Here is a 72,089-nt window from a genome sequence, read left to right on the forward strand (position 1 = left end):
ATTTTACCACTTTTGCCTCTTCACCCCAAAACTAAGAAAAAATTAGACTGGAATACTTGGACATTGGGGTTTGGGTATGATCCTGTTAGTGACGATTATAAGGTTGTGGTCAGTATATTGGGTGTTCTTCGCGATACTATAATAATGAATTATGAAACTATGATTTACAACCTGAAACAAATTCGTGGAAGAAGACATCAGGAATGTCTTATATTCTTGGTGCTGATCACAAAATGGGTATGCTTCTTGGTGATGCTTTGCATTGGTTATTGAGTCGAGATCGGATTTTACCCACGCCCAGCGCCTCCGTGATTGTTGCTTTTAATCTCAGTACTGAAAATTTCATGGAGGTGCCGGAGCCTCAGCTCAATGGGAGTGAAGGACCACAACCACTTTCCACCTGCACAGGAACTGTTGGAAAATGGCTATCATCAAATCTTTAATTTGGTCATAGATTTTGATTTAGAGCAGTAAATTAATTAAAGATTATATAGAAAGACATGAAAATTCAATTGATTTTAGAAAGAGGAATTAACAAAGAGGAGAGAGAGAAGAGAAAAGAGAGAAAGAAAAGAAATTAAAGAGAGATGGAGAAGATGGTGTATTTGATTTTTATTTTTTATTTTGGGGTTAGTTTGTGATAATTAGATAATAAGGGTGGTTAATTTATAAAATAAATAAATACAAGGGTTAAATTAACTCTTTTTCATTTGATTTTTAACACCGTTAGTCAATTTGACCCGTGTTTGCTAACGGAATGAACCTCGTGGTACCATTTTGCAAACTTTTAAACCACAAGGGTGCCGATCGAAAACAGACGTAACCACAAAGTTTATTTTTGTACTTTTCCCTATTTACTATGGAATCACATTTTTATTTTTCAAAATCATCATTTGTAGAGTTTTCTCTCTAAACATTAACTTTCTCTCTCATGAAAAATTAAAACCTAAATGACATCAAACCTAAAAAGTTGAAACATTAAAGTTGGTTAAAATATCAATTAATTCTTGAAATTTTTTATTTTAAGGTTTTATTCTAATTCAATTTTGCAGAAATAAAAAGTAATTTACTTTACAGACCAAAGTATTTCATTCTGACAAATGAAAATTCACTTAGCAGTAATTTAATTTCCTTATCTAAAAAAAAGGTTAGTTTTCGTTATTGTGTGTGTTTCTAATCTAATCTTGTATTATAGAGGAGTTGTATCCTGGGAAGTAAATGCAAGAGGGTCTAAAGTGAAGTGTGCAAAAAAAAAAAAAAAAAAAAAAAATGAGAGAATATAATAATAGTTTAAATATTGGTGTGATATTCTGGTTAGCATGTTAATCCTAACCCAACAAAAAAATATATACGTCAATCCAAAAATGACATGTTATCTATTAAGTTAAATCGTAACACTAAAATTGCGTAATAAGTAATCGAGTTGTATGTACTTTTACAACCTACGCCTCAGTATTTCGTCGGCCAGTGGTGAAAGGGAGCCTTAAATCCATTACATCCTCATATTCAATTTTATTTTACCCCTAACGTCTAAAACGGTGCAATTTTACCCATAACATTGACAGTCAAGAACAATTTTACCACTAACGTTTGCAAGTTTAATCAATTTCAGACATTATTATAAAACACATATATTTTATTCCTTATTTTGCACCAATTGCATATCATTCGGTTCTAAAAATGAGAGAATATAATAATAGTATAAATATTCGTGTCATATTGAGGTTTGCATGTTAACCCTAACCCAACCAAAAAATGTATACGTCAATCCAAAAATGACATGTTATCTATTAAGTTAAATCGTAACACTAAAATTGTGTATTAAGTAATCGAGTTGTATGTACTTTTACAACCTTTGCCTTAGTATTTCTTCAGCCAGTGGTGAATGGAGCCTTAAATCTATTACATCCTCATATTCAATTTTATTTTACCCATAACGTCTAAAACGGTGCAATTTTACCCTTAACATTGACAGCCAAGAACAATTTTACCACTAACGTTTGCAAGTTTAATCAATTTCAGACATTATTATAAAACACATATATTTTGTTCCTTATTCTGCACCAATTGCATATCATTCGGTTTTAAAAAATGAGAGAATATAATAATAGTTTAAATATTCGTGTCATATTGAGGTTTGCATGTTAACCCTAACCCAACCAAAAAATGTATACGTCAATCCAAAAATGACATGTTATCTATGAAGTTAAATCGTAACACTAAAATTGCGTATTAAGTAATCGAGTTGTATGTACTTTTACAACCTTTGCCTTAGTATTTCTTCGGCCAGTGGTGAATGGAGCCTTAAATCTATTACATCCTCATATTCAATTTTATTTTACCCCTAACGTCTAAAACGGTGCAATTTTACACATAACATTGACAGCCAAGAACAATTTTACCACTAACGTTTGCAAGTTTAATCAATTTCAGACATTATTATAAAACACATATATTTTGTTCCTTATTCTGCACCAATTGCATATCATTCGGTTCTAAAAAATAAGAGAATATAATAATAGTTTAAATATTCGTGTCATATTGAGGTTAACATGTTAGCCCTAACCCAACCAAAAAATATATACGTCAATCCATAAATGACATGTTATCTATTAAGTTAAATCGTAACACTAAAATTGTGTTTTAAGTAATTGAGTTGCATGTACTTTTACAACCTATGCCTTAATATTTCGTCGGCTAGTGGTGAAGAGAGCCTTAAACCCATTACATCCTCATATTCAATTTTATTTTAACTTGAAGTTTCTAATTTAAACGAGTTGAGAGTCCTAGCTTAAAAATATACCGATTGAGTTTAAGATTAAATTTAAATTGAAGAAACTACACATATATATTGATGACAATATTTTTGTGACCTTTTTTTAAATACTTAAAGTTTTTTTTTTTTTTTTTTGAAGAAATACTCTTATGTAGTGTATATATATATATATATATAAAAAAAAAACTTGTATGTATATTTTAATTTATTTAAAGGTAAATATACAAAATCTTCCCAAAAAAAAAAAGTAAATATATAAAAGTAATAAATCAGCTCTAACGAAAATACATAAATTTAGGAACCGATTACAGGGAAATAAAAAAAAAGGAAATTTAGGCACCAATCCAAGTCGATTGTAATCAACGGTGATAGAAATAGGACAAGTTAATCAACGGTCCAGAGGGACATGTTCAACAACCTCCTCCTGCTTATATAAAGACCAATTCTTCATCTCCTTCGTTTTGACGCTCATAGGAAAGGGATAGGTAGGAGCCAAGAGGCACATTTTCTTCTCAAAATTGTAATTACATTTACATTACATGCATGCTTTCCAATTCAAAGTTGGATTTCTTTTCTTTTATCCATATTTGAAATTGAAGGAGATTGATTTTCTTAATATTCTGGAACAGATCTAGGAGAGTATGGATGTTTGAGTATCCATTGTTGATTGTCCAAAACTGAATGGGGACTTAGTAAATATCATTAAGCATCTCCTTTCAGTGACAGATTCATGATTTACTATCAATGTTTTGACTCCAAACCATATAAAATATGTTGTTTGGTTAGATTTATACAATAGTTTTAGTTTATATACATAAACAGTAGCGTTTTACTTTTTATATATATATATATATATATATATATATAGAAATGCTATCAATGTTTTGACTCCAAACCATATAAAATATGTTGTTTGGTTAGATTTATACAATAGTTTTATATACAAAAGCTAATAACAACAGTTTTTAGCTAACGGTTGAACCAAAAGGTTCTAAAGTTTTAAATTTGTTATAGTTTTCTAACAACTAATGGGTGTTCAAATCCCTTCCAACCGGTAGATTCATCCCTTATTCTATTTTCAACTATAAATTATCATATTCATGGTTTCAAATCATGATGTCAACGGTTTTTTCTCTAAAAAAAATCATGCTCATTTTTTTTAACTACTTTTGATATTGATAATGACTTGTTGGTCTAATTAGTTAAAGAAAGGCATGTAGGAGTATATGGAAGTTAAATAATAATGATAATCGAAAGACATTATGATTATTATCATTTATATGGAAACTTTTAGTGACATTCAACATGATTTTTATAAGTCCGGAGTGTTAAAATTTCTTCATTTATTTATATACTAATTTCTTTTTAAGAAATCATTTATATGCTAATAATCATTAAATTTCTTCCTAATTAAAATCGAACATCTTATAGATCAAAATACACTAATTTCAAGCGATTACATCACCCGTTCTCACAAAATGGACGATAATTCTTCCATACCACCTTCTCTTCCAGACCCAAGGGTCGTAGACCTATCGTCCATGATGCGTGTTCCTGCTGGTTCTACGAACGGTAGGACCCATGGGGTTGTCGTAAGGAAGTTAAAGTACGGGGATCCCGTCCCTGTTTGTTTCGATGTGGCTTCACACGTCAGTTCTAATCTGGTTAGTCCTTCCCCTCTTTTTTTTTTTGCTTTTCTCTCTATTGCTTAATTTTTATTGCTTCATATCTTTGATGTTTTGTTTTGCATCGTCCTATTCTTTTCAGCCGAGCGAGAACAACAGGTCTGCTAGAGGCGTGGAGAATCTCAACACATGGTGGAACAAACTTGATTTAATCGTGAAGAACCGAGTTCGAGAGACCGGTTTTGATCGTTTTATGGAGATCATTCCCTATAGGACCCCAATTACTAGCCCCCCAGCCCTGACCGCCCTCATTGAGCGTTGGATGGACACAACGCACACCTTCCATCTAAATGTGGGGGAGATGACAATTACAACCGTCGATTTTTCCGCCATTACTGGCCTACCTTTTGAAGGGGATGCTTTGCCTTGGGATCTGGGGCTCACCCACGACGATTTGCACGGTGAATTGATCACTGAGCTGATTGGGTACCCATTCCCGTCCAAGCATATACAACTGAAGGCTTTGAAGAAGTGGTGGGCGGTGCAGGAAATAGACCCTACTGATGTGAAGCAGGTGGAGCAGTGCGCTCAAACAGTGATACTAGTCGCTCTATCCGCGACGGTCTTCACCATGGGATCGAGTGAGGCATGTCTGAGTTTGCTTTCCGCACTAGCAGATTTATCGAAGGTTCCCTCCTACGATTGGGGTCAGCTGGCCTTGCTCATCTAATACACGGCTTAGACACGTGCATCCGAAATGGGGTAAGAATGGTAAAAGGGCTCAGCATTATCGTCCAGGTTTGTGTGTTTAACTCAACCACCTTCTCTCTTTTATCATGTATATATTTTTTCCTTTTTTATTTACTACCTTTACTGATTGCTTCCTTTGTTTCCACAGATATGGGCCTTCGAGTACCGTCTCCTTTCTCCTCCTATCTTGTCGGACCGGGTGAAGAAGTTCCCGCATCTGAAGCGGTGGTACAGTAGCTGGTCTAGGTTGGCGCATTCCAATACCGACGATGCGAGGGAGGAGCTTTGTCAACTGAACTGGGATAACGTAACTACACATATCCGAGTTTGTTGTTGATTACATGTGTACACTTTTATTTTTACCTGACGGTGTTGTCTAATTTTCTATTTGTTTTGCACCAGGTCTGCGTCGACCCGTGGGGTGAGGAGGATGGGTGGTCCCCGGTGATGATCGGTGCCAAATCTCGCATGTATAAAAGGTTCCTGATGGAGTGTCATTACTCCTGGGTCTGGTATTTGGGAGAGAGGGTCCGGGATTGGACCAAGGGCCCTATTGCACGACCTGTGCCACCGCCGCCTCCCGAAAATATGTTGTGGATCTCTGGGCTTGTGGGAGGGATCGATCTTAGTCGCTACTTGGTTGGTGTGGAAATATCTAGTGTGGTGGGCGACTATCCTACCTTCTGTACGAGCCTTCTCCCTGCTCGCCCGAGGATCACACCCCCGGTTCCAGAGCCTTCCACTAATAGTCCTTCCGTTGCTCCTCATACAGTGAGTGGTACCTGCATTAGTCATACATGTACATGTATCTTTTACCTTATTGTTGGTGACTTGAGTGCATTCTTTTTTGTTTGTCCCTAGGGGAAGAAGAGGAAGGTAAGGTCGATCACCGATCAAGGTGGTGGTATGTCTGATGGTTCAGGGAGTCAATTCACTGATAAATCTGCAAATGCACAGTCTAGATGGAGACCCAGAGTTGAGCAGTTTGCTCAGAGTGTTGGATCAGACACCGATTCCACTTTTGATACTACTATTACACCTGCCTCCGGCTCAAGGACTCATGCTCCGATGTTAGACTTTGTGATAGGGGAGCTGACTGAGCCTTTGCACACCAGTTTCCAACTTTCTCGTCTTGACGGTAATGAAGATACTGTGATGGTGCCTCAAGTGACGACCTTCCAGCCATCTTTTGACCCATCGACTACCACTCATGTGAGTTTTGATCATCACCACTTTATCTCTTTATTTTGGCTGCTTTTCGTATTAATTTATTGACTTTTTGCTTGAGATAGATCCCTCGATCCACTAGTGTCAGGATGACTCATCTCCTCCGTGGGATGGAACGTCTTATTCTCTTGGAAAATGTCCGGTTCTCGGTAAGCATGCTTATTATACGATTATGAACGTATGCATGTATGTATATATGTATGTATATATAAGCATGTTTATGACTCCTAATTTATGTAAAATGCAGAACGCTCTATCGAGGAAGCATAAGGACTTGCTGGATAGCAGGACTGAGTTGGCAGAGGCTCGAGCACAGATTCAGGCCATGGAGCGTCGGTATGGTGCCTCCTCTTCGGGAGCTGCCTTGGACGTGGATGCTGATGATTCCAAGGAGGATTAGATCATAGGACCATGATGTAGTTGTAGTTTTGTTTTAGAACTTATATGATGTGGACTTCTTTATTTTACTTGGATAAATAAAATATTTATGTGCTTGTTTATCATACATGTCAATGCTTTATTCATCATTTCCATTTCCACGAACAAAGGCAACATTATCTTTTCCAATGCAACATCAGGAAATATTTTACAGCATTATATTTTACATCCTCATATTCAATTTTATTTTACCCCTAATGTCTAAAACGGTGTTTGGTTAATGTGGTTCCGCTTGCTTCGCTGTTGCTCACGGCTCACCCCTAATTAATTACTATCTTATTTGTCTAAACTTGTTAAATAAAAATAGTTAATCTTGTATGAATGATAATCACGTTAATTCAAAATGCATTTTTAAAAAAGCTAATGGGTTAGCTCAGTTGATACATCTGCACAAAAATGGAGGTAAATTGTATTGAGTTTGAAACTCAGCATCTTCATTCCTTAGTCCCCCAATTATATTACAAAAATGTATGTTAAAATAAATAAATCTCTGCTTATGAACTTTATCTATGGTTATATTTAATGTAAAATATCCAAAAAATTATTAATCAAATCTGTTATAAATACCTAAACTCTACAATCTTGACAGTAAAAATTTTGTGTGCTATGTGTATATGTTATGAGATGGTTTAAATCTCTTATTTACTATTTCTGAATATCTCAATCTGTTACCCTAGCAGAGTAATCAGCCACAAAATTTTCCTTCTGCAAGTTCATAGTGGTTGTCATGGCGCAAGATAGCAACAAGAGGAGTAAACCAAATATACTGATAACAGGAACACCTGGAACTGGGAAAACCACGACTTCATTGGCTCTAGCAGAAGCAACCCAGCTCCGCCACATCAATATAGGAGATTTGGTTAGAGAGAAGAATTTGCATGACGGTTGGGATGAGCAATTTGAAAGTCATGTCATCAACGAGGACCTGGTATCCTATTTGTTTCTATGTTATCTTACCTCAGTTTAGGCATGGTTTGGCACCAATTCATATATAAGTAGCAAAATTATTTAGGGATGTGTTGAAGTTTGTGATATTAAATTGAATGACAAAAGTGTTGAGTGTAAAAGCTTGTGACTATGCAAGGTATGTGATGAGCTTGAAGATATTATGCAAGAAGGGGGAAACATAGTTGACTACCATGGCTGTGATTTTTTTCCTGAGCGATGGTTTGATCGAGTTGTGGTGCTTCAAACCGAAACTTCTTTCTTGTATGATCGGCTGAGTAAAAGGTAACTAATTTCCCTTTCATTTACTTATTGCATATATAGAGGCCTGATATGGAGGTGCGATTTGGGGACAAAAAATTCTTATTGACCGAAAAAAGTTTCCGTAAAATAAAACCATGTTTTATAGGGATTACTCGCAGAAGAAGATATCGAACAATGTAGAGTGTGAAATATTCCAAATACTCTTAGAGGAGGCAAAAGACAGTTACTCAGAAGACATTGTTGTGGCACTAAGGAGTGATTCTATTGAAGACATCAGTAGAAATGTTGGTAGTTTGACAGATTGGGTGAGGAATTGGTAATTGGCAGTGTAATCCTGTTTTTTCTGTTTGAAGGATGTTGCTTGGGAATGTTTCTGATATATCGTTTTCGCTTTTAGAATGCTGTTAGATTTTGTTTCGTGGAAATTATTATATAATGTAACTAAAATCTTGAATATTTACCAGCTCTATATTGGAATTTGCTACATGAATATGCCATTCCCATGCATGTTTTTCAATTAGACTGTTGATTAGAGAGGGGCATGCATGTCTTATGTTCATTAAAAACAGCACACCAGTTACTTGACAATAGGTAGCATGGCTACAACTGAAGTTTTCAAGCTTCAAGGAATAATGCAAAGTAAACAGATTTATCAGCTTTTAATGCATGTACCAAGAAAAAAAAAACTCCCCTAATTGCAAACATAAGCAAAGTTTACAAGTAGAGATTTGTAGTAAAACACAGTATTTTATATATATATATATATATATATATATATATATATAGAGAGAGAGAGAGAGAGAGAAACAATCAATATATTTTTTGTGTTTAAAAAGAATTACAATAATTCACTTTAGCAGTAATTTACTTTCCTTATCCTAAAAAAAAGGTTAGTTTTCGTTATTGTGTGTGTTTCTAATCTAATCTTGTATTATAGAAGAGCTGTATCCTGGGAAGTAAATGCAAGAGGATCTAAAGTGAAGTGTCCAAGCCTCCCAGTACGGTAAAGATTAAGCAATTTCGTAGCTACCTTACTATGAGCTTCATCCCCTATTTCTCTAGGCAACTCAAAGGCTTCTTCCAGTGCTTTAAACTGCATCTCTATAAGCTGCTCCATGCCCACTTCATTTTGCACTTTACCATCAAAACATGAAATTGTCTCATAAAGAATTCGCCGAACTTCATCAACTACGATATCCTACATTAAAACGAATAATATTCGAGCATTTAGAATGACCGTGGGAACGCTAAACTGGTATAGAATCACTTGGTATAACAAATTGGTAAAGTGCAACTAATTGAATGAATAATAATTTTATTAATTTCATTGCACCAGACTATGTCTCAACACCACAAATAGGCAAGACTGCATATTCTCTAGTATTATTGTTTTCGTGCTACGTAGTGAAATTAATTGTCTATATATAAAGCCTGATGGTAAAGGATTAATAAGGGCAGTTAAAATTGGGAAAGATATCTCTCATGTGATTCTGGTTACCTCATATATCAAGAAAGAAAAGCTCTGATATATAAAAAAGATGAGCTCTTACCTGAGTGTGATCTGTGAGCGTCTTTCGTTTGATGCCTGAGTGTCCTTCACTTGAACACTCTGCTTTGTGGTCTATATATGATATATTGTTTCCATGGGTGGACAACTTTGCCCATTTCTTATATTCATCACTGAGATTGAGGATAGCCAGAAAATATTGAGCAAGTTCTTTTTCTCCAACCAAGCAATCTCTAATTGCTCCTGCATATGAAAGCAGGGAAAGAACGTCTGAGTCCAAAACAAAGAATAAAGGAGCAGCAAATATTGGGGGTTGGGCTGAGAAGTGTGCCATAGTTTCACCTGTTATAGCTAGCTTGGAACAGATATCGGCATCAAGAATCTGAGGCGGCAAGATGCCTGGGGTGTCCAACACATAGATATTGGGATGGCTACCGATCTGGACAACATAAATGTGAATTTGAGTCATTTATATATCAGGAACAACTATCATACACGCATTTTCTTTTTTTAGTTTTTCGCATTTACTTTTGAGCTTATCTAAAAAACAATTCTGAAAACTCTAAACAAGTATTTCCTAGTTTGAACTATTCACAACTTTTATAAAGAACCAGCTATTTCATTTCTCTTTTGAAGCATATTCTTTTCCTTCTGAAAATGAAATCGGTTCCCAAAACAAAAACAGAATAGATCCAACGCTACCTTCTCCTTTACTGGAGATGTGATGTAAAGATACATGAAATATATAGATAACAAATTGAATTTTATTATCTTGAATCAAATGGGTTGCTAATTGAACTTTTTCCCCCTTTAGTTCTTATTGTCGTAGTATCAGAATTAAAGAATGCTTACATGCCTTGAGGCTGCTGATATCTTTTGTTTCTCCTGGATGTGGAGTCACTTTTGCATGCTTCAACTTCCCTTTCTCTAAGAAAACCACTCAAATGTTTTCAGAATTTACTAGGAAAAGAGAAACGAATAGAAATTTCAGAAGGACTAATTACCTGCAGCACTAATCCTTCCAATCTGATGCAAAGAGTTGCACAAGGCTGACTTGCCAACATTTGGAATCCCAACCATCATCATTGTGATGGTATGGCCAGCAGTATTATCAATGTTCTTCAATTTTCTGATTTGGGATTGCAAGAAGTTGAGGAACTACAGAAAGTTTACCCATTATAAGATGTGAATGCAAAGAAGAACAAAGAGAGCTTAAAATGAAGATTACCTCTTTGACATTGTCCTTGTTATGAGAATTAACCGAAAAAGAAATGCAGTTTGGTTGTTCGAAGTACTTGATCCAATCCTATAAAATAAAGGATACGCATTAAAATTGAATGTAAAACTAGATAGATTGTGAAAAGGGAGTAGCTTGCCTTAAGTTGAGACCGATTAGCAAGATCCATCTTGTTCATCACTATGATGTGGTGAGAGGGAGGAAGGCAATTCGTGAGCAGCTGAAACTCTGAAGACAAAGGAACCTGAGAGTGACATTTTATCGAACACTTATCGGACGGATGAATAAAGTAGAAAATACGAGAGTAATAAGATAAAGAACACAAACCCTAGCATCCCTGACTTCAACAATGAAATCAGCTAGTGGAATTCGTTCTGCCATGGCTCGAGAAGCAGCTGCCATGTGAGGTGTATACCATCCATTCCCTCTGGTTCTTGCTGTTTTCTTTACAGCGTCACCTATTTCACTTGCTAACTTTCTTATATAGCCATTACCACTTATTACCATTTCTTTCTTCTTCTTCTGCTTCTTCTTCGCCAGATACACAGTTCAGACGGTAGAGCCTAGAAGAGACCGAGAAAACAAGAAGGTATTTCTCGTTTCGAAAAGGAATTAAGAAGTGATACGATACCGTTTATTGCTTAGTACGATTCTCTTGCAGGTAGCATTTGAAGTGTTTGTTAAAATGCCTAACAGAAACAACTTATCCTTCACTGGATTTTCTTTACCTTTTCAGAGATTCTTTTGATGGTGATGATGATGATCAAGAGTTTTCTTTCGAAGACCGTCCCCAATGCCAGATGCTACTCGGCGACAGCTGCGAATCTGCTAAAAACTGGAGACATATTAAGGCAGAATAGGGTATTCTCAAACGAAGATGTTATAGAATACTCAAAGGTGAGTCACGACTTGAATCCTCTTCATTTTGATTCTGAATTTGCCCGGAGTGCTGGATTCGATGATCGGATTGTTCACGGAATGCTTGTTGCTGCATTGTTTCCTCGGATAATTGCATCTCATTTTGTAAGTTTATTGATTTATGGGCTCTTTTCTTTCGTTTGTGCAATATATCATGAATATCTGAAGAAAGTTATGTAATAGCCAGGAGCAGTGTATGCTTCTCAAAGCTTGCATTTTAAGGGTCCTGTGTATATTGGAGATGAAGTTACTGGTGAAGTAGAAGCCATCAACATAAGAGAAAACAAGCAGAGATATATGTAAGCTTCTAAGCATTGAATCCATTTTATTCAATTGAAAAGACGAGTAGAATGATAAATTCAAGTGTTTTTCTCTTATGTTGATTAGTGCAAAATTCTCAACAAAGTGCTTCAAGAATGGTGGGGTTCTGGTTCTCAATGGCGAAGCTACAGCGATTTTACCAACTCTAGCTGTTGAAACTAGTGACTGATGCTCCAAGAATCTCTCAAGATACTATTTGATATTTATCATTTAATTTCATTGTTAAAGATATTGATGAACTAGCCTTCTGATCTGATGAATTTATTTAGTAAAAATGTATTGTTTCATTGTTCAACATGGTCAAAATAGAGGAAACTGAGCACTTCTGCATTCTCCTTTACTCTAGCCTTATAAAGAGTTGATAACTCGTTTGGGGTTCAATTCCTCACTTAGTAAAAAAGTTAAACCTTATTGGTAGATGATATGAAAATTCAATTGTAAATCTTATCTAGGTTTGTGGTTTAAATTTTGTGAACAATGCGGGGTCGAATTTGTTGATTCTCGGATACGAAGATATCAAATGGGCTACATCAAACTGGCATGCCCCGTAACTCATATGTGGTATTTAAAACGGCTTCCTAGTTATATCGCCAATCTTTTAGATAAACCTCTTAAAGAATTAGAAAGTAAGTCTTCGTATCTTATTAGTGAAACTTACTATTTGAAATTCAACAGATCCTTTGTTTTCGTCTTTTTCTTTTTGTGAAATCACTGAAATGAATGAATTTTTTACCATAAAAACCTTTTTTTTAGTTAACCTTGAAAATTGATAGATCCATATTTACCGAAATTTTTTGTAACCTTGAAAAAAATCACTAGTTGGTTGTATTTTAGGAAACCTATATACACTAGTGTTGTCGGATCAGGAACCCAACAGGCTTTTGATTTGGATCATGTTGAATTTTTTAAAATGCAATAATCTGATACTTATTATCCAATAGTCTAACCAAAAACTGGGATAATCCTGATTTTTTGTTTAAGAAAAACATTTTCAATATTAAAAAAAAAGCATACAATGAGAATGATGATGGAGATGATAATGATTAGTTCAACAATAAAATAAAAAAAAATTGGTTGTGATTTTCTAAATACAATTTAAAATATATTCTAAATTTTAATTTAATGTATTATTTATGTTGAATTATATTTTTCTTGAATTAAAATATTATCTTTATCTTTTTTTTTTTTTGAAACGATCCTTATCTTATTTTTTAATTTTTAATTTAAAATTAAATTTTTGGTAACATATAATTTAATAGTTTTTTATATTTTTTTATTTAGTCATAATATTTTGTAGAAATTAATTCTATTTATTTGTAGTTATACATATATATAATTTACAAAATAATTATGTATAATTAATATATATTATTTATTATCCAACCGACCAACCCAAGTCACTTTATTGAATCAAATGATCCATAACCCAACTATAAATTTCGATGGTTTTTGACAACATTAATAAATTATCAACTATAAGCTGTTCTGGAAAATGAATTGAATTCATGTTTGTATTGCACGTAAATAAATTTGCATATATAAATCTTAGGCAAGCTCAAATGAAATAAAACATCAAAGGAAAGTATACTCAATCTGTAAAGAAATCAACTATATTAATTCAGCAACATAGCCAAGATTTGGTCAAATATTAGAACTTGCAGGATGACTTATTACAGCTTTTATATTAGAAATATTAAAATGACACACAAAACCTAAAACAAAATCTCATTACATATATTGCTTCATCTTCGCCTATACAAACATCAATCACTCAGAAGCTAATTTCTACCAAAATGTGCCTCCTCATCCTTTCAAAATTTCTTATAAAATCTACTCCTAAGTGATATACTTGTAACAATAAAAACTTCCAAGCCTAATCCCGTGACAAATCCATTTGCGGACTCAATAGAATTCCAGCGTACCAGATATGGTGATGGGTGGGCTGATTTCGACACGGGTTGCTTTCCCCTCTGACAGTAATTGAGGCAGCATATTGGCCTCCTTGGCTGCTACTTTCTCTCCAGTCCATATGGTAACATGCGGCCATGTGTTTTTTGAAACTATTTTTTCGCCATCGATAGAGCCGACTTCAGTTTCTAATGCTGCCATTTTATCCGTGAAGAGAAGAGCTGTAAATTCTACTGGAACCATCTGATGGAGGAAGATTCCAAAATTTGCAACGGCTGCAACACCGTGACTTCTTTTATGGGCAAGCGTTACATGAGCCCTCTTCAGGCTGTACTCAATATCCTTGTTCTGGAGAAAGGCTTCGACCTTGGGGTTCGTCTGAGCCATCTGTTCAAAGAATAAATCACAATTAATCAGCACAAGATATATTTATCATCCCAGCGAAACTATCACTCGAATTCCGTATATGACCATTTTAGGAGACAAACCTAGAAGAGAAAAATGAACAAAGCAAAAGGTGAAAACTAATATTATTATCTGAGCTTATCACCGATCACAAAGAAGAATAAGGTGATCATACTTTCCAGAGTTATTTTGTCGCATGGAAAGCAATGAATCTACAAATTGGTTATATTCAGCTATCACTTGAAGATAATAAAATGTATATATGAATGGCAGAGAATAGACATGTATGGCTAAGACAAGAGGGCACATGTGTTCTGAATTCCGATCGACTTTTTTAACCCTTACATCCACCTTGAAGGAACTCCTAACCTCGCAAAATATCGATTTGATTTACTAGATGTTCAAATGAGAAGGTTTAGACTAGTTTAGTGATAAAATCCTGCAAGACCTGAGACGCAAAATCCTAAAACAACATACACTATATGTGAATGACCAAGTCTTCAGCATGCCAAACGTCACCAGCAACTTTGGAGAACATAAAACAGCAGAACTTTTGCTTACATTTTTGAGGAGTCGGGAAATATCTGCAACAGGCAGGTTGACTGCAGCAAAAACAATTGTTCCAAGTTTCTTTCTGTGAGTAAGTGGTGTTGTTGTGTATTCTCCTTTGGCAATAGCTTTTAGTTGTTCCAGCACTTGCTGAACTGCAGACTCAAATGGAACCTGCGTACATATAAGTTGCAAAATTCACTATTTGACACCAAAACTGGGAGGACCACAAATTGGGATGGCTGGAAAGAGTTGGGTAATGGCCTTGTTCGTTAGTATGCAGATATTTTTTCTTTTAACAAACATTAGTATGTAGATAATTACAGTAGATTTCAATTCAATGTAGGTGACTGAGGATGAGGCTACTGATGATCATCAAAAATAGATCACTACAGAAGGCCACCCATCTAACACCCGCTTCCGCAAATGCATGAACAAGGTAGAAGGTGTAAACCTGAACGGATTTGAGATACTCAGCATTGCCAAACAAAACCTCCCGCAACCGCTTCTCCCAATTTGACCACTCCTTTGCATATGATCCTTTAGTGGACTCCAATCTGAAAGTAAAATGAAGACATATAATTAAATGAGTAATTTTACACAAATATGCAAGCAAATCAGCAAACACATATGGCACCATAACCATGCAATGAAAACAACATAAACAATATGGAGGAAAATATAATGACTTCCTATGATGAGAAGGTGCATTTTTTAATTCAACAGATTCGCAAACACATTTCTTTATATCTGAATCTGAATTTACATGTCCAGAAAGCCCACACTATAGAGAATGTAAAGAAAAAATCTGAGCAGAAAGCACACAATAACTACACACCTGCCATGCCTGCTTGTATGAAGTTTGTATAGATTTATTCCCTCCTCCAAAATCATCCTCACAGGATCTGGCAGAGGGCTCCTACAACACAAGGGATGCAAGTCATACATATTCAGTCAATGGCAAGGATAGGTAAAAAGAATTTGAATCCCTAACACAAAGTTCATTATGTAGAAGAACAACAAATAAGCAGAAAAAAACCCACATAGCAGTACTTTTATTTGGACCAGTAAGCCCTTTAGGTCACATCTTCATCCATGCTGGAAAATAAATTTGCACAAAAAAAAAAAAAAAATTGAGTAGGTCCATGTCATGATCCCACGTCAGTATCCAAAATTCTATGAAATATCACAAGATTACATAAAAATAATAAACTCAAGTAAAATTTCAATGAGGCCAATTTTTTTTTTTCCATTTCTTCATCTACTAGGGTCAAATGCTTAACAGCCAAGCGGGCATTTTTGAATCAATACATTCGTAAGTAGAAGTTCAAATAATCAACAAACAAAAGATCCAACTATCCAATATATTTTTGCATTATGGTCCGGGAAATGCCGTCCGCGTTAGTTTTGAATATCCAAGCATTATGCCATCAGAAACTCTAATAAACCCGATAGTCAGTTGCACAGACTTGCAAACCCGGGATCATAAACGTTAAGCAGTGGACAGTCCGAGAATATGAAAAATTGAACATAGGATATGCATTGAATAGAAAAAAGATTATAAGGGTTACTGATTTCATAAAGAAAACTAAACTTTGTATTACTACTCGAGTCCCTTACAAACAAGGGGTTTGGGTACTCATTTCAACTGAACAACGAACTTCTGAAACGTAAATGTGAATAAACCCCTTGTTTGTAAGGGACTCGAGTAGTAATACAAAGTTTAGTTTTCTTTATGAAATCAGTAACCCTTATAATCTTTTTTCTATGCAATGCATGTCCTATGTTTAATTTTTCATATTCTCGAAATCTCTTATGCTTAACATTTATGATCCCGGGTCTACAAGTCCGTGCAACTGACTACCAGGTTTATTAGAGTTTCTGATGGCATAATGCTTGGATATTCAAAACTAAAGCGGATGGCATAATGCTTGGATATTTTTGCATTCTCTAGTTGTTTCCATGAAATGGTTTAAGACTCCAAGGACATTATTTGATAGTTTTGGCTTTAGCCGAAGCTGGTCGTCTCTCTCGTAAGGGTAAGTTTGTATCTATCCTCGATTCGTCTTTCGCGTGTTGAAATAATTCACCTGGTGTGTGAGTCTAAACTGTGAATTATATTACTTTATGGACATTATTTTTTTACTTGTTTTAGTTATTTTAATAATATTGTTGTTAAAATGTTGTTTTTGACACATTTTTAAGGATATATGTTACAAATATACATGTTTTTCTATATTAAAGCATTTTAAATTATTATTTTTAGATAGTATGATACATATTTTAACTACAGTGACATAATAAGTTGTTTATTCACAAATAAAAAAAATACAAAAATACAAATCCGACTAATCCCCAAGGGCCTTATACGTTGTTAGAGAATGGCTAGCCCATTAGTTGGGATAAGGGCATTTCAGGTACAAGACATTATTATAGGTATTTAGTGTATGAGTCACTAGTATATAAGGGATGGTTATTGAGAAGTAAAGGATTATTATTGGAATTGTCGTTTGGCTAGTATTGGAGTGGCTCTACCTAGTAGAGAGGGGGGGTTTTCCTGTTGGGATTAGAGGGTTAAACTCTATCCATTTTATCTTTTGTTTTTCTTGTTTCTATTTCCATTCCAATAGCTGTCTCTGCTAAGATCTATCAATCTATCAATCTTTCTCTTTTATATTATTGTTTGCCTTTTAAGTTTCTAACATACGCCCAACTATTACTGTTCATGACCTCAAAAGAAAAAAAACGCTAGATCATCTTATGCTCTCACTCTAAATCAAATTCTCAAACTATTATCCCGCCTTTCTAGAAATACAAGCCACAAAATCCATTAAGCTAGTTACTTCATCTAACAAAAAATGAATTATTTCATAAAATATGATACACAATATTAGAATTTAAGAAATGACATAAAGGTCCCACTCTCCCAAAATGATTTTCCCCTCAAAGTGTCTTAGATTCAATTACCTGTCTGATTTCAGCAATGGCATCTTCACTAGTGAGCCAAAACGTTCAATCAATTCACTTTCAAACTCATTTCGGTTCTGAAAAAAGTAAGCAGGATAAATTACAAATTATAACATATATTATAGACATTGTATATAAACACAACTTCGTTTTTCTTTCAAAAGGATACCTTGCCATCATAAAGATGATAAAACATCAGCAGCACATAACCAGCATTTGGAGATCCATTGTCCAGATTGCCCTTAAAAATTTCAGAGTGAAATGGAAAGGCCAGGTAAATATATCAAAGTTATGTTTTATAAAATTTGCAAGAGAAAAGAGAAACTAAAGATGAGAACTACCGGATGATTAACTCGTTGCAAAACACGAAAAGTGAAAACAGCTAATGCTTCAAGAGAAAATGGATTTGAATCAGTTCCTGAATTTTCAACAACAAACAAAGATTATCAGTCAACAGCAGAATATGCATTAGAGTACGTCCACAAAGCACAGGAAGTCTACGAAGATTGAAAGTAAAGAGCAACTTTTTGAGGGAGCATAACTAATCTACGACATTCATCCCAATCTAATTTCATGAATCTGTAAATCTCACATGATGGTTATTCTCTCATCATGAAGAAATTTCTGGAAACTAAGTTCCAAGTGACAATAGTCATAGCAGCCATCAAGAGAACCAACTTAATAGCATCAGACAGATGCCAAATATAGATACCAAAAGGAAAATCATAATCAATTCATTATTAGTTTACATCACAAATAAACATGACAAGTAAGCAGCTTTAATAGCGGGAATGGAGAAAAACCTTTGGAATCAGGTACAACAGGAACAGCTGAAGCTTGAGTACTGCGACACATATCTTCAATCTTGAAGCAAATGGAATAAGGGTATCATAACCTTGAAGTTCATTTACTAAGTTTAAATGGCAATGTTCTTAAGAAAGAACTAATGCACCTCTAATGCATGTCAAAACCAAGAGCAATTACAGTATACTATGATCAACTATAGCCTCCGGCAGGGCTATCACCTAATTATGATGCTGCAGTTTGGACAATCACAAAAACCAACATGCCTTACCTAACCCACATGCTCAAGAAAACCAAGGAATAAAATAATTGCAAATTTGCAGTCTAGATTCCAAGTCTATATTCAAATTACAGAGTGAGTTAATATAATGCTACCAGCAGAAAACAATCAACCCAAATGTTCCACCACTGGATGAGTACTTGCCAAAAAAGCAAGGTGATTATCGAAGTAACTTGGACTTGATTCATGATATTTTCAATGGTTCATCACAGCAACATGCTAAATTGTGGTAGGCAGATGACAACTGAGTTACCTGTCTCCAAACTTCTTCATTTGGTGCATTCTTATCAGCAAGCATTATAGAATATGGTTTTCTCCTGCGTTCATCAGCAACCTTCTGCCAATACCTTCCTATCACAAGGACAAAAAAATCCAGCCTCTATGTTTCAGAAGTGAAAAGCCCTATAGTAAAATTAGCTTAAAATAGGGGACAGAACAAATAACTTGTAGCCATTTTCAGCATCACAACAGGGTTAAGGAATATAGTAAGGTAAAACGTTACATACTGAGTTATAATAAATGGCTTTATGCAGAAATTGACATAGTATGAGGGTGACAGGTTTCACATTTTTACTTCCATCATGGACTTGAAAGTTATAATAAATGATCTCAATGAACTCAATCTTTTTTATAATTCATTGGGAGGACTGCAGTAACTGTTCTTCCTAATTTGCAAACTATGTCAGCCAGATATAAGTACAAAAAACCCCTACAACCAGGCAAGTAGGACAAATATATCCAAACCAACTCTGTTTGGCAAATAAGCTCTCCGACTTCAAATTTTGGACCGATTCAATTCAACTCTTAAGTTGATCGAGTAATTCATAATTATTGAGTTAGGTTACGCAACTTGCGAGTTGAACTAAATCTGCTTAAAAATGAAAGGTGAAAGGTTTATTTGACAACAAAAGTTAGTTTGAATTTACTTGTCCTGACCTTTCATATTTCTAATATTTTCTGTACTTCTATCCATTATTAAGAAGGAAAAAAACCTGATGAGTTCAACTGAATATTTGGTACTCAATATAAATAGCCAGCCATGAACTCAAGGAGTTTATTGACAACAGATATGAACACATAAAATCCCGTATTGAATGCAAAAGCAACAATCAAATTGTTTTGCATGCGTAGTAAGCATAACCTGAATTTGGAAAGCATAAATATTTGAACGAGAAAGTAATGCATATATGAATTGAACATATCAATTCCATGAAAGGAGAATTTGTAGCATCTATAACATGAAATGAAACTGTTAGTTCTTTGTTCCTTTGCCGGAAGGTTAATTGCTCTATAACATACCTTTCACAAGGTCCCCCATCAAACTATGGAGTGGACGATCATCTCCAAGTCCTCCAGCAACATTTAGTAATTCCTTGCAAAGTGCAGACTTAGCACAACCAGGTATTCCTGCATACAATTGAAAGATCATTATCAAGATGAACCAATAAGCAAGAGAAAACCATAAAAAAATCTCCATTAACTCTTCAAACTGTTCCATTTTCAATGTGTAAAGAGATGCTAAAATTGGATTTAAGTGATAGAACATGCCTAAAAAATCCAGTTGCATAGTTCATCAGTAAGATGCTAAAAAAAGCCAAGAATAGGTATTTCTACAAAAGGGAAAAACATGAAGCCTATGCAATTCCTAAAATCTATAAAATACACCAACAATTAGCAATCAAACTTTTAGATATGAAAAAACGAGAGACTACACAATCTACCAATTTTCTTAAGCAAACAAGCAGTTGATAAGCCATCATAATGCTCTTCCAAAGCTAACAGCAAAAGCAAGTTATTTACCAGGAAAGAATACAATCAAAGCCTGGTTCTTTTCAACAGTGTCTCTCATTGAGGGAATAGGGCTTGGAGGAGCCACCTCCCGCTCTGTTTGAAGATCACCCTCCTCATCCCTTCCTCCTTCCACAATAGCCAAGAAATCCTCTGCCCTGATGAAACTTCCAGCAGATCCTATCAGAGCTTGATTCTCTGGACTTCGACGTGCATATTGTTCAAGAAAAGGCTCAGCTTCACTCAAGTATATTGAGGAGGACAACTGTTTCTTTCCACACTTTCTTCGAATGTAGACAGCCCTGAACATTAATGTGAAAAACATTCCTTTAGCACAGAAAGAAATCTGAGATTAGCCCTGGCTGCAAGAGGAAACACAAATGATGGTACCATTCATCAAGCATCTTGCTGAGTTCTCTCTGCTTTCCAGCTGAGGTCCCCCATATTTTCATTTGCCTGCAATGTCAAAGTCAATATAAAAGTTTCAAGAGAGAAAGAAAAACCTATTCAGACACATTCTAAATATAAAATACTGAACACCCAGCATGACAGACAGAAGTCATAACTATTTGAACAGAAGATATGAACTGGAAACATCTTTGCGGACAATTATAAGCAAATTAACACACTGGCATTAAAGGATAACATGGAAAAATTTATTAGTGTCCTTTTGTCCTTCACAAAAGAACATTTGATTTCATCTTTGTGTCAAGAATACCTCTTTTTGTCACATTCCAGTAAATTGCAGACCACAAATATATTAATTCCACTAGTATTTCATTTAGTAGTTTTTGACTATGCACTCAAGACCATATACTAATTTCTTCGCTTTTTTTATAATTGTCACTTGTTTTTCAAGTCATAGAGAGAAACATCGTTACAGTCACAGAAATTTCACTAAAAAAAAGTATAAAAATAGATAGATATACAGGCTCCAAATACATTGTTTAAATTCATTCAGAATGGGTATCAATATTCCCATATTTTACTATTCAAGTAATAATGGGTTGGATTTACTAGTCATTTTAGATTAGCAAAGAAAATTGATGACAATAAACCACATCCTAGATCTCCAACTAGGTTCACTCAACTGGTTTCCCAAAAAGCACTGAGATGTTTATCAGTCCCACTTGATGCATAAAATTCGAGAGAACATCAAAAGCCAAGCATTCAAGTTTTCATCACCAGCTATTACAAACAAGAATAAAACCCTACCTAAGGTAGTAGGCCTTGTAAGCAGAGGGACCATCCTTGAAAAGATTCGACAAACCATTGCGGATCAGGAAGGTTCTTAGCTGTGTAAAAGAAAAAAATACTGAGAAAAAAATATAGAGGAAAATAAGCATATTTACCAAAAACAAAACAAGTGTTGTCAAAACTATAGAAAATAAATCTTGCTCATCCCCAAGCAAACAACATCTCTCTATTCAACATTTTTAATTAATATATATATATATGACAAAAGAAGGAGAACAATGTGTCCTCTAACCTCAACAAAATAGAAAAAGCCATAAAAAAATGTTAAATGACAATCAGGACACTCCTCTAAAAGCCCTAAAAACAAACCACAAACAAGTGAAGGACGCCATTTTTAACTCTCTTTATACTCTGAAGATAAATTTTGCTATATCAGACAAGCAATTCTCTGCTCATGCACCACATACCATGCACATACTAGATGTCTCCACAACAAGGCAGACAACCGGCAACTATTCAGACACTCTTAAACAACTTCTAACCATCTCAAGCAGAAATGTGTTTCAACAAACAGCATGAATGCATTGCATATGAAAACTTCTAGCTTCAAGCATAAGTGGACCAACTCATACCTTAAATATCAATTAAGAAGATCGCTTATAGGTGTACCTTGTATGTAAGAAATTTTAATTTGATCATTAAATTGGCATCATCATCAGCCAAACCATCTTTTGTTGATATGGTTTCATCATCATTGACAGTTTTGTTCATGTAATTGCTGTGTTTTGCAATTTCAGCAGTTTTCGCCTTGTCAGCCTTGAATAAATTAATGTCGACAAAAAAACCTGAGTAAATATTGCAAGTATTAGATGGATATCCCATAAATTAAAAAGCAACCACCTCCAAGTCTCTTACAAACCCTTTCCAACACCCCTTCGTCCTAGTTCCCCCTGATATCCACCTTTCAACTCTATATATGTTTAACTTCAAACAAGAGCAACTAATTTAAATTGTGTAACCACACAAGGGTTATTTGAAAGTATATTTTGTTATTATGCTCAAAGGTATTACAAGATATATATATACAATCAACATTTAATTCCTAACTCCTTACTTCCCACCTACTTACTTAAATACCAACTACTAACAATATCTATTTAATACTGTAACACTCCCCCTCAAGCTGGAGCATAGATATTTATCATGCCCAGCTTGTTACAAATGTAATTGACTCGAGTTCCTGGTAAAGCCTTGGTGAACACATCTGCTAATTGACTTCCGGTTCTGACATGTGGAGTTGTGATTGTACCATCCTCCAACTTCTCTCGAGTAAAATGACAGTCAACTTCTATATGCTTTGTTCTTTCATTAAACACATAGTTATTTGCAATATAGATAGCTGCTTTATTATCACAGTATAACTTCATTGGTTTTATCTGGTCAAACCCAATTTCGCCAAGTAGACGACGTAACCACACAAGTTCACACGTAGCCTGTGCCATAGCTCGGTATTCAGATTCTGCACTGGATCTAGAAACTACACTTTGCTTCTTACTCTTCCATGAAACTAGATTTCCCCCAACAAATACACAGTACCCAGTAGTAGAGCGTCTGTCTGACAAATCTCCAGCATAGTCTGCATCAGTGAAGCCTTCTGCGATGTGATGTCCATGATTTTGATATAACAAGCCTCGTCCAGGAGCTCCCTTTAGATACCTTAGGATGTGAGTAACAGCATCCCAATGCATTGTTCTAGGTGAGGACATGAATTGACTTACCACACTCACAGGAAATGAAATGTCAGGACGAGTAATTGTGAGATAATTCAGTTTGCCAACAATTCTCCTGTATTTCTCAGGTTCTTTGAGTAAGTCACCATCATCAGACTTCAACTTCACATTGGGCACCATTGGAGCATCACACGTCTTTCCCTCAATTAGACCTGCATCTTTCAGCATATCTAAACAGTATTTTCTCTGATTTAAACAAATTCCTTTCCTACTGCGAGATACCTCTATTCCCAAGAAGTATTTCAAAGGACCAAGATCCTTTGTCTGGAAGCAAGTACCAAGGAACTTCTTCAACTCCTTAATCCGAGCAACAGCACTTCCTGTAATTATGATATCATCAACATACACAACCAGTAGAATGCATCCAGAGCTAGAACTGAAGTAGAAAACAGAGGGATCATATGCACTTCTGTGTAAGCCGAATTCCATTACTGCGGCACTGAATTTACCAAACCATGCACGAGGAGATTGCTTCAAACTATACAGAGACTTTCTTAATCTGCACACCTTTCCAGACTCCCCCTGAGCAACAAATCGAGGAGGTTGCTCCATATAAACCTCTTCATTCAGGTCACCGTGCAAGAAAGCATTTTTAACGTCCAATTGATGAAGCTCCCAATTGTAAGTGGCAGCTAAAGAAATGAACAGACGGACAGAGGTGAGTTTGGCAACAGGAGAGAAAGTATCGAAATAATCAAGACCATAAGTCTGAGCATAGCCTTTAGCAACCAAGCGAGCCTTCACTCGAGCAACAGTACCATCAGGATTCATCTTAACAGTCCAGATCCACCGAGCACCAATTTTCTTCCGATCTTTTGGTAAGTCCACAAGGTCCCAAGTGTGATTTTGTTCGAGTGCATTCAGTTCTTCTTTCATTGCCTCTAGCCAATCAGGATGATCCATAGCCTCTAAAAGGGATTTTGGAACTGCAATGGAATCTAAGGTAGCTACAAAACACTTGGAAGAGGGTGATAAGGCATTATAAGAAACAAAGGAGGAGATAGGGTAAGTGCAAGACCTTGTACCTTTCCGAAGAGCAATAGGGAGATCAAGACTGGGTTCAGATGAAGGTGTAGGATCTGGAGCCGAAACAGATGAGGTATCATTGGTGACTGGTCCTGGAGCAGGTGTCGTAACCGCAGGCTGCACACGCCTAGAATAAACGTGACGAATAGGACGAGGGACAACCTGTTCACTTACAGTATAGATCAAAAAATCATCATCAGATGTATCAGCAGGAGAAGAGGGTGAAGGGGAAGATGGACGGAAGAAAGACGTATTCTCAAAGAACGTGACATCAGCCGACACAAGATAGCGCCCCAAGGATGGAGAGTAACAACGGTACCCTTTTTGACTTCGAGAATATCCCAAAAATACACACTTGAGAGATTTGGGGTCAAGTTTGGAGACTTGAGGACGAATATCGTGTACAAAACAAGTACACCCAAAAATACGAGGGGCAAGAGAAAATAAAGATTGAGAAGGAAACAAGATAGAGTATGGAATCTGACCCTGAAGAACAGCGGACGGCATACGATTGATGAGGTAACAGGCAGTGGAAACAGCATCTGCCCAGAATATTTTCGGGACTTGCATTTGGAACATGATAGCCCGGGTGACTTCAAGTAAGTGGCGATTCTTCCTTTCAGCTACACCATTCTGTTGTGGTGTAACAACACATGACGTTTGATGAATAATACCATGTTGGAGAATGTATGACTGAAAAGTACTGGATAAGTATTCTTTGGCATTGTCACTTCGCAAAATACAAATATTTTTATTAAATTGAGTTTTAATCTTAGCATGAAAAGCACAAAAAACAGTAAATAAATCTGAACGGTGCTTCAAATGATAAAGCCATGTAACTCGAGAAAAATCATCCATAAAAGTCACAAAATAACGATAACCAAGTTTAGAAACAATAGGACAAGGACCCCACACATCAGTGTGAACTAAATCAAAGACAGACTCAACACGTTTATTTATCCGAGGAGAATATGGAACACGATGGTGCTTAGCAAACTGACATGCTTCACACTCCAAAATAGAGTTCCTTGGAAGACTCGGACACATTTTCTGCAAGACAGGAAGAGATGGATGACCAAACTGACAATGAAGTTGCAACAGAGAGGAGCTTGTACAGGCAATTGGTCTTGGCACCGCTTCAGTGGAGTCAAGAACATACAACCCATTCACCAGTTTCCCTCTACCAATATTCTGTTTCGTCCCAAGATCCTGAAAAAGGCAATAAGTTGGGAAGAAAACAACACAACAATTAAGGGCTTTGGTGAGTTGACTAACAGATAACAGATTAAAAGGAAATTGAGAAAGACATAAAACAGAGGATAAAGAGATTTTGGAGGTAGGATGAGCAGTTCCATGACCATTTACAGAAGCGGTGGCTCCATTAGCTAAAGTAACAGATGGCAGATTGATATTAGAATCAAAAGAAGAAAGAATACTTGTGTTACCAGTCATGTGATCGGTAGCACCAGAATCAATAACCCAACTACGGGATGAGGTGGAGAGACAAGCAGCCCGATTACCTGTATTAGCCAAAGCAGTAGTGGCGGACTGGGAGGCACCATGATCAAGAGACAGTTGCTGAAGTCGAGCATATTCATCAACAGAGATAGTGACAGTAGGAGTAGAAGACGAAGATTGAGGGGACGGTAGGATACCATCACCAGCAGCAATGTGAGCAAACTTTCGATTGGTACCTTTCTGAGGCCGACCATGTAGCTTCCAACAGTTCTTTTTAATATGTCCCTCTTTACCGCAATGATGGCATAACTGAAGACCACTTTGAGAGATACGGTGAGTAGTGGAATTCTGAGGACCACTTTGAACTCCATGTGTCGTATTGCTCACCAGAGCCATTGTCTCTTGAGACATCACATCAGACGTCTTTTCAATATCCTTACACACGGGAAGAAGTCGACCATAGAGGTCAGCAAAGGAGGGAAGTGTCCCACTGGTTAATATCTGGTTGCGTGCTATTTCAAATTCAGGACCAAGACCCTCCAGAAATCCAAGAACAAATATACGATCATCATCCTCTTGCATCTGCTTAACATCAGCTGTCATAGGAAATCGAGACCGTTTCTCCTCACAAATCTGCTTACATTCATTATAATACTGAAAGAAGGTGCGGCCCTTTCTCTGAGGACGATAATATGAAGACAGCAAGTTATGAATATGAGTCAAGTCTTGTTTACTAGCATACATAGACTCTAAGTATTCCCACATTTCTTTGACAGTATCACAATGAGTCACAATGTCATCAATAGTAGAGTCCAAAGTATTCTGAATCAGATTAAACAGTTTATAGTCTACCATCATCCATTTCTTCCTACTTCCCTGATCATCTCTAGGTGGAGGATTATTACTCAAATGATCCCCCAAATCAACACTATTAATGTACCGAGTAATAGTACGTTTCCACTGAGTGTAATCCTTAACTCCAGTCAATTTTCTGTCCGTAATTCGAGTGGTACCAACAGTAATTTCAGTCATGACTTTCTTATCCCTTTCCTCACTCATTGTCAATCCAAGCAAATGACAGTGACCACCAAAAAATTCAAAAAATTCAAAGAACGCACTACTGATAATTTTAACAGGACCAAGATAAAGTAGGGCAAATATAGCAACCTCTATTGTAAAGAAAAAATCAGATCAGATCAGAAAAAATGGGAGGAAACCGAACACAAGCCGAGTAACCACAAAGAAGGAGACTGACCGGAGTTACCACAACGAGAATCTAACCACACAGACAGGCCGGAGATACCGAGGCGAGGCTGACAGAAGAAAAACGGCGGCGAACGGAGAGAGAAGCGGCGCGTGAGCCTTACGCGCGGACTTTCTGCTTGCCGGAGTTCAGCGACCCGACAGATCGGCGGCAGGGGAATCTAATGGAGGGGGCGGTGAGATGAAAAGACGTGTTTGAAAAATCGACTTCCAACCCGGACCGTCGTTTATCGTTCAAACTCAGAGAAATACTTTCCTAAGCCAAAATGTTTGGCTCTGATACCATGTAACCACACAAGGGTTATTTGAAAGTATATTTTGTTATTATGCTCAAAGGTATTACAAGATATATATATACAATCAACATTTAATTCCTAACTCCTTACTTCCCACCTACTTACTTAAATACCAACTACTAACAATATCTATTTAATACTGTAACAAATTGAAAGTGCGAAAACAACTGATTTTAACTTCAATGTTCAATTATATAATATGTATCAACAATTTTTTTTTTTTTTAATCAAAAGGAGGTATATTATGACAAATCACGAGAAAGAAGGATCAAATAAAATCTGTGTTCTATGTATGTTTTTGTGACAAATCCTTGGCTCATATAGAACACCTAGATCCAAATACCTAGATGGAGAATTGATGTATGCATGTATCTGTCTCTTCAATCAAATTCATAAAGCTGAAAAATAGATGCTTGTACATAAATTAATGGTGTGCCAAGGTATGAAAGGAGGAAGGGGAAAAACAAGGCCTCTACTTGATCAATTCCCAAATTAAAGATAACGATAAGTGCTGAAAGTTATTACCTCGATATAATGGCCATAATCCTGGCTTCTGCCTACAATAGAAACATGCACAATATAGATAAATAGAGATGCGAAAACACATTTATAAAGATAATTTCAAACTAAGAAAGTAGAATCTATGCTCAGAAAGACCTCATCTCTTTTTGATATCGCCGGAATCCTGAGTCACTGTGAACATGAATAACCATCTTATAGAAAAGGTTCTCACTTGATACAGAATCAAGTTCATGGAAGTTATGGTAGCATTTAAAAGCAGCTGGTAAGCGTCTTTCTCCCAGCAAACGAATCATTTCCTGAATCAATTAAGTGACATAAATATCTTAAAAGGACAAACAAAAACAACTATTCAATCTAGGCAGCTCTTGGAACAATATCTTCAATGAAAGACAGGAAGATCTGCCGCATCTATAATGAAAATCAACAAAATCTAGCAGCATTATGTTGGCAATTGTCATTAACAAAAGCAGCAAAGTAAAAAAAATGCAAAATGGCCTTGCCTGCAATTTTGTAGTTGAAAAATCAGCAGGATGAGATTGTACAAATTTTGAAACCACAGATCTGTCAGCATTTCTTGATTGGGTATCACAATCTTCAATTCCAAACCAGTCTGAACTATCAGGGCAAAAAGAAGAACCAACACTCTGAAGCAGTGCTTTTATTTGCTGCAATAGTATTTTCACGAGAAAAAAATATTTTACTAAAGATGCTTTTAACAAATTCCTCATAAATATATATTCTGAATATACTAGCAAAGCACATCTAATCAAATATCAAGTTAATATAATTCGGGTCACCTGTTTTTCATCAGTCCTATTTGCAGCACAAATTTCCCTAAGACTTGGTCCAAGATCAAGGTCAGCTGAAGAAGGGAAGAAAAAATGTAAATCTAGAAAATCAAACAAAAAAACATCATGTAGATCGTCAACATGCGAATTGAGTTATGTATTTCCAGAAGAACAATCGAGCAGCAAACAGAAAATGGTTGCTTACTTGGATGGATTCCATTTATATGTGCAACAAACAAAGAGGAGAACAGGGAGCATGGACAAATATACAACCTTGAAATAACTGGGATTCATGGAACACTATATGCAGAAGTAAATGTAAGGACAAGCTTAACAGGGACTGGGCAAGAAAGAAATCTACATCCAGTAGAACTCTCACTGACCCCAGTGAGGACTGATTATGCCAACTGCATAAAAGCTCTTTCCATGCTTTCTCTAATTTCTTTGTAATGTCTAATTTTTAGAGAACGATAGAGCAGTCTAAAAGTTTGTAATTCAGGAGCTATCAATTTTTTTTTCTTTTTTACCACATTTTGTACCATCTCTCAATTATTCCACACATTCACTTGAATTTACTTTAGTCCAATCAGAATCTATAATCCAAATTTCTAAACTACAGAGCATGCAGTCACGATATTCCACGAACCCAATGGGAGAGGAAAAATGATTACGAAGTTCAATTCACACAAACATTTCCCAGATATGGAGATTCAAATTAACAAAAGAAATTACATTGCCCATATTACAGTCCATACTCAAATATAATACGGCCTCGATATACACCAATTGCCTATCCTCAGAACCACATTATGCTAATCAAATCAATACAACCATTTTCTTGAATTTTGACCAAATGTGCATCAATTAGTTTAACAAGACTATGTAACAGTTACAATTATCAATTCTTCAAGCTTTGATGCAGACTTAGCTCGACTTTTTAGTATGAAGCCAAACTGATATTAAATTAACCCTTCAATACCCTCCATACGTGCCCCAAGAATTTTTCAAGATCAAATAACAATACTGATTCCCAAAACGTCAATTACAAAAACATGGGTGGAGAAATGAATAAGGGCCCGCTTACAGAAATTTTAAACACTATGGATTTGGCAAAGAGCTTAGGAAAAATGTAGATAAGCAATAGGAGAATCTTGTGTAATTAAGAGAGCACAATAATAGGTAAAGCAGTCAAATACACAAAAAAGATTCCCTCCATAGACAATGTAAAGCAGCATACCTCCTTCAGCTGGTGGAGGAGGATTTTCTCTCAAGACTTCCTCCATGTGTTTTAAGCTGTCATGACTTACAACACGAGCCACCAGACCCTCCAGGATTTCACCTTGCACCTTAATATGGTCTTTTGAACCTGTATTTCAAAGGAGAAAAGCTACTAATGTATCCAGAGTAATTCCAGCAAATAAAAATTATTCTGCTATCTGGAAGGATTAAAGCAGACAGCTTAATTTTTCTAAGATTTCAAAGAAAGGTAGGTAGGTCGAGGCAAATGAAGCTTTCTATAATAACATTTGAGAGAATGGTTTAATGAAATCAATAGCAATGCGGCACTAAGATGCAATAACCAAGTAGAGAAGTCGAGCAATGGAACCACAAATAGCACTTCAAACAGTAGTGGAGTAAAACAGCAAAACCCTCGGGCTTTTAGCAGTACGCATTTTACACCAAACATATTTTTTGGCTGGTTTTCTTTTACAACCTACATCACTTAGGTAATAGTTGCATATGTATCTATAAGTTCAGATTTATTTATTTACTTAGATTTTCCCACTAATTATTGTCTCAGCTCATAATAACCTTGCAAGATTAGTGCGACACCAACTAAGACAGAGAGTTTAGTTAAAAAGAACCAGAAATAGCTATATGTACTACCACAATTAGTCACCATGGACAATTAAGAGACACTACACTGTAAATGGAAGAGATACTTCTAACTGTCACTATATTTTCAAGACCTAACCAAGATAATGTGCCAAAGTAGCATAATAATCAAAAAAAAGTTAGATGTAGCACATCAAAAGCAATATAAATGAAGCACCTGGCACAGAAATATCAGCAACTTCATCAAGAGCTCTACACACTGTGGTTGCTGTTCCTTCTTCACATAGTGCGTCAAAAGCGGCAAAAAAAGATGTCACTGACTTCCTTCAATAAAGCAACAGGCTAATCTTAAGAACAATAACTTGGAACCATACCACTTTAATGACTGAACTAATTTTTAAACTGTTTGTTGTACGCATAATCCACACCTTGTTGAGAATAACCAAACATGATTTATTGGAAGGCGCCATTTCCGACAGAAGGCAATCACTTCAGGAGTTGAATAGAACTTTGGCTTCCCTTTGCCTAACTCTGTGACTGCTGTCACCACCACTGCAATAGAAAGAACATCAACTGAAAACATTAGCAAATCAACTCAACACACCCCAAAAGAGCGGATAGAGCTTATAACAATGTTGAATGCAAGTAGAGAGTAAAAATTGTGTCCTCAAGCAATATGACAAATGTACCAATCTGCTAACACTATAATTTCATATTCAACCAGTGAAGTGACGTACATGTTTCCTTCTAGGAAGTAACATTATTACCAAAGAACCTACAAATACAAGACGTTCCCCACCCCCCAAAAAAATAAAATAATAACATCTTCCTTTCTCTCATCTGTGAATGAATCTGCAGGGCCTTAAGCTAAGCAGCTTCATATTTCTTATCTTAAAATGGAGAGAGAAAGAGAAACACTTTACCATAATCTTCTCGGGGACGCTGCCCATGGTCTCCTAGAACAGCAGTTACCAATTCCATTGATATGGACATCCGATTTTTCTAGGGGAAAAAGAAAACAATTGTAAGACTTGCACTTGCACAGTAGGAACTAGGGAAAAAAAAAGGATAGAAGGCTAAGGCTGGCAGTGAACTCGCACTGGCTTGCTCAATAAACAGGCCTGGAGACTTTCCTTTTTTATTGAATTTGAATTTACTTGCCCGCCGCAACTACATCGGCTTAAATTAATTACTCGTATATGTCAAAATCCATGAAGATATAGTAAAGATATCATTGCAAGTAGCTTCAAATAGTAACAAGAAGAACAACTTCGAAGGAAAAATGATGAGGACATCAAAATCAGAGAGATAAATGAACATGTAGTAAAGTATAAGATATAAGTCAAAGTCAAGTCCAGTATTCACCTGGAATCAATATAGACGACGTGCATTATGCATATACAGAAATACATAATTTGATGCATTCAGAAACCAAAGTCATAAAAGATACCAAGAGAGATGGAGAGATAAAATCCTTCATTTCAAAACTTGAATAGAAGCAAGAAAAAAAGGAAAGTCCAAATGAGATTCTGAGAATTCATTTCAAATGTATGTTAATTCAAAATTGTTATTCTGACAATACCTCAAGAAACTCATTGAACTCTGATTGCTTTTTTGCAGCTGCAGTTCCCCATGATTCATGAAACATCCGTCCAAGAACAAAGACTCCAACAGCAGTGTATCTACATTTGAAGAACCATTTCCGGTAAGCTACTTGATGCAATAATAAAAAGCTACCTACTATCGATAAAGTCTGAAAAAGTATGGTTCAGGCAGTGCAATCAAGCACACCATGCCTAAAGGCACAGCTAAGAGTGAAACAACAAAAGAATAATACTAGATGATAACTAAAATGGATAAATCAAAAGGGAGAGATGGAAGGAGGTAAAAACATACATATTCCCAAAGCTATTTTTTGCATATGCTCCACCCTTGTTGCCCGCATACATAAATAGGGAACCAGAATGTTTGAGTGAGACCTGCAGGAATGTCAATATCAGAGTAACCATCTAAGCAACAATATTCAGAAACCAATTGACCAGAAGAAAAAATGCCAATGACGAATAAGACAAAATTCTGGGAGTAAATGCACAAGTCTTTATTCTAGTAACATCTGCTGGATTGTCCCTTTATGCAATTGCATGTCTCAATACTTCACTCAGATTGTTCTTATGACTTATTCTGATATAGGCAGAAACTACTGTATGTTTACACTAAACAATTAACGTCACAGCACCAATTAAACTCCTTACCTCCACGGTAGCCAGTCCTTTGGAGACCATCTCTATCATTCTGATCCTAATCTGGGCATAATTTAGAAAACATCAATAAACTAATAAAATCAACAGAGTAACAGCACTAGGGAAAATATTGTGGGCTAAATACAAGTAATGTAAAACTCATTAAAAGAAAATACAAGCAAAATTAGTACCTCCTGATCTGACTTCTCATTTTCAAATTTAGGATAGAAAGTGGCTCTAATTTTCGCTTCAGCGTAAGTCGTATTATCCACCACAAAATTTTCCAATAGATTCCCCTTAAATAACTTGCTCAAATTAACACTGCTTTTGGGAGTTCCCAATGATGTATCAGCCATCCCAGACTTATTCTGAGCTTCAGCAGCCGTTCCACGGGAAGGCACCTGTTCAACTTCAACAGTTGAAGGTCCCGTAACTGTTCCATAAGACTTAGGCTTCCATATAGCCTTTTGACCTTGCAAATTTCCTTGATTCAGCATTTGCACATTACCAAACTGCAAGGATGGTGGAGTCGCAGCATGGCTTACCCCATTGGTCTCCGCCATACTCAAGCCATCAACTCTATCAGTAAGCGCCTCCACTGCCGCACTCTGACCAGATGAAGAAGGCTCATTTGAACTGGCCTTCGGTTTCCACCTTTGCTGTCCATGCCCGCCCCCTCTCTGCAAATTAACCAATCGCATACAGTTAAACAACAAATATAATTATCAACTTGAACATTAATTAGATACGCAGAAAAGTTAACAAAATTACCCGAGGCATGATCAAATGAGAAATTGAAACTGAACAAGGTGAGAAAGCGAGGAATCTAGAACGAGTTAGTGGTAGGACGGCAGGAAAGGATCGAATGAAAGGATAGGTTTTAGGCGTAAGATATGCAGAGGAATATGAAGAAAATGGAAGAGTAAGAGAGAGTGTGGAAATGGGACCTCGCATAAGATCGGTGGTATCTTTTATATATATACACAGGGAGTGAGTGCAGGCAGTTAGCGACAGAAATTGCACCGGCTAAGGAACAACTGAAGTTTCTACAGCTCAACTCAACATCAAAACCGAAATAGATACACCACACCTTACTGCTGCTCTCCAAACTGCCATTGAGCCACATTTCTAGTGCTCAGTATTGACTATTGAGTAAGCCTAAGTTGGGTTAACTATCAAATTTTCCCCTAAACAGAGGGTAAATTACACTCATGGACATTGAACTTTACCAATTTTCATATTATGACCACTGTGGCCACTGAACTTTATACTTTTTTAACACTGATGGCCACTGAAAGCCTCAAAACGACCATTGATGGCTAAAAATAAAAAATCCAAAGCGTTAATAATATTATAAGGGCTTGTTCGGATGAGGGTTATTCAAGGTAAGGTATGGTAAGTGTACGAAAGTTAACTTGTTTGTTTTGAGGTGTAATTGAGGAGTAAAGTAAATGAGGGTAAGTGAGGGTAAATTTTCCCTTGTTTTTAATGCACCCCGATCTGAGGGGTAAGGAGGGTTAAATGAAAAACTTTCCAATAATACCCTCTTCTTTTATCAAATGGCTGGCTGAACCTTTTTCTTTTGCCAGAAAACTGAAATTCACCTTTACTATTTTTAAACCCATTATATTAATATATATTGGACAAAATTTTAATTGGTTTGTTTTATTATCACTTAAATGCTGCAGCACAAAACTTTAACATTATTCAAACTGTGCTAGTAAATTCATTTTATTTGTAGTTTGAAATTTTAAGGGACAATTATAAAACTAGCACCTTTTAAGGTGTTAGTTTTCTTTTCTAACTCCTTTTGAAAAACTAACCAAAACTAACACATTTCAACAAGTAACTTCCAAGTTTACCCTCATCTTCTTCCTTAACATAACTGTGTCTTTGTCTTTCCCATTCTCTCTCTTTCTCGCGCTCTCTCTCTAAAGAACAGAACGACTACAAATATAACAAAATTTCTACAATCATATAAGTTTTTCATTGGGTTTTAGTTTTATTGAAAAGATTTACAGCTTAGTCCATTCATCGTTAAGGTGAACGGCGAACGGAAGAGGAGGAAGAAGCGACCATTTTTCCGGCAACCTCGTCCCAATATATATTGTTTCTCTTCCTTTTTCATGTTTTTCCTGATCGTGCGAACCCAAAAAACAGCATCATTGTTATCTGAAAATAGATTTTGGTTGGAATATCAGTTTCAGATTTTTTCCCGACAATGTCGATATCTGTAAATATTTGTCGATATATGTAGATATTTATCGATATCTGTAGATATTTGTAGATATATGTAGATATCTGTAGATATGTGTTGTCGATATCGACAGATATCTACAGATATCGACAACACATATCTACAGATATCTACAGATATCGACACATATCTACAAATATCTATAGATATCTACAGATATCGACAAATATCTACAGATATCGACAAATATTTACAGATATCGACATTGTCGGGGGAAAATTTGAAACTGATATTCCAACCAAAATCTATTTTCAGATAACAATGCCACTGTTTTTTGGGTTCGCACGATCAGGAAAAACATGAAAAATGAAGAGAAACAATATATATTGGGACGAGGTTGCCGGAAAAAGGGTCGCTTCTTCCTCCTCTTCCGTTTTCCGTTCACCTTAACGATGAATGGACTAAGCTGTAAATCTTTTCAATAAAACTAAAACTCAATGAAAAACTTATATGATTGTAGTAATTTTGTTATATTAAGAGAAACAGTAGATATTTGTAGTCGTTCTGTTCTTTAGAGAGAGAGCGCAAGAAAGAGAGAGAATGGGAAAAACAAAGACACGGTTATGTTAAGGAAGAAGATGAGGGTAACTTGGAAGTTACTTGTTGAAATGTGTTAGTTTTGGTTAGTTTTTCAAAAGGAGTTAGAAAAGAAAACTAACACCTTAAAATGTGCTAGTTTTGTAATTGTCCCAAATTTTAACAATTTGAATTTTTTTAGACGAATAATCAAAAAATATTATAGATGAAGATTTTGAAAATTTGTCTATAATAATTAATTTTGATTGGAATTTATTTAGTTTATAGAAAAATAGAATTCATAATTAAGAGTAAGAGTAGGGATATAAAAGTAATTTTATATACAACCTTACCTTACTTTACCTTCAAACCAAACACAATTATATTATTAAATCATCACTTACCATACCTTCTATCCAAACACAACAAGTTATTCATAAACTTCACTTACTTTACTTTACCTTACCTTACTTTAAATAACCATCATCCAAACAAGCCCTAAGGAACTTTAATTCTTGAAAATTTTTGTTTTGAGCTCATTTAGGTGTTGTTTGGTTAGGAGAGAGAAAGTGAATTTTTAGAGAGAGAAAGCTCCAAAAAATGTGATTTTCAAAAATAAAAAATGTAGTTTCATGATAAATATCGTTCTGAACAACTTTAATTCTTGAATATTTTCATTTTAAGGTCGTTAATTATCATTAACAGTCATTTTGAGAAGTTAGTTAAAATTGAGTGGCCACCGGTGTTAAAAAGTGTGAAGTTCAGTGGTCATACCGGAAAGAAATGAAGTTAGACTAATTAATTAACCCATTACCTATCTATACTATATCTTTATGTCTTTTCTAAAATATCCTTCATATATATATATATTTCTCCCTTCTGTCTGACTTCGCAAAACTCATTTCGCGAAGCGATTTTTTGAAAAAATATGAAGATGAAACAATAGATACTTACATTATTTCCGCCTTTTATCATTGAAATGGACAATACGCATATTGTTGAAATACATTTCCACACTAATTTTGATTTGACAAATCTATTTAAATTAGAATTAAAGTCCCTAAGATAAATTCACAACACATTAAATTTAAAAGCTTTCATTTGTTATTACTAATGTGTTTGTTGAGTGTCTTGGATAAATTAAATTCTAAGTGCAAAAGAAATTAAACATAAAGCCCAAGCCCATAAGCCAAGTCAAGGCCTAAGAAAGTAAAGAAAAAGTCAAACAGATCAAAGGCTTTTGGATCCACTCAGCCCAGCAGAAAGAAGGATCCAGAAGGAAAGCCAATATCTTCACAACGAAGCTGCTGACTTCGAAGGACAAAAGAGAAGGCAGACAAGCTTCAAAGTTGACTTCCTAACTTGCAGACAAAGGCTATCCAATTGAGGAAAGGTTCAGATGCAACAGACGAGCTATCGTTGTGCTGTCTGGGAATCTTTGCCAAAAATGGAGAGACAATCAAAAGCATACTGAGTAAAGCAACTGAAGCACTAATCAACGAGACAAAAAAAACTTCGTTCTTATTGGCCGTGGCACTGAGCACTGAGAATGAAAGGACAGCAGTCGTTTCCCTCCAATGATTATTTCGAAATTCGAAATGACTGATAGATTGAAGTGTCACTATAAAAGCCCAATCATTTGCTTCATTGGAACTTGATCTTCAAACAAGCCAAAGCTCTGAGCAAATTCATACTTGAAGTTCCCTCTGAAAGCAAAGCAAAGACATTTACACAAACTCTTATTCTTTTGTGTAAACAATAGATTAGATCATTCAAGTGTTCTTTGTTATAGAACAAAACTTTATCAATCACTAAATTTAGTTAGGAGACTCTAAGTTGCTCGGTATTTAGCACTCAGAGTTGGATAGTGCTGAGTGTAGGTTTATAGAGGATGGTACTCTGTAACTGCTCGCTGACTATTGTAAAGGGTTTTCGCTCTACCCAAAAGAGCTCAGTAGTGGATTAAAGCTCGGAAAAGGAATTCCGGGGAATGGATGTAGGCATAAGGCTAAACCAGGATAAACTGCTGAGTAGTATCTCAATCACTTATCTCCTATACTTGCTTGCTTTTATATTTGCTAAGAAAACGTTTAACTTGAGTTGCTGAGTTGCTTGATCTAGTGTTGTGTTCAGGAATAGACTACCAAGTGCTGTTTTCTGATCCAGCCTCAGAAACAACTTTAGTTGCTGACCAAAACTAAAGTTGTCTCTGCCTGTACTCAGTATCACTGTGATACTTAAATCTATGAAGATAAAACAGCCTAAATACTTAAGATTTTAAATAGTTCCTTTAACCCCCCCTCCCTTTAGGAGCTTATTCCCATAATACAAGGGACCAACACATATGATAAACGCAGCCGTTAGCTTATGAGGATGTGGTTAGAACGGTCTCTTCGTATTGGCTCGCTTATGGTGGCTAGGATTGGGAGGCCATTGTCGTTTATCTTTCCTCTGCGGTGCTCCTATAGTTAGCCTATATGGTCATTTTCCCTGGGAATGGCGTACCTAACTCTTGGAGGTGGAAACTAACAGTGTCTGGTAATTTTCGATTAAGAATGCTTATCTTCTAACTCAGTCTACTAGGCCTGGAGCAGTGACTTCTCTGGTTTGGGGGCTTGTGTGGAAGCTTCAAGTTTCAGAGAGATTGTGTTTCTTTGTCTGACTTGTTTTGCATGATGGTGTGCTTTCTAATGAGAATCGCGTCCGGCGTCAACTTTGTCTGGATAGTTCCTGCTCGGAGTGCGAAGAGTCAAAGTCTATCTTGCATATAATTCGTGATTGTCGAGTTGCAAGGGCGGTATGGGCATTATGGATACCTTTGGAGGAGAGGGTGAGTTTTTCAGCAGATCGCTCACTACATGGATGCAGAAGAATTGTTGGCAACACGACTCAGTCAGGTACGGGTGGGAGGTTACTTTTGTTACGATTATTTGATGGCTTTGGTGTTGGAGGTGTTTGCGTGTTTTTGAGCAGGAGGGTGTGGGTAGTATGAGTTTCTTCAGAGGAAAATTTCTTGGTCCAGGGAAGCTTTCGGCTTTGAAGAGCGCATAAGGGCTGGGGATCGGTAGGAGGTTTTCATCCGCTGGTGACTGCCGGAGGCTGGATGGTTTAAATTAAACAGTGACGGTGCTAGCAAGGGGAATCCCGAATTGGCGTCTGCTGGAGGAGTGTTGCGGGATGCTCATGCCTGCTGGATTACAGGGTTTGAAGTGAATCTAGGAGTGTGCAGTCCTTACTGAGCTGTGGGGCCTCTACTTCGGGCTTTAGGTTGCTTGGGATAAAGGGTGCAAACATGTGGTGGTTGAGTTAGATTCTAGAGTTGTGGTCCAGTTGGTTCAAGAAGTCACTGAGAACCATCATCGTTGTTACTGGCTTGTGAATGAGTGTCGAAGGTTGTGTGCAAATGATTGGGAGATTCGGTTAGTGCATGTGTACTAGGAAGGTAAATGCGCTGCAGATTGGATGGCTAACTTCGCAGGACGTCTATCTTTGGGTTTTCACAAGTGTGAGGAACCTCCTGCAGGCATCCAGGATGTTCTTTTTTCTGATTATTGTAGGACGGATCGTCCGCGGATGATTTAGTCCTAGTTTTCTATGTTCTAGGTTTATAGCCCTCCATTCGGTCAAAAAATATATTGAGGAGATAAAATAATTTTTTAACAATATTTATCTAAATATAAAATAAAAATATTAATACTTAGTAAAGGTCCCTGAAATCTGATAGGAACAAACCACTCAATCAATACTGGGACAACTGGTTTGCGATTCAATCGACCGGTTTAGACAGTTGTTAGACGAGGTGCCGCGGCCTAATCTCCCGGGCGGACCGGGGGGTGGACACCTCATGGCGACGTAAGCGGTGATTGGCGCCGAAAACAACCAATCGTGGAATCAAGCTGCTCGGCAGGACCGGAGCTCGGAGATATGGAAGAGTCGCCACCCACGAATGGGAAAATGAACACCGATCCCTTGCGGGAGACCGGTGTGGGTTCGGGAAACTTAGGTACGAGCCGAGAAGGCTAGCTCCTTTCCGGAGAAAGGCTACTAGGCACCCCGACATCGCCCGGTTATGAACCACCGGCCTCCTACTCAGCATGTTAGGCGATAACGGACTAATCGTATACTTCTTTAAGTTAAAAATTCATTTGAAACCTTTTCTTTCTCTTTTTAGAAACCGTTTTGAGCATATATTATTGAAAAGCCACATTAGTAAAGAATCACCTATTTACATCAATTTGATATACATACAAAGAGAGGGGAGGGAGAAAGAAGTGGTTTATTTACCACGGGATTTACATGTCGTGTTGCGTGTTTATTCTATACTAACTCATTTCCCCAAAACGAGTTTATTTACATGGTTCGTACCTTAATCGCCGTTGGAACGATTTAAGTACGTTTCAAAACCCCGTTTGATGAAGTCCGCCTGAATCGCCGTTGGAACGAATCAAGTGTTTGAAAACATTAAGGTAAAAACCTTTAATAAGAAAACGTGGTTAAGCATACAAGTCAATTTATTTTGTACAAATCATTTAAGAAAACGATTCAAAACTCTATTATTTATAATGAAAACGATTTTAATTACAAGGTTCGCTTAATCCATCGTTGGAACGAACTAAGGTTTTAAAACGTGGTGTTTTAAGAAACGATTTGAAATGTCAAGCAAACACTATTTATTTACATTAGGAACCTCTAAAAATCCATTAGTTCAAATAATTAAATTGAAAATTCTTTTTGTGATTTATTTTCCCCTTTTCACTCCATGGACTCTTTACTTGTCATAATTACAACAATAAACATATTAAATCAAAAGTCACTCCCAAATAAGGCCCATTTGAAACATGGACCCATAAATGTCCAAAGAATAAAGAAAATAATATAGGTATATATATATATATATATATACATTTTAGCCCAAAAATGAAACATGAAATAAGGATAAGTGAAAAGATACTATATAATACATATATAAGGAATAATAATAATACTAAATGTAATACATTTTTACTTTAAACATGTGAAAATAATAAATAAAACCCTTAAATGAGAAAATAACATTTATCCCCAAAATAGTTTTATCTTAATAATAACTAATATTACCCAAATAGCCCAAAAATCACCTAAGTTTATATATAGTTTAAATATCAAAATAATACTCATTTATCCACTAAGTATCTACTAATTAATTACTTTCAAAACACCCAAGTAAATATTCTTTTAAAATGAAATTCATTACCATTTAAGTAAAGGAAAAAGAAAAGAAAAGATATATATACATATACTTATATTTAATAAAAAATGATATATAAACATCCCAAATAATTACATATACCAAATGTCTAAAAATAGTTTGAAAATATATATTACATAAATATACATATATATACAAAGGACCAAAAGCTTAAAAGTTAAGAAACAGGGACCAAAACAACATTTTTTACATTCCAGCAGATTTACCGACGGAACATCCGTCGGTAAACAGCAATTAGTGACAGAAACGGAAAATTACAGCAGCACTCCAATTGTTTCCAGATTTATTCAAAAACTTTAAATTAAGCCTAATTCAATCGTTTTGGATTTCCGAACTACCAAAAATGGATCATAGTCAATAACGGAAGTTCCTAAAACGACGTTTTTATTTTAAAACATTATTCGGAAATTCTTTTAAATTAAAACTTATAATTACAACGTTTTTAACACCCGAACTACCTTTTTATCGGATCACGGTTCGTATTGGGATATCAAAACGAGGTTTTTTATTTTAAAGCAAAACCGAATTTTATTCAACACGAGACGGGAATTAAATAAATACGAAAAATTAAATAAAACGTGATAAATAAATAAATGACAAAATAAATAAAAATAAATAAAGGAAAAGAAATAAATTAAATAAAATAAAACGAGTCTAGTCCTCGGATAATACCTCAAGTTCGGTATCTAACAGTCGAAGCCGATTGATTCCACGAGTCGTGATTTTCCGGTTTTTTTGTGTTTTAGTAAAAATTTAACTTTGGGAAATTCGGAATTTTTGAGAAAAAAAAATATTTTTCTAAAAAAAATCACTTTCTCTCTCTAAAAATGTCTAGAGTGAGAAAGGCTTCAAAAATCCTCCTCCTCAAATGCATGGGGATCCGTGGCCAACGAGTGCGCGCCTCGCGCTGCCAAGCTCGTGCATTGCTCGGACGTCGAGCGCGTGCTATTCCTGGTTGGATGCGTGCGTCCGACGGGCGTCGAGCGCGCGCTTTGCGTCGTCGAGCGGGTGTCCGACTGTCGTCGAACACGCGCCGGCCGCCGCTAAGTACTCGCACCATGCCGCTAAGCATTCGCGAGCCATCCAATCAACAACAGTGACCCACCGTAACTTATTTATTTTATTATTTTTTTTCGAAACTTCCGGAATCAATCGCTTCCACCATCTTGTTTTCAGGTTTTCGTCACAGGTCCTCCGACTCGGTGTCTACAGTTGCCCCTACTTTGCTATTTTGACAGTGATGTGTGTGTTTTGAAAACGTTTTTTTGCTAACGCACACATGCAATGTAAAACATATAAAAAGTAAAAGACACGTAAAGAGTAGGAGGGAGAATACCTGGTCTTCGCGCTGCGTGCTCCGGTGTTGTTCTCCGATTCTTTCCATCCTCGCCTCTGAAGCGGCCGTCGGTGGATGTTCTTTTCTCGGAATCTAGCGCACGTTGACTATGGGTAAGAATGGCTCAAAAGCAATTTTGGTGCACGACCGTGGGTAAGAGGGCTCGAAAGTGATTCCGGCCTACGAACGGGGGAAAATGGCTCAAAAGCAGCTCTGGTCTATGACCGCGGGTAAAGTGGCTCAAAAGCAACTCTGGTCTACGACCGTGAGTAAGATGGCTCAAAAGCGACCCTGGTCCGCGACCGCGGGTAAAATGGCTCAAAAGCTACTCCGGTCTGCGACCGTGAGTCAGATGGCTCAAAAGCAACTCCGGTCTGCGACCGTGAGTCAGATGGCTCAAAAGCGACCCTGGTCTACGACCGCGGATAAAGTGGCTCAAAAGCAACTCCGGTCTGCGACCGTGAGGCAGATGGCTCAAAAGCGACCCTGGTCTACGACCGCGGGTAAAGTGGCTCAAAAACAACTCTGGTCTACGACCGTGAGTAAGATGGCTCAAAAGTGACCCTGGTCCACGACCGCGGGTAAAATGGCTCAAAAGCGACCCTGGTCCACGACCGCGGGTAAAATGGCTCAAAAGCAACTCTGGTCTACGACCGTGAGTAAGATGGCTCAAAAGCGGCCCTGGTCCACGACCGCGGGTAAAATGGCTCAAAAGCGAGGATTGTCTCTGGATTCTTCTACAACACTGTCGCCTGTATTTTCTCACTGGAGCTAGCGTCTCGGAGGTTTAATGGGAACGTGTTTTAGTCTAGAATGATATAGACTAACGATTATTTTTCTGTTGACTGTCGTCTGTATTTTGACTGGTGTCACTGTTCTGTAAAAATTGGCTGTTGTCTGGAGTTCATATCTTGACAGTATTGGTTGCTGTCTGGGAGAAATGCAGACTGAAATGGACTGCAAATCAGAGGTCTGTGCATCTGGTAAATAATTATTTACTTTTTACCTTTATGTCACATCGTACTTTTTTCACTATTTACGGGAATGCCATTCCATCTTCCTATATAAGGTGGTGGAGTTTCATTTCAACCCCACACCTTCTCTCTCTTCTTTCTCTCTCTGGACTTTGATTTGGATTATCCTCGGGATGGATTTGGATGAATGCGATGGCACGAGAGGCATGGATGAGGTTTACGTGAACCTGGATAGAGTGGACCCTTTCCACGACCCTGAGACGCATCTGAGCCGGACACGCTGCAACAAGGTAAGTGATTTCTCACTTTTGTTTGATTCAAATGCTAGGCTTTAGTATTCCTATCCGAACATGATTTGCATGTTAACTTTTAGATTGCCTTAGAGGACTTTAGCTAGAAAACATGAATTTCTTCACTTACAAGTAACAGTTGTTTGTTTCTGTGTACGAACGCGCATTATATGCATGTGAGTAGTAACCCTGCGAATTCCTGCATGCTAACAGTAAAAATAACGTGAATAGTAAAAACGTGAATAGTGCACGTGAATAGTGAAAACTTAACTGATGCATGTGAATAGTAAAACTTAACTAATGCACGTGAATAGTAAAAACATGAATAGTGCACGTGAATAGTAAAAAAACGTGAATAGTAAAAAATATGAATAGTGAAAACTTAACTAATGCACGTGAATAGTAAAACGTGAATAGTGCACGTGAATAGTAAAAAAATATGAATAGTGAAAACTTAACTAATGCACGTGAATGGTAAACTTGACCTATGCTCCTTGTCAATGCGGACGAGAGTGGACTAAAGAATTAACTAAACCTTACCTGAGCGACCCTAAAGGAGAGACTTTTATAAAAAGTTGGCCCTAATTGGCCAGATGTCTCTAGGTTAGATAATGAAAGAATACCTAGTCTTAACGCGTTTTCATCAATCGTACGCTTTAGGAATCGTATTTAAATTTTCCTGTCTTGTTCTTTCTAGTTCATCGAGATTTCCGGGACGACGGCCGAGATTCATTCGTGGTATGCTAGGCTAGGCGCCGCGGCGAGAGCCCGTGTGCGCGAGTTGGCTTCGAGCCCTTTATTTCAGCGCTGCCCCGCACCAACGGGGTGTGTGATCGTTTTGGGCTACGTGCCTTATGCGAGCGGTGGATTGACTCGACCCATACCTTCCATCTTTCCTTTGGGGAGATGACCATCTCGCCCAGAGATTTCTCTTTATTGACGGGGCTGCGGGGGAGCAGCACTCCAGTTCCCTTTCATTTTGACCTGATGCGACCGCGGGTTGACCTCGCTAGGCTTGCTGCTTTGATTGGGTCGGGAGTTTGTCTAGGCGCCAGATCTACTCCGGCGAAGTTTATTTCTACTGCGAGCCTTTTGAGTCACCGGGATTTTTGTGAGACAGACGATACTGACTTGGCAGTTCGTAGTTTCTTAGTGTATACTCTGAGCGAGACGATTTTCCGCACCAAGGGCGGAAAGGTACACGCGGGTCTTATTCAGGCACTCAGTGATTTGGATACGGCGGCTTCCTATGATTGGGTGGGGGCAGGTCTAGCCTTTCTATATAAATTTTTGGATCTGACTTGCCGGAAGCGCAAGGACTTCGGTGGTTACACCTTTGCCCTGCTGGTACGTGACGCGCCCCTGACTCGCCCATTTTATCTTCTTTACGCTTTCCACACTTATAATCTTTGTTTTTACCGCAGGTCTGGGCGTATGAGAGGCGGATTCTTCCCAGCCAGTCTCGGCCTCGGTCATGAGTACCGAGGCTCCCTCTCATGACCCGATGGAGAGATTTTGACCTAGGCGCCGAGAGGAGACGGACGGTGGCGCGACTCCTAGATTGGATTGACTCGCGGACCCTGGGACAGGTAGATGTCGTCTAGTCGTGCTAGATTCTTGTTTGAACTGTTCTGACTTTCTCTTTGTGTTTTTTTTTTTAGATTAAGTTCAGGTGGGACGACCTCGACTTCGGTCCCGATTACATGTATGTATCTGTGATCCAGGAGCAGCAGTGCGTGCTCACCGGCCCCTGCGTGCGGGCATGGTATTTGGGGGACCGAGGCATCACTGGGGTTAGTGACGCACACTGGACGCCGGGCGAGATTCCCGTTTCCATGTTCGCGGTGCGGACCACGCCCCTGTCGGTCATCCGTCAGGACTTGACCCGTCGGTTTGTCGGTAGAGAGGTGTGGGTTCATGCCGGGGGCCGTGATCCCTACCTATCGACTCTGTTGAGCGCGAGGGATGCCCCAGTGGCAGCGATGGAGGTGGATCCGGTGGCAGACGTATTTTCGAGGGATGCTGTTGCGGCAGTCTTTGGTCGGGAGGAGGTCCCGGTAAGTGATTTTGCTTTTTTTACCTTTTATTCATGAGATGGTTAGCGGTATTTATTGTGTTTTTATTTGCAGGAGGGGTCCTGGAGGAGTGCTCATTTGTCGGACTTTTTTGACGGTACTCGAGCTCAAACATCCGTAGACGAGCCACCCTACTATGTTGGCGAGTCCTCCAGCGCCGCCCGACCAGAGAGGTCTTTCCTAGGCGTGCCCGTACCGGACTACGGGAGAGACTTCACCACGGTTTGTTACGATGAGTCCGGGACAACTTATGCGGGGGTCGAGGCGGCTCCTTCTATCTTCACCTCGAGGGTCCCATTTGATCCTTCAGACGCTTCTCTGACCACGAGAGAGACCTGTACAGATTATGTGGGACTGTCCGGTTACCTTCGAGACCGCCTCAGCTTGCGTTGCGCCGATCACCTAGTAAGTATCTTTATTTTATTTTAGTGTAGTGGAATGCATGCATGTATGTATGATTTCTGTTCTTGCCTATGCTGCTTCTTATTTATTTTTCCATTTGTTTTTTTTTTTTTTTTTTAGAGCGATCTTCATGCCCATGAGCGGAGACAGAGTGAGTTGGTGCGAGAGGCCGACGCTAGGGTTGGCCAGGTGTACCAAGAGCGGAACGACCACTGGTCGGGGGTGATGCGGAGGGAGACCGAGGGTTGCCTTGCCGTTGAGGAGAGAGCACGTGATGAGACGATTGGACGCCTAGCTGCCGAGGAGAGAGCATGAGTTGCCGAGGAGAGACTTCGAGTTACCGAGGAGACCTTATCTGCGGAGCGGGCATCGCATTTGAGGGGGTTTGAGGCCTACTGGGACTTCCCCCCATATTAGGCTTATTATGTATTGCTTTGTAGTTTTCATTAGAGTTACCCCGATGTATAGCTGATGTATAGGGAGTGGGGTGGATAGTAGGTAGGTTTTTTTGTGAACAGTAAGATAGGAAATGTATAACTCATGATTCATATTACCATACATTCAGTAGATTGTGATGATTCCAATCACTCTCGTCAAATATATTCATGCCTTTATTTATTTACAAACAACAGAAATACTTAGCCTCTTATACATTGTTTTTGTAACTGCTCAAGTTATAACTATTGTTACCAGGACCCGCCTTTCGGTTTTCGGATCCCGGCGATTTTTCTCCTCTCCTTTTACTATCCCGGAATTTTTAAATGAGTGCCCTTTCGGGTTTTCACCCATTGGGATTTCCCTTATTGTTGCATAGGTCGCCCTTTGCGGGTTTTCAACCTATCGGGAATTTTTCTTTCTTTTTCTCCTTTTTTTTTACGAAAAGTATTTCTTAAGCCTATCCAGATTGGTAGGTTCGGAGAATTCCATGCCGTCCATGGTAGTTAACTTCACCGCTCCCTTGCTTAGTATCTTCTTCACGACGAATGGCCCTTCCCAGTTAGGTTTAAACTTGCCCCTAGGGTCGGTGTGCGTCACCCGAATCTGTTTCAGCACCAAATCTCCTTCTTTGATAGGACTGGTCTTGACCTTTTTATTGAAAGCTCGAGCCATCCTTCTTTGATATAACTGTACATTGTAAAGGGCTTCCATCCTTTTCTCATCAACTAAAGCCAACTGCTCACATCGCCTCTTCACCCATTCCGTCTCGGGAATTTCTGCTTCCACTGCGATTCTCAACGATCGCTTTTCGATCTCAATCGACAGGATTGCTTCTGTTCCGTATACCAAGGAGAACGGCGTTGCCCCAATCGAGGTTCTGACTGTCGTGCGATAAGCCCATAATGCGAGTGGGAGTTGCTCATACCAATTCCGATGTGATTCCACCGTTTTTACGAGAATCTTCTTAAGATTCTTATTAGCTGCTTCTACTGCCCCATTAGCTTGTGGACGGTACGGAGAAGATCTATGATGTTCAATGCCATATTCTCGGAAGAGACTTCTTACTTCCCCCTGAAACTGGACCCCATTATCCGTAATCATGTGATGAGGCACTCCGAACCTGGTGATCAAGTGTTTCTCAATGAACTTTCTCATCTGCTTGGATCCCAATTTGCTAAACGACTCTGCCTCTACCCACTTGGTGAAATAATCGATGGCGACTGCAATAAACTTGTGCCCGTTTGAAGCATTAGGCCTTACCTCACCAATGATGTCAATGCCCCAAGCCGCGAATGGCCAAATAGGTGCTAACACATGTAATTCCATGGCTGGAAGATGACTACAATCGCCGTGGATTTGACAATCGTGGCATTTCTTCGCATACTCGCTACAATCTCTTTCCATGGTGAGCCAATAGAAGCCTCGTCTGATGATTTTCTTGGCTAACACTGCTCCTCCCATATGGGCCCCACAAATTCCCGAGTGTACCGATTCCATTGTTTCGTGGGCTTCTCCCGCATCCAAGCACCTTAGTTGTAACCCATCGATGTGCCTTTTGTAAAGTAAGTCGTTGTGGATGAAGAACTGCCGAGCTAACCTTCTAATCACAGCTTGATCCCTCGGTTCTGACTCTGCCGGATATGTTCCATGCTTCATGAAGTTCACGATATCGAAATACCACGGTTTTTCATCTGCCCCTAACAGCATTACGTCCTCTTCTCATGGTTTGTGAGATCTCCTCAATATCAACGGTTTCGAGGCAAGGTTCCGGGGGTTGTCCCAAACTGACACCAAAGTGGCCAAAGCATCCGCTGCCTGGTTCTGTGCTCGAGGAATATGATAGAAACGACATTCCTTGAATCTTTGTGTCAACCCTTCTAGCTGATCTAGATATGGACGCAGCCTTTCTTCCCTTACTTCCCAATTTCCTTGTGCCTGTTCGATGATCAACTTTGAGTCACCCCAAATTTCGACGTACGATGCTCCTAGTGCCGCTAAAGACTCTAAACCATAAATGCACGCTTCATATTCGGCCATATTATTGGTAAGAGGGAATGACAACTTCTTGGCCATCGGGATCCTTTCTCCCTCTGGTGAGATAAGTAATACCCCTACTCCGGCTCCATTCGAATTAACTGCTCTATCAAAGAACATTTTCCATGGTATAACTTCTATTGCGTTCAAGTGTTCATCGGGGAAATCATAGCTTATCTCCTCCTCTTCTATATTCAGAGGTTGGTTGGCCAGAAACTCTGCCACGGCCCTCCCTTTGATAACCTTCTTCGTTACATATTCAATGTCAAACTCGGATAAAAGTAGTAACCATCGGGCTAGTTTCCCTGTCAAAGATGGAGTTCGGTACAGATACTTTACGGGGTCCATCCGAGAAATAATAATCACTTTATATGATTGAAAATAGTGCCGTAGTTTCTTTGTTAGCCATACTACTGCCACGCACGTCTTTTCGATCATGTTGTACCTGAGCTCGTACTCCAGGAACTTCTTACTCAGATAATACACCGCGTGCTCAACACCGGTGTCTCCCTCTTGGGCCAGCATTGCCCCAACGGATCGCTCCTCGATTGCCACATAGAGGAGCAGCGGTTTTCCCAGTTTAGGCGGTCTCAGAATTGGCGGATTAGACAAGTAATCTCGGACCTTCTCTAAGGCATGCTGACACTTATCATTCAAAATCGTGGGTTGATCTTTCCGTAGCAACTTAAAGATTGGCTCGCAGATTCCAGTGAGTCTTGCTATGAACCGGCTGATATACTGAACCTGCCCCAGAAACCCTCTCACTTCTTTCTCATTCTTTGGTTCCGGCATTTCTCGTATGGCCTTCACTTTGTCGGGATCTACCTCAATTCCCTTGTTTCCGATTATATAGCCTAAGATTTTCCCCGATGAAACACCGAAGAAGCACTTCTTCAGGTTTAACCTGAGTTTGAATTCTGCAATTCGGGCCAAAAACTTCTCGAGTGCAGCAAAGTGCCCCTCTCTCGTCTCTGATTTGACCATCATGTCATCTACATAAACTTCTACCTCCTTGTGTATCATATCATGGAACAGTGCTGTGGCCATTCGCTGGTAAGTTGCCCCGACATTTTTCAAACCAAATGGCATCACCCTGTAACAGTACGTCCCCCACTCAGTTGTGAACGAGGTTTTTGCTTTGTGTTTCTCGGCCATCTGTACTTGCATGTAGCCCATGAAACCGTCTACATTCGTGTGTAAGACACTTGATGCTGCACTGTCGATCAACACGTCAATATGAGGCAACGCGAATTCATCCTTGGGGCATGCCTTGTTAAGGTCTCGATAATCGACGCACATTCTTACTTTGCCGTCCTTCTTTGCGATGGGCACCACATTTGCGACCCAAGGGGGATAGTCGATTACTTCGATGAACCCTGCTTCTAACTGCTTCTTCACTTCTTCTCTGATCTTATCTGCCCATTCCGGTCTCATGCGTTGGAGCTTCTGCTTTACGGGCCTCGCCTCGGGATATGTTGGAATACGGTGAGTTACGATTGATTGATCAATTCCAGGCATGTCTTCGTATGTCCAAGCAAACACTATTTCGTATTTTTTAATTATTCTCTCGAATTCTTTCCTCTCTTCAATAGTTAATTCTTGAGCAATTTGTATAAGTTTAGGATTTTCATCCGTGCCAAGATTGAAAGTTGACATTTCTATTGTATTGATTTCAAATGTAGGCATGTTATATGAATGAGAATGCATGGAATGATCACGATCAACATCAAGCAAGTAAGCAAAATCAGAATTCATTTCATTGATAGTATTGGCGATTACATCGTCTGATTCAAACAAAGCAGTAATACAATTTTCATCATCGAGGTCCTCGGGTTTCTCATGAACTTTGGAGGTACTAGGCTCATCCACCGCTCCCGCAGTTGCTTCAATAGTAACGACCTGCTCCTCGGCATTCAAGTCTAGCACCATAATCTCCTCGACAAAGCAGCTCGCCTTTCCTTTGCCCCAGTCGGCAACATCATTGAAGATTTCGAACCCCGGCAAGATCTTCCCTTCTGTGCTAGTCCATGACTCGGGGGTTCCTAAATAAACTTTTCCATACCCCTCATTCACGAAGTACTTCCTCAGGCCCACTTTTCCTTCACTACTTGCATTGGACGGACCTCCCTGTTCATATCCCAAACCCCTCCGGGTTTTCTGACTCTTGAAGTCCGGAAATTCTGGCAGCCCTTGATGGTGTGCTCCTAAGCCCATTCCTGGGATGAAACTTCCCTTCATCATCTTCACCACATCGGTGGTCATGCTTGACTCGTAAATCCTGGAAACTTGGAACCCGGAGAAAAGTTGTGGCTCGATTCCCAATGCTGCCACCGAACTCAACTTCTCAACTCTGATTGTCACTATCTCTTCCCCGAAGGGGAATTTGATCATTTGATGGAGCGTGGAGGGCACACCTCCCAACTTATGGAACCATGGGCGTCCCAATAATACGGCAAAGGTTACCGGGATATCCAGCACTGTGAACTCACTTTCTTCTTCATGCGGCCCCACTTTCAACTTGGCCTTGAAGACTCCTTCAATATGCCTACGGCTGTCATCATATGCTCTAATCACAGTTTCAGAGGCTGTCAAGTCTCCCCTCTCAACTCCCAACTTCGATAAGAGTTTCAACGGACAAACATTAATAGCCGATCCATCATCGACCATCACACAGCTAGTCTTCTTCCCGTTGATTTCTGCCCGGATGTACAGAGGCTTATTGTGAGCCTTCCCCTCTTCTGGGAGATCCTCGTCGGTAAATGTGATTTCAGTTTTCTTTCGAGCCATAATTGCCCCTACTAGCGCTGCCGGCTCAGTATCGGTGGAAATAACCAAATTCTGTAGCTCTTTCATCAGGTTTTCACGATGGTACTTGGAATGGCATAAAACTTCCCACACCGTGGATTTAGCTTGCGTCTTCTTCAACTGCTTGAGAACTTGGTCGTCGGGCTTAGGAGCCGACCCTTCCCCTATCTCAGTCTCTACCATAGGTGCCTTTCCCTCGGCCACCCGACCTGATCTTGTCATTACGGCAATTTCCGGCTCATCGTCCGATTCGTCCCAAATGTTAATAGGAATCCTCCGATTGGCATCTTCCTCGTCCGAAGAACTCTCCCAAATGTCCACAATCATTAAATCCATAATGTGAGGAACGTTTGGATTCAAATAAAAGGGATCTGCTGATCCATACAACGCCCAGCCTATCAAATCGTCGTAATCTCGGAGGGACACTCTGCTCATCCTTCTTGCTGCCAACGGAATAGCACCTCGTTGTATGCACATAAGCTGCACCTTATTGCTCATTGTTTCGTTACACTGCTCATAACGGTGCCTAGCATAGTCCACAAATGGTTCCTCGGGGAATTGCCTGATCCTATCCAAATCTTCCAGGGATCCCGTCCATGGAACATACATCTCGTATCTTGCCACAAAGGCACTCCTAAGTGGTACCCAATGACCCATTTCCTCCTCCGATAGGCCTTGATGCCACAACAAGGCTTCTCCCATTAAGGTTTCTGGAAAAAGTTCATGTAATTCACACTGCGGGAATCCGGCGTCATACATATGATTGCGGAATAACCTCGCATGCTCAACAGGATCCTGGTATCCACCATACCTAGGCATCGCTAACACCGCATCAGGTGTTTGGTAAGATGGGGAATCCGGGGTTTGCTCTGCCAGCATCCATACTGTGTACTCCTTGATAAATCTTTTCGTCATTGCCGCCCAATCGGTCTTAACATACATCGGCAATGACATGTACCACATTAATGGTTCACCCATCAACGAATTACAAAACAAGCTAGTGATCTCTTCTTCTTTAAAACCCAAGGGCGCCATGGCCGATAAGTAGAAGTGAAGGTGCTCTATAGGGTCCTTGTTGCCATTATATTTGCTAACCCTCGGCAACGGACGCTTGATAGGTCCAATCTGCATTGCGAAGCGCTCCGCGGCCCTGTCCTCAGCCCTTTGATACTTTTCTAGAAATAAATCTGACAATTGATCCCAATCATACTTGCAAGAGTCGGGTAATGAGTGAAACCACCCCAAAGGCTCGCCTATCAGAGAATGGTGGAACCACTGAGCAATCTCATCCACTCCGAAGGATTCAACAAACATATCGCGCATATATTCATGCAAGTGCACCTCGAGATTTCCCCCTCCACTAAACAGGCCCAAATTAGGCACAATAGTTCGAGACGACCCTTCTCCAGTCTCTTCGGCACTATCTTCATCATACGGTGCTCCACCATCCAATCCCTCTTCCATCGGTTCATCCTCTTGTTCCTCGCCAAGGAAGGACACATATAGACCATTTCCTACATTGTTCCTTTCATCGGAATCCAGCAACTCCTCTACGTTCTCCTCGAAGGATTCCATCACTACGCATTCTGTCAAACCAACTCCGATCATGCTCACCCTATGATTAGGCAATGGATTACGCCTAGTGGAAGGGTTTGCTGATGAAGGATCAGCTATCTTTTTCTCCTCGATTAAATCCTGGATTTCGTGTTTCAGCCTCTCACAATTCTCAATTGTATGCCCATAACTGCTGTGGAACTCACAATACCCTCTAGCCTGTATCTGCGGAGTGGGTGGAGCTTTATTATAAGGGGTAAGGGCTTTCAATAGTCCTTTCTTCTGCAAACGTTCGAAAACCTTTGCGTAAGTCTGATCAAACTTGGCGAACCGCCTCTTTTCGATAGCATTAAGATCAAGCACTTTCACTGCAGCGGACTCTGTACTCGCACTTGGCCCTCCGACACTATATCCAGACTTCGTCCACTTGGTATAGGCTTTCTTTGGTTCTCCATCCCCCTCAACTGTCAAAGCACAACTGTACATCTGATTAAAGTCGGTAAAAGGCATATACCGCAGCTCATTCTTGATATACGACAATGTGTTGCCAACCACCATTCAGATCTGATCTTGCTCAAGCGGCTTCTGCTTCATAACCGCGGCCTTAGCCCTCCATCTTTTTACAAAATCGGAAAAGGATTCCCCAGTCTGCTGCTTAGTGCTCTCAAGTTCCTTCAAAGTGACCTCAAGCATGGTGTTGAAGCTATACTGAGCGATGAATGACTTCGCTAACTCTTTCCAATCCCTCTTCGTCACCATTGGTAATGCATGAAACCATGTGAGGGCAGCCCCCTCAAGATAGGTGTTAAACAGCCCCAGGACTTGATCCTCAGTCAGGATCGTGTGCTTCATTACAGCGACATACTGATTCATGTGGGCAGTGGGATCCCCAGTTCCATCGAACTTTTTCATGTCAGGGAGCCAGAATTTCAAAGGCAAAGCCGTTGCCGATAAACAATTCTTCAAGTTATAAAAGTCCTGACTCCCGGAACTTCCCCCACGTAGATCCTGCACCTCCTGAGTGATGTGTTGCTTCCACTCCTCTTCCTTAGCTTTCTCTTTCTCAAGCTGCTTCCGGATATAATCCTGATAGTCATCCTCATTCCCAAAGCGAGGTCCATCGTTCACCTCATTCTCAGCGTGTTTACTGCCACTCTTATCATCTTTCATCGCCAGCTTAGCTATCTGGGCCGCTATTATTGCTAACTGCTCATTAATGTTGTTCACAGAGTTTTCCAATCCGGCCACTTTTTCATCGGTCGCAGACATACTGACTGAAGATTGAGTATACTCGGAAGAAGATGATTCCGAAGCCACAACTGCCGATTCAGAACCGTCAATCTGTAACTGGTCAAACTGCCTAACTAGCCGACTGCTCTCTCGGTACCACAATCGCTTAATGATGACGTCTGTGCGAACGGTATCCATTAGTATGTATGCATGATTTTATATGCATGATTTGTGGTGTGTGCGTTTATTTATTTACGGATATATAAGATAAGAAGAACAAACGTTAGTCTAATTACACGTATCACGACATCTCTCTTCCACCCTTATTCCTCCACACACTCGATGGTCCAAGTCTCTTTCCTAGGATTTTGGTTTGGGGCTCACATTGCGGTCCAGGGGACGCGTGATGCCGTCGATTATTGCGAAAAAGTAAATCATTCATCATACAACACAGTTCGTTTTTGACGCATCAACGTTCAGTGACTAAGAAATCGACCAAGTTGGATTGTCCTTTCAGAATAACTCGTCTTTCGTCCTTTCGTGAGACGCATTAGTTCGGGTTTTGACTCCTTTTGAGCGCATCTCAGTTTTTAGACGTGGTACGAGTTATTCTTCTAGTTCAATCAATCGTTATTGACAATGACTCGTTCCCTTTTGTTCGTGCGAGTTCGTGTCTCGATTTTTGGATTACAACGGGATCTTTTGGATCTATCGAGAGACGTAACCACGTGTTTATTTAGTGATGAAATCACTTTTGGATTTTATTTTAGGGAACGGACTCATCGCGTAACGCGTTTGTTCTTAGCGTCGAGGATCCGTTTGCTCATTTTAGCTACGTGAAAAGACGTCGAGTCTTATTTTGAGCGCACGGTAACCTTTCGGCTAGCAACAGTTCGTTGTTCTTCCCAATCCACGGGATATATCATCTTAGTGTGGTTATAGAAAATCAACGTTTCGTTGAATCGCATGCTTATTCAAAGCGAGGATGTCACCGTTCTCTTTCCTTTAGGCACGACTTAAGCAAACACGTACATCGGGCCATATTTCTTGCAGTTTTGGTAACGGTCGAAATGATCGAGTCGTTAGTCAAAGCCCGCAGTCTCGTCCATATGGCGCAATTATATGGTTTGGCTTAATTCGGCTTCGAGATTTTAAACGGGGTATACACTCGTTCGAGGCACGTATTCAACGGCATTGGTTTATTTTCTTTAACTACGCTCGGGATTGACATATATCATAAATTCGGAATGATTTTGGTCGTTTAGTTCATTTTTCGCTTTTCTTTTCTTAGTCACTTCTGCGAACACGTCCATTTCTCTTAAGAACGACACGGGGCATAACGTAAAAGCTCGTCTTTTATTCGGAAGGGACGGGCTACTTGTGCGAAACTTTTCACGTTACGACAGGGTCGTTCGAAACAGAAATGTTCTTCGTTTTCGTTTCGTTATGATCTCGTTTTATCCCAATTTATTTAAAGAATGTGAATAACGGCTACTGTTAATATAGTCTTTTGAATTGAAGTATAACTATCCTCAACACCAAACCGATTCATACTAATATGTGCTTACATCGTAACGCATTTCCTGAACATGTGCCTTCGTCGGGACACAGAAAGGGACAAGGCGGGCCGCACATGTTCATTCATACGAGATGACTAAGTCGTCTTTAGGTTAAATCGTTTCGATGTTTTAGGGTAATTAGTATGTCGACTAAAGAGTATATATTAACGCATCATTTCATTTTCTTTACATACTTTAGGATTTAGACACGTATTATGGCGATTTGAAAACACGAACTGATTCATTTATCACGCCACAAATGGTAACGGGTAATCCTATGGCAACTTCTAAGGCTACTATATGCTGACACGGCTGAGCGCGGGACCTCACAGGACCGCACAAATTTGCCCCTAACGAATGGATGGGGACCCTTTGGCGCCTTACTATAAGGGGGAACTTACACTAGCCTCTTTCGAGCGACGAATGGACTCTCGCTAGAGGTTTTGCGGAAATTACCCAAAAGGTTTGCAATAATGCACATGAATGCATACGAAAAGAAATAATACGATCCGTCCCCGTTAAGGGCTTAATACACGCCTTCCGGAATCAAATTTCTCGCTTCCCCAGCAGAGTCGCCACTTGTTAGACGAGGTGCCGCGGCCTAATCTCCCGGGCGGACCGGGGAGTGGACACCTCATGGCGACGTAAGCGGTGATTGACGCCGAAAGCAACCAATCGTGGAATCAAGCTGCTCGGCAGGACCGGAGCTCGGAGATATGGAAGAGTCGCCACCCACGAATGGGAAAATGAACACCGATCCCTTGCGGGAGACCGGTGTGGGTTTGGGAAACTTAGGTACGAGCCGAGAAGGCTAGCTCCTTTCCGGAGAAAGGCTACTAGGCACCCCGACATCGCCCGGTTATGAACCACCGGCCTCCTACTCAGCATGTTAGGCGATAACGGACTAATCGTATACTTCTTTAAGTTAAAAATTCATTTGAAACCTTTTCTTTCTCTTTTTAGAAACCGTTTTGAGCATATATTATTGAAAAGCCACATTATTAAAGAATCACCCATTTACATCAATTTGATATACATACAAAGAGAGGGGAGGGAGAAAGAAGTGGTTTATTTACCACGGGATTTACATGTCGTGTTGCGTGTTTATTCTATACTAACTCATTTCCCCAAAACGAGTTTATTTACATGGTTCGTACCTTAATCGCCGTTGGAACGATTTAGGTACGTTTCAAAACCCCGTTTGATGAAGTCCGCCTGAATCGCCGTTGGAACGACTCAAGTGTTTGAAAACATTAAGGTAAAAACCTTTAATAAGAAAACGTGGTTAAGCATACAAGTCAATTTATTTTGTACAAATCATTTAAGAAAACGATTCAAAACTCTATTATTTATAATGAAAACGATTTTAATTACAAGGTTCGCTTAATCCATCGTTGGAACGGACTAAGGTTTTAAAACGTGGTGTTTTAAGAAACGATTTGAAATGTCAAGCAAACACTATTTATTTACATTAGGAACCTCTAAAAATCCATTAGTTCAAATAATTAAATTGAAAATTCTTTTTGTGATTTATTTTCCCCTTTTCACTCCATGGACTCTTTACTTGTCATAATTACAACAATAAACATATTAAATCAAAAGTCACTCCCAAATAAGGCCCATTTGAAACATGGACTCATAAATGTCCAAAGAATAAAGAAAATAATATAGGTATATATATATACATTTTAGCCCAAAAATGAAACATGAAATAAGGATAAGTGAAAAGATACTATATAATACATATATAAGGAATAATAATAATACTAAATGTAATACATTTTTACTTTAAACATGTGAAAATAATAAATAAAACCTTTAAATGAGAAAATAACATTTATCCCCAAAATAGTTTTATCTTAATAATAACTAATATTATCCAAATAGCCCAAAAATCACCTAAGTTTATATATAGTTTAAATATCAAAATAATACCCATTTATCCACTAAGTATCTACTAATTAATTACTTTCAAAACATCCAAGTAAATATTCTTTTAAAATCAAATTCATTACCATTTAAGTAAAGGAAAAAGAAAAGAAAAGATATATATACATATACTTATATTTAATAAAAAATGATATATAAACATCCCAAATAATTACATATACCAAATCAAATGTCTAAAAGTAGTTTGAAAATATATATTACATAAATATACATATATATACAAAGGACCAAAAGCTTAAAAGTTAAGAAACAAGGACCAAAACAGTATTTTTTACATTCCAGCAGATTTACCGACGGCAAATCCGTCGGTAAACAGCAATTAGTGACAGAAACGGAAAATTACAGCAGCACTCCAATTGTTTCCAGATTTATTCAAAAACTTTAAATTAAGTCTAATTCAATCGTTTTGGATTTCCGAACTACCAAAAATGGATCATAGTCAATAACGGAAGTTCCTAAAATGACGTTTTTATTTTAAAACATTATTCGGAAATTCTTTTAAATTAAAACTTATAATTACAACGACCCGAACTACCTTTTTATCGGATCACGGTTCGTATTGGGATATCAAAACGAGGTTTTTTATTTTAAAGCAAAACCGAATTTTATTCAACACGAGACGGGAATTAAATAAATACGAAAAATTAAATAAAACGTGATAAATAAATAAATGACAAAATAAATAAAAATAAATAAAGGAAAAGAAATAAATTAAATAAAATAAAACGAGTCTAGTCCTCGGATAATACCTCAAGTTCGGTATCTGACAGTCGAAGCCGATTGATTCCACGAGTCGTGATTTTCCGGTTTTTTGTGTTTTAGTAAAAATTTAACTTTGGGAAATTCGGAATTTTTGAGAAAAAAAAATATTTTTCTAAACAAAAATCACTTTCTCTCTCTAAAAATGTTTAGAGTGAGAAAGGATCCAAAAATCCTCCTCCTCAAATGCATGGGGATTCGTGCCTTTTATAGGCAAACGGGTCCCCGGACAAATGGGCGACGCCCGAGTAAAATCGGGCGTCGCCCAAGGGGGTTGGGCTACCGCCCAACGCGAGGTTGGGCGTGCGCGCCCAACTGCCGTTGGGCGTCCGCCCGACGCGGTGGGGCGCTCGCCCAACGGCCGCCGGGGCGCGTCTCGCGCCGCCGGGCGTGCACGCCCCCTGCGGCCGTCGAGCTCACGTTCCGCGCCGTCGGGCGTCCACACGTCGTGACCGCCGAACGTGTGTTCCGCGCTGCCGGGCGCACACGCCCCGTGGCCAACGAGCGCGCGCCTCGCGCTGCCAAGCTCGTGCATTGCTCGGACGTCGAGCGCGTGCTATTCCTGGTTGGATGCGTGCGTCCGACGGGCGTCGAGCGCGCGCTTTGCGTCGTCGAGCGGGTGTCCGACTGTCGTCGAACGCGCGCCGGCCGCCGCTAAGTACTCGCACCATGCCGCTAAGCATTCGCAAGCCATCCAATCAACAACAGCAACCCACCGTAACTTATTTATTTTATTATTTTTTTTCGAAACTTCCGGAATCAATCGCTTCCACCGTCTTGTTTTCAGGTTTTCGTCACAGGTCCTCCGACTCGGTGTCTACAACAGTTCTCACTAGTTTTTAAGTATTAAAAAATCGAACCACCTTCGGTCCAGAATTATGACCAGTTCCAATCAAACCGGGTTGAATCGACCGGTCCGATTCGGTTCTTAAAACCATGTTTAAAACTATATTGGGATAAGGTGCAAATTTGGCCGTGACGTTTTAGGGAAGTGCAAATTTACCCCTAACATTTGAAATTGTGCAATTTTTTATCTTAACGTTGCCAAGCAAGTTCGATTTTATCCCTGCATAGCAGAAAATTTGAACTAACTGTTATACGATTATTTAACTCGTTATTTAATTATCACATCGGACCTTTCAAACACCAATTATGTCTAAAAAATTTATTTTGTTACTAATATAGTTATAAATTACAGTATGTAAGTCTGTCACTGCCGGATACAAACTAATAACAAAAAAACTGAATAAAATGTTTACCATGTTATTAAAATATGTATAAACAACACGTCAAAATACACATAATTGCTTTATTTTATCGATAAACTTGTTTGGAAGATTCGATGTGATAGTCGAACTTTGCCCCTAATATTAAATCAATCAGTTCAAAATTTCTGTTGCGTATGAGTAAAATTGAACTTTCTTGGCAATATTATAGGTAAACTTGCACCATTTCAAACGTTATAGGTAAATTTGCACTTCTCCAAAAAGATTAGTGACAAATTTTAACCTTATCCCAACTATATATAAAAAAAAACACAATAACTTTTAGGGTTTTAAGGATTAATGGTGTAATCATTTATTTTTTTCATGTTAAACTATGAACTTTTACGGTTTTAAGAATTAAGTTATTAAATTTTAATTTTACATATACAATGAATATCTTACTAACGATTTCGTTAACTAAACAGTTAATAAATGACATAATGCACGTGGAAATCAACTGTGGAAATTAAATTTTTTTGTAAAGATGAATCTGATTTTTATCAATAATAACAAAAATAACATGAATGAATAAAAGAGTCGTTCCTAAAAAAAAGTCAATGTATTATAAGTTAATTAATATAAGATTGTCTTGTATGACGTCAATTAGTATAATGAATTTTACTCGCATAAATATATCCATAACTCTTAATTTTGGTCTTACTTTCCTTATTATAGCCCTAAACTTTAAAATCGAAAATAAGTCTTGAAATTTTGCCTTTTACTAATATATAAATCATTTATGAAGGTAATAACTTCAAAATGACCTGAAGAATTCAAAATGAAAAAAATCTAACAACCAAAGTTGTTTAGAACCACATTTTCAATGGAACCCACATAAAATGGTTGATTAGGGACTCTTTGGCAAACGCAAGTATTCCTTAAATATACAGAGACCTACATTTTTACGTATTTTTTTCTAAACCGATTAGAGTTAGATTGTTCCTATTGAGAATAGGACTCCCCACTCTTATAAAAAAAGTCTCACTCCTCTAAAGGTATATATTTACTTCTTACACAATAGTGTTTTAGTATTGTTATTTATACTCTTTTTCTTAGATTATAACCAGGGCCAATCCTGATAATTTAGGGGCGCTAGGCGGAATAATAAATAAGGACCCCTTTAATAAAAATATCTTATGTAAAAGAATGAAAATATATTTCAATACATGATAAATAAAAAAGTATTTCATCAGTAACTATATGGTACGTATTATTACGTTCACTAAATAAATAATTAATTCCTTATTTATCTATATGGTAAAAAAATTAAATCAATTTCCGCGTGTATATATCGCATGACAAAAATTATGTCATATGGCAAAAAAATATACAAATCGATTAATTTTCCATCCAAAATGGGTTAAATATCACTTGTATGGAAATACTTCAAAGGGAAAACGTTGTCAAATGATATTACAAAATTTTGGATACCATAAAAAGCTAAATATTAGTGTAATTCTTAAATTAACTCTCAATCTATATTCAAAAAACCAACTGAGTCTCTTTTAAGTTTAAAACGTTAATTATTTGGATATTTTAAAACCTAAATAATTTTTAGAGCTTTTGACATGAATACCACAATTGGTTATAAAATTACAATTAAATCATATAATCAAAAGTACTTTTCAATATGTCATTATTTTTCATACATAAGAAACAAATTATGATTTTATACTCTAATTAAAAAAATTAGACCCCGCACAAAAATTTGGATAGGAGTGGTAAGCTTTACCACTAGGAAATCTATTTAACTTTGATATTCATTGTTTTTTATTCTTTATATATACAAATACACATCTAATAAAATATTTGGGCCCTCTTACAGCATTGGGCCCTAGGCCAAGGCACTCCTGGCCTAGGCCCAGGGCCGGCCCTGATTATAACTAACTTGTGCATTAGAAAGTCTCTCGTCAGGATCCAATCAATCTATGTCTTTGTCTTGTAGAAAGCTTGAAGAAGTTTTAAACCAGATCTTCTAAGGAGACTATCAGATCCGTAAAAAATATTTTTCATATACATTATCATTAGTGCGATAATCATGGACCTAAAAAATAAGCACGAGTTCATCAGGCCTCCTTTCAGAATAGAACATTATTATTCTAGAAGCAAAGAGTCATTCGCCAATTATAAATTTAGTTACAAAATCCCAACATCTAGCAAAAAAGAAAGTTTGAATGTTAAAAGGTAAAGAGGTCATTTAAGAATGTTATAATTCTTTAAACCACACTTTTTCTTCCCTCAACCATATAACAACACCACATGCAAATGCTTTGATCATCAAGACAACAATACAAAGATACTCAGACCTTGTTTAATAACCATCCAAATCACTTAATTCAATAATTTAAGCATTTTATTCACATTAAGTGTGTCTAATAACTTCAATTCTTCAACCACTTAAATTGTTCAATTAAGTTAAAAATAACTTATTTTGATAAGTTAAAATATTTAACTTAAAGTTTTAAATTGAACATTATCAACTAATATTTTATATTGAACACTTATTTTTAGTATTTATCAAATAGTTACACCATTTAATATTTTCAGCACTTATAATATTCAACACCTAAAATCAATATTTATTTTTTGAGTAATTAATTTTGAGCTTTATCAAACAGCACCTTGGTAAAAAAAATTATGGTAGACACATGGAGTACGACCAACTTGATTATCAAAGATGTCATTCACGGGTTGCAGATTGAACCCAACAAAATAGATCATATATATGCATGTGGTGCAATTAGGCGGATGAATTTTTTTTGCAGGTCACGTCCAATCGAGTGAATTCGGGGATAAAGACCACAAGTGGCGCATGCATTATGAATTCATCAAAGTAGACATATGGGTCTAATATATAACATCATAATGGGTAGACCCTTCTTGTCATAATCAGAGGACATCGTCTCGATGCAACACCCACCCCTACCAATCCTAATAGAGAGATGGGTGTAGTTTCCATAGGGGATCAACATGTGATATAGGAATCTTAAGTAATTGTCCCACAAAGGGAAGGAGAATCCTTAGATACTAAGCTTGTGGGTGACATTTGAAATTGTTACTACGAGATAAGGACGAGTTCTTTGAGTAGCCAAAATTTTAGAAGAAAATATGAAGGTAGAAATCATCGAACTTCTGAAGGAAGATAATAAGTCTTTATCTAGAAAATTGAGGATATTTTAGGAGTAGATCCTAAGATCATCACTCACAAACTTAACATGTATCCCTCTATTAAACAAGTACTGCAAATGAATAAAGTTTTGAATGAATTTCTTGTCAAGTCAAGTTTGATAATGCTCAAAATTTTGCCAGTTTTTTCTTCTTTATTTTAGCCAACTCTTCCAAGGCATTATCATGTAAATTATTGATGGTTCTTGATTCTTTAGCATCAAAGGAATGATAAATTTTGGAAGAATACAAATTGTCTTTATTGTTATGGAGTCTCTGTGCGATTAATTGAAAGCTAGAAAGCTTAAGGATTATGCTGGTAGTTCTCAACTCACTAAAGAGTGTTTATTGTGGTATAAACCCCGCTTGATTTCCTCAAATACAACACTATTGCCACCATTTTTTCTAATGCTTCTCACACTGGTATAAGAGCGATTTAGTGTGACTCAGTGGTGATTTTGTTGCTACTAAAACTTCCAAAATTGCCAGTATTCCTAAGGTCCAAGAGAGTGAAGCTTTGGCAATTTTTGAATTTATATTATGGAAAACTTCTCACATTGTTATGAGTGTGATTTTTGAAATTAATGCTAAGCAGGGTCGGCCCTGGGTTTGGGATTTGTTTTGAGGGGCGCCTTCCCAAGGCCCATATTATTAATAAAGGGATCCGAAAAAAATATTTTTATATTATACATATATAAACAGAGATGAACATGTAATATTAGAATTGATTGGTTCAGTTAGCATAAGGAATTATAACTTGAGGCTGGAAGTTCAAACCTCATTCTCCCCCATTTTATTACTATCAAATATTTATTTTCTTATTCTTCCTTTTTTCTCCTTTTTATTTAATTCTAGGATTCTAGAAAGAAGGTATGGAATTATGACTGGAATTTCAGGGAATTCCAATTATGAAAAAAAAAAGAGAAGAAAGAAGAAAGGAAGGAGAGAGAGAGAAGAAAAATAAAAATAAAAAAATTCTTTTTTCTGAAATACCCCTCTGCCACATCACCCATTTAATAGACTTCACCCATTTTCCATGGATATGGTAACGGAGCAAACCACATGGTTTGTTTTGTAAAGAAAAATACCATATGTACCCATCTGAAAATTCGTGAAACCACGTGGCATGTATTTGAAGTTAACCCTAAATTGTATTACTATCAAATAATTTTTTTCTCATTTATTTTCTCTCATAAATTGTGTTACTATCAAATAATTTTATTCCTATTCATTTTCTCTCATAAATTATTATAATTTCCAACTGATAAATGTTAGGTTTTAGATTGCACTATTTTATGCGTGGATGCTAATTGCCCTAATAACCATATGGCTAAATTTGCACATTATCTCTTGTAATAAAAAAATTCATCTAGCTCACAACTTAAAAAAATATAATGTATATATGACTGGTCCAAGTTTATCATCTCGCTCCAGGCCTCTAAAAGGCCAAGAACGACTTTGATCTTAATTACACGAGCTATTTAACTTAAATTAGAATGAGAAAATATTGTATGTGTAGGTTACAGATTGTGGCTTAGCAAAAAATGCAGAGTGAATTTGTAGAACTAATTTTGGGTTTAATTAAAATTTTAGAGATAAGGTACAAATTTAGTTTTATAATTTTATGTGATATTGAATTTATTCTCTGCGTGTGTGAAACATTGCAATTTTAAAACTAACTTTTACAAAAAGATGGAGTTTCCCATTGTTATTAAGAGTTTTGTTTGCAATTGTTAAACATGAATCAAACAACTATGCTAATGTATGTATAATCATTATAATTCTGTATCAAATTTTTGTAAAAGTATACAATGTTATTTATATTTATGAATATACATATAATATTATATATATTATATTAACCAATAAAAAATTATTTTATTTTTAGGATTGGTTTTTCCAACCATGCTCTTAACCGAACTTTAAGAAGATGTTTCGAAAGTAGACTCGATTGGTATGAAATCTATAATAGTTATTTAATAAATTGTCAATAATTATTTATCTGAAAATACAATAATTAAAGAAGCATAAAAATATTATAAATATGAAAGTACCAAAAAATCAATTGAAATTATAAAAAGAAACGAGAATTTAAGTTTAATCTAAATTGCAGCTCTAGTACCATAAAAGACTTGTAGCTTTGTGCATTCAATGATCAATTAGCAAGATTATAAATAGAGTATAATTTCTATTCCAGTCTATCACGTGTAGGACTCTATTAATAGTGACAATGATATATTCATACATAGGAAACACTCTTGCCTTTCAAATTAGGTACCTTCCGAGTGGAGTTAGGCTCAAGATTTTGATGCTATTTAACTATAAATATGAGCAGATTGAAGTATTGATTTTATTTTTCATTAGAAAGAGTGAATTATGTATGTAATAATTTATTTGTTAATAAATATGCTTGAGCTCAGCCAATAATTCTATGTCATTAATAATAAAAAAACATCAAGCTCAAATTAAGCCATAAATTAAATACCGAAATACAGTCCGAACAATCATTTTTATTAGAGAAAAGTATAAAAATAAACCTTATGGTTTACGTCATTTTCAAAGATAGACTATATGGTTCAAAAATTTGCAAATTAATACATTTAGATTCAAACTGTTAACAAACAATGGCAAAAATACTAACACCGTTAAAAGGTGACGATTAATCAATTTTGCTCAAAATGTCAAACGGTAATTTAGTCTTTTCATTTCTATTTTCATTCCTTTCTATTTGGTCAATCCAGTTCAAAAAACTGTTTTATCTTCCATCTCCATCCTGCACCATCACATGCGAATCAAAGTAATCCTCCCACCTCATCACTGCCACCGTCATCGGAGCTATGCTACAGCACTGGTTTGTTCGCAATAGCTTCTTCCTTTTCGGGCTTGCAAATATCATAAGAATCCAGTTGATACTATGTTTCTTTTGAAGAAGTCTCTAGCCTCTTCTCATATCTTCATCTCATCTCTTGCACCATAACTGCTCTTTATAGACTCTTCAAGCAATTGAGAATGATTCATTCCTCTCCTCTTCAATTCTTTCATAAACAGAATAATCTTCAATAGAAAATCTAAAAAACCAAAACTGAAAAGACTAAAACAAGAAATCAAATAAAAAGTCTAGTTTGATTATCTTCTTCTCACACAAAAAAAATAATCCTCAAATTCAGCCTCCAGATGCATCTTCTCCAGTAAAACTCCTTTTCAATCTAGTGATTGTTTTCCAGCAATTTGATTTACCGGGAAAATAAATTGGGAAGCATAAATCAGAGACGAAAAACTCTATCTGTTATGAATCGTTATCCAACCCAGAAAAAATGAAGTATGAATCAGGCATCTTAGACATGGACTTTTTTGTTCAGGCATCGAGTTTTTTTATTCCGGCAACAAAAACTATAGCAGTAAACATATTAGCATCCATAGCCGGTTTCATTCCGAAAAGTAGTAATTATCTCTTCCTCCACAATTTCCTACTTAAGATTCAGATGCCTATTTTGCTGCTGATGAATGAATGTATAGGAACACAGAGAAATGTAGAGAGATGGGGTAAAAGGTGAGGAGTAAGAGTGAGATTGAATAAAAAAAATTATTAAAAAAATAAATAAAATGACAAAAAAGCCCCTCTTACCATTTGACTAAAACTTGCCACGTCATCATTTTTTTTAATGGCGTTAGTATTTTTGCTCATGTTTGCTAACGGTTTGAACCTCAAGGTATTAATTTATAAATTTTTAAACCATATAGTCTATGTTTGAAAATGACATAAACTACAAAGTTTATTTTTATACTTTTCCCTTTTTACAATATACAATTTATTTCTATATTAGTCAACCAAAAAATTGGTTCTCTCACTCTTCATATGTTATCTCTTTCTCTCTCTTCATATGTTATCTCTTTTTCACCATTATCTCTCAAATTCTCTCTTTAAAACACAAGAAAATATACGTTTTTACATTTGCTTCAGCTGGTGGGTTTTAAATTTTATATATAATTAATAATAATAATAAGTTCGTTATTAAAAACAAAAATGAATATCTTCTGGTGGGTTTTATCTCGACAGGCACCATCCATCCCTCAACATAAAATGTATTGTTAAATGTATATGGATAAGCAAATGCAAAAACATATATTTTCTTGCATTTTAGAGAGAGAAAGTTGAGAGGTAAATTGTCGAGAGAAATAATTTGAGGGGAGTGAGAGACTTATTTGAATACTGGTGAAAGAGGGGTAAATTACATACGTGGTGTATAACATTTACCCATTTTCACACTTTGGTGTACAACCTTCAATTTTGCACACTAAAATATATAATCTTTTGGTGACCTTCCACTAAAGTGTATAGCAGGTAATTGTCATCAATCAACCCGAAGTCAACGCGCCAGCTCATCAATTTAACTTTTCTAAAAATATAAAATTACTTTTATATCCTTTATAATAACATCTTCTTCAACCTCCATCTTTATTTTCTTTCTACTTCATTTTTAAAAATTATTTCTCTCTGTATAATTTTTCCTAACACGTCTTGGTATTACTCGGAGTACTCTCTCTTCATCTTTTTCCCTCTTCAAATTTATTTCTTTCTCTCTCTTAAATTTCTCTCATTCTAACCTCTTTCTAGTTAAATCATAGTGATAACCCGCGAAGCCCAAAATAGGTTATATTCATTTCGCAAGCCCAGCCCATATTAAAGCCCCATGGGCTAAGATTGGACGGGACCCGAATGAAGGAAGCGGGCGCAGCGAGTAAACCGCCCCGAATTCCTAAACGGAGCGTCAAGACTCCCACTCAGAACCACGTTCGTTGCCATGAAAGCCACGAAAGGGACATGGCCTAAAAAGGGGTAACCGCCCTCAGAACGTGGCCCACTAAGGAGTAACCGCCCTCGGCGGTTACCCAAAAAACACCTATAAAAGGCCTTAAGAATAAGGGGGGAGGTACGCTCACATTTTTCTCCGCAATACTATTGTCAAATTACCAACCTTCTTACAAAAACTGACTTGATCGTCGGAGAGTTTTCTCGGAGATCCTGTCTCCGGTTCTGTTTTGCAGGTAACTCTGGCAAAGAATATCAAAGCGGATCCAGTAAGTTATCATTGGTGCGGTGAAGGTGGACCTTTTTTACCAACACTTGGTTAAAGGTACACGAAGAACATGTCAGAAGAATGCGAAAAGTAATAATCAACGAAAACGACTTGGTCTTGAAAAAAGCGGATAAAATACAATCCAGAGATGGCAAAGGCAAACTGGGCGTCAACTGGATCGGACCATACAAAGTATCCAAGAAGCTGGGACCAGCCACTTTTGAAATAGAAGAAATGAGCGGAAAGAAGCTCCCGCGCACCTGGAATCTAGAGAATCTACGCCTATATAGAAAGGCCGAGTAGTTCGAGGAAATGACGAGTACTCTTTTTCCTTTTATGAGTTTTTCCCACTGGGTTTTCTGATAAAAGGTTTTAATGAGGCTTCGATCCCGCACAATTGGTGTACATATGTAATAAACTTTTTCTCGTCATCAATAAAAGTTATTACATTCACTCAGTATGTTACAACAAAATGCGGATTCTTTACAAAAACACATAAATGTGTTGCCTCTTAAAGAAAGGCGGATGCATGATTACACATCACTCGCAAAAAACCTTAGGGTTAAAATAAAAAACACATAAATGTGGTGCCTGTTAAAGAAAGGCGGATGCTTGATTACGCATCACTCGCAAAAAACCTTAGGGTTAAAATCAAAAACACATAAATGTGTTGCCTGTTAAAGAAAGGCGGATGCATGATTACGCATCACTCGCAAAACCTTATGATTATTTTCGAAAGAAGAATTATAAGTTAAGGCATAAAATTAAGCGGATAAACGAGTACTCAAAATTGCAAAAAGGGTCTGGCCACCCTAGCTATGAAGAAACACAAATATGGAGTCGGCAAAAGGACAAAGGGCACATATAAAGGGCAAAAAAGTGACAATCACACACATATGAAAAGCAACAACTGAAAGAAAATATATATATCAGAGCGGTTTGTTACATGGTTTTTACATACAAAAGTCCAAATATAAGTTAAGCTATGCTACAGCTTCCTCTCCTTCGCCCCTAATGCCCTCCTGGACTGCGGCGACTCCCTCATCCCCTCTGGTAGGAGGATCTACTTCAAGCGAATCCTCAACCCTTGAATCGGTAACCGCTTCAGTAACCTCTTCGACGAGAGGTACCTCTTGCACAAGTTGAGAAACGGCTTGGGGTGCCTCTCCTTCCGCGGGCTGAATAGGGATCTCGCAGCTAATCGGAGGATCCTGAAGACTCTTCCAATCTAAGAAGAGTACCTCATCCATATCAGCATCCTCGGCTTCTAGCTTATCCCACTCCCCAGTTAAATCCTTTTCAGGGATGGGAACTTTGGGGCGGTTAAGTACTAGACCCTGATGCCCGTGCTCATAAGCCGTATGAATCCGCTCCCCATACCAGTAGATGCGGGCGCCATCTTCAGCCAAAATCTCCTCAACCCTCTTCTTTTGGGCCTCCTTGAAAGCAGCTAGGTCGTCGAGGGCTTTTTGCAGTTCATCGGACTTGGCCTGAAGGGATTTAAGGGCCTCCTCCTTCTCGCCCACGGCCTTCTGACAGGTGCCCTCTAGGACCTTCACCTTCCCTTGGACATCATCATAAAGCGACTTCTGAGTCACCACTTTCGTACCAAGACTTTCCAACTCCTTGGCTCGCTCTGCATCCCTTCGGAGAATGCCCTCAGCGAAATTGATAATCTGCATATAACACGTCTCACAAATAAAAATGGGCGAATAGAAATATGCGGTTACAATGAACACAAGATATTTGAAAGCGAAGGACAAAGCAATAATATACCTCTACAGAACGCTTCTCGATCCCTTCCACAACAGTAGGGAGCGGTACTTGCTCGCGCACACGGGAGGCAGAGGGAAGTCGCCCGAGGACATTGCATATGGAAGATACAATATCCTTGCAAGAGAAGTTCACGGCCAGGCCGAAAGTCCTAGTCCACCATCCGCTAATATCGGGGATTGGCTGCAAAAGCATAAAGAAAAATATCAAGAGAACGGCAGATAGCTCATGAGGAAAAAGTAGCAATACGAGAGGGAGTAGATCAAGATACCTCGTGAATGGGGGTACTGCTCTTTCCTTTAGACGAGGCGGATACAGGTGCGCTGCCAATAGTAAGGGACACTGAAGTTTTCTTCTTTTTAGAACGAGAAGACTTTGTATCCGCACTTATCTCCTGCCTCCTGGTTAAAGGAAGATCCTCGGAGGCAGAAGGGGGACCTTGTGAAGCGGAAGCCCTAACCGGGGAAGCCGCCCCAATAGAAGGAATCGTCCCTCCAGAAGGATCCGCCCTTACAACGGAAGCGGTTTCCGTCATCCGCTTCTTTCTTCTCGCCAGGGCTTTAGCCTCCCGATCTGCAGCGATTTGAGATAAAGGATCACCCCTGCAAAGGGTTAAAAGAAACCATCAACTTGGAAATAAAAAGTACCTTGCACAAAAACGCGATAAGGAATATAGACAACGCGATCCCCCTCGCGGTACGCAATCGCTACTTGGCTCCTTAGCATATGAAAGGCCTGATCGTATGTCCATACAAAAGGAGGAGTGCTCTTCAGGAACTTGATAACGGCGGATTCTTCCTTGCTAGGATACCCGAAGTTCAAACTCTTTACGTTGGGTCGGCTCCAGCAACGAAGGAAGTTCAGGTTTTCCTCATTAAACTTGATAAAAAAGTAAGATCGATCCCACTCACGGATCTTGTTCAGCTTCTCGTCAAAACCATAGTATCCGCTCTGGCGGATGAAAGTGAAATACCCCGCCGAGCTTTTGAAATGGTGGAGCTTGGAGAAGATTTTGGGCGAAAAGGGAACCTCCAAACAATCCGCCAAGAATTTGTCCAGAGTCAAATCGGCCCAGCCGTTAGGATGCAATTGCCCGGGCGCGATTCCGTAACCGCCTAGGACGGAAGCAATCTCATCCGCCAGCGGATAAGTGAAGCCGCAGATAATCTGGGCCACGAAAATAGTGAAGTACCCCTTTGGGTAATCTCCCGGTCCCCTATCCTCCCTAGGAATGATAGTCTCGAGACCTCGGAGCCAGGGATAATGCTCCCACAAATCATCGATTGTCTCTTAACAAACCAGACTTCCCGACCTGTCCTTCTTTGGTAACAAACGAGGGGTTGGGACGGATGGCGGAATCAACTTTTTGGGGTCAAAACCTAAACCCTCATCGGTTGTATTCGCCAGATGAAGGAAGTCGGCGGGATGAGAATTACACCCAGGAGAGCTGGTTGAAGCTTCCTCAACCATCTCTTCGACCTCGTTAGAGACCTCGCGGACATAATCGTCGTCAAACGGCGCGAAGTCGAGGTCTGACATGATCGATAAAAGGAAAACAGAAGCAAAAAGCCGAACAAGGAGCAAATGTGAAAAGAAAAACTTACATGAAAAAGACAACACAGTGAAGTGACGGGATTAAGAGGTCGACGCCGGAAAAGAAGTAACGGAATTAAAAGGTCGACGCCGGAGAAAACGAAAGAGGGGAAATGCACAAATTCAAAACTTTGAAATAATCGGACAAAGACGAAGCGTCCCCTATAAAAAGACCCTAAAAGGGCTCTTGCTAGACCAAGGGGGAGGCATGTGATAACCCGCGAAGCCCAAAACGGGTTATATTCATTTCGCAAGCCCAGCCCATATTAAAGCCCCATGGGCTAAGATTGGACGGGACCCGAATGAAGGAAGCGGGCGCAGCGAGTAAACCGCCCCGAATTCCTAAACGGAGCGTCAAGACTCCCACTCAGAACCACGTTCGTTGCCATGAAAGCCACGAAAGGGACATGGCCTAAAAAGGGGTAACCGCCCTCAGAACGTGGCCTACTAAGGAGTAACCACCCTCGGCGGTTACCCAAAAAACACCTATAAAAGGCCTTAAGAATAAGGGGGGAGGTACGCTCACATTTTTCCCCGCAATACTATTGTCAAATTACCAACCTTCTTACAAAAACTGACTTGATCGTCGGAGAGTTTTCCCGGAGATCTTGTCTCCGGTTCTGTTTTGCAGGTAACTCTGGCAAAGAATATCAAAGCGGATCC

At 38.1% G+C, this 72,089-nt stretch overlaps 4 protein-coding genes across 4 annotated transcripts; 2 read left to right on the forward strand and 2 right to left on the reverse strand.

Annotated features, from left to right (window-relative positions):
* Positions 1–7,475: 7,475 nt before the first annotated feature.
* On the forward strand, positions 7,476–8,515 carry LOC136223640 (adenylate kinase isoenzyme 6 homolog). The gene is made up of 3 exons (XM_066011755.1): positions 7,476–7,744; positions 7,901–8,046; positions 8,171–8,515. Exons 1-3 carry the CDS (start codon positions 7,544–7,546, stop codon positions 8,343–8,345), a joined length of 522 nt encoding a protein of 173 aa, XP_065867827.1. The 5' UTR covers positions 7,476–7,543; the 3' UTR covers positions 8,346–8,515.
* Positions 8,516–8,824: 309 nt separating this feature from the next.
* Positions 8,825–11,276, reverse strand: LOC136221680 (DAR GTPase 2, mitochondrial). Its single transcript, XM_066009097.1, has 8 exons — positions 11,097–11,276; positions 10,909–11,013; positions 10,761–10,838; positions 10,537–10,690; positions 10,389–10,459; positions 9,875–9,971; positions 9,576–9,775; positions 8,825–9,223 (listed from the first exon to the last, which is right to left on the reverse strand). Exons 1-8 carry the CDS (start codon positions 11,274–11,276, stop codon positions 8,957–8,959), a joined length of 1,152 nt encoding a protein of 383 aa, XP_065865169.1. The 3' UTR covers positions 8,825–8,956.
* Positions 11,277–11,516: 240 nt separating this feature from the next.
* Positions 11,517–12,348, forward strand: LOC136221682 (3-hydroxyacyl-[acyl-carrier-protein] dehydratase, mitochondrial). The gene is made up of 3 exons (XM_066009098.1): positions 11,517–11,792; positions 11,871–11,986; positions 12,075–12,348. The coding sequence occupies exons 1-3, from the start codon at positions 11,517–11,519 to the stop codon at positions 12,175–12,177; spliced, it is 495 nt and encodes a 164-aa protein (XP_065865170.1). The 3' UTR covers positions 12,178–12,348.
* Positions 12,349–13,602: 1,254 nt separating this feature from the next.
* Positions 13,603–34,240, reverse strand: LOC136222087 (tRNA ligase 1). The gene is made up of 27 exons (XM_066009559.1): positions 33,897–34,240; positions 33,317–33,805; positions 33,138–33,188; positions 32,782–32,864; positions 32,468–32,567; positions 31,809–31,887; positions 31,314–31,437; positions 31,103–31,209; positions 30,287–30,415; positions 29,059–29,123; positions 28,762–28,926; positions 28,397–28,557; positions 28,265–28,296; positions 22,576–22,751; positions 21,925–22,004; positions 21,100–21,165; positions 20,722–21,011; positions 20,221–20,328; positions 19,175–19,272; positions 18,641–18,701; positions 18,179–18,255; positions 18,007–18,078; positions 17,838–17,914; positions 15,709–15,789; positions 15,325–15,427; positions 14,883–15,044; positions 13,603–14,303 (listed from the first exon to the last, which is right to left on the reverse strand). The coding sequence occupies exons 1-27, from the start codon at positions 34,077–34,079 to the stop codon at positions 13,911–13,913; spliced, it is 3,612 nt and encodes a 1,203-aa protein (XP_065865631.1). The 5' UTR covers positions 34,080–34,240; the 3' UTR covers positions 13,603–13,910.
* Positions 34,241–72,089: the final 37,849 nt, after the last annotated feature.

Source organism: Euphorbia lathyris, chromosome 3 (genome assembly GCF_963576675.1).
Source record: "Euphorbia lathyris chromosome 3, ddEupLath1.1, whole genome shotgun sequence".
Classification (NCBI taxonomy): domain Eukaryota; kingdom Viridiplantae; phylum Streptophyta; class Magnoliopsida; order Malpighiales; family Euphorbiaceae; genus Euphorbia; species Euphorbia lathyris.

Excerpts from the sequence above, each read along its gene's own strand:
- LOC136222087 (XM_066009559.1), bottom strand. The coding sequence starts at position 34,079 with ATGCGAGGTCCCATTTCCACACTCTCTCTTACTCTTCCATTTTCTTCA. Across the intron at positions 29,124-30,286 it reads TCCTCCACCAGCTGAAGGAG|CTGACCTTGATCTTGGACCA; the intron begins GTATGCTGCTTT and ends TCCCTTCTTCAG. Across the intron at positions 18,702-19,174 it reads ATGAAGAAGTTTGGAGACAG|ATTGAAGATATGTGTCGCAG; the intron begins GTAACTCAGTTG and ends ATTTGCTTCAAG.
- LOC136223640 (XM_066011755.1), top strand. The coding sequence starts at position 7,544 with ATGGCGCAAGATAGCAACAAGAGGAGTAAACCAAATATACTGATAACA. Across the intron at positions 7,745-7,900 it reads ATGTCATCAACGAGGACCTG|GTATGTGATGAGCTTGAAGA; the intron begins GTATCCTATTTG and ends TGACTATGCAAG. Across the intron at positions 8,047-8,170 it reads TATGATCGGCTGAGTAAAAG|GGATTACTCGCAGAAGAAGA; the intron begins GTAACTAATTTC and ends CATGTTTTATAG.
- LOC136221680 (XM_066009097.1), bottom strand. The coding sequence starts at position 11,276 with ATGGTAATAAGTGGTAATGGCTATATAAGAAAGTTAGCAAGTGAAATA. Across the intron at positions 10,691-10,760 it reads ACAAGGACAATGTCAAAGAG|TTCCTCAACTTCTTGCAATC; the intron begins GTAATCTTCATT and ends AACTTTCTGTAG. Across the intron at positions 9,776-9,874 it reads TTCCAAGCTAGCTATAACAG|GAGCAATTAGAGATTGCTTG; the intron begins GTGAAACTATGG and ends TTTCATATGCAG.
- LOC136221682 (XM_066009098.1), top strand. The coding sequence starts at position 11,517 with ATGGTGATGATGATGATCAAGAGTTTTCTTTCGAAGACCGTCCCCAAT. Across the intron at positions 11,793-11,870 it reads GGATAATTGCATCTCATTTT|CCAGGAGCAGTGTATGCTTC; the intron begins GTAAGTTTATTG and ends GTTATGTAATAG. Across the intron at positions 11,987-12,074 it reads GAAAACAAGCAGAGATATAT|TGCAAAATTCTCAACAAAGT; the intron begins GTAAGCTTCTAA and ends TATGTTGATTAG.